The following is a 69,547-nucleotide window of genomic DNA, read 5'->3' on the forward strand; positions in this document are numbered from 1 at the left end:
TTCACCCAATCCTGTAACACCAAGGCAAGGAAACCCCCAGCTTGTGTTTTTTTCCCTTTAAAAACTCTGTTCACCCAGAGCTCAGGGTCCCACTTCTCTACTGCAGCATCAGTGAGACTTGGGTCCTGATTTTGATCCCTCTTCCAATAAAGCTCTCTTTTTCTTGCTTTAGAGTTGTTTCCGGGTGGCCTCTGACCATCATCACCACCATGCCTTGGTACAGGAACAGCTCATCCAATTGGCTAAAAGAGAAGAGTGATTTCCTGTAACAGACAGATGGGAAGGCCTAGATCCTGAAATGGACATTTGCTGAGGGACAGATATTAGATTGGCATCTTCAGGAGGCATTTTTAGACAGTTTTGTTTAGGGGAGTGATGATAGTTTGTGCTGTAAGACTGAAAACCAGCACAATGTTTCCATTCAGCAGAAAGAAGTCCCAAGAAGGATGGGGACTGAATCAGGGGGTCCTTAGGACAGCCTGGAGAAGTGGGGAGGGTTCTTTCCTTATGTGTCCTCAGCTGAGTACAATGTAAGCTGGGTGCTTTCCCTGCCTCTCTGAGCTGCATTCCCCCCAGCATGTGTCCCCTGAGTCTTCCTTGTGAAAAGGCAACAAGGATTGGCCTGTTTTTTTTTTTTTTTTTTTTTCAAAAAAACTGCTGGGGGAGAGGGGCAGTTGTAGAGGATTTCAATCCTGCAACCTGGCTCCTCTGGCTAGGGGTTCACCCCCAGAAACCTTGTGCTGCTGGGTGGTCTTTGTTGGAATAACCACTTCTCATGATGACTGGCTCATAAGACACTTAAATGTCAAGACCATGGGTATCATTTTTACAAATGAAAACTTCAGATAGTCTTACTTTCTCAGTGTCATGCAGATTATGAAGACCTAGAATCTATTGTTCTAATACACAGCATGACCATAAAAATCCATGTAAAAATGAGGTTCATTCACTGGAGCTGGCTTACTGTCTGTAAGTTTAGTCCACCATTTCATATTTGGAAGCATGATCATATGTAAATAGACAGTGTCCTGGAGAGGTATTTGAGATTTGTACATCTAGAATGTCAGTCATCATCAACAGGCATTTGAGATATTTGAGAATTATTTGACAGTTTTGACACCTAGATTGTCTGACAGCACCAAGATAGTCACTTGGCCTTGCTTGGGGTTTTGATACCTACATCCTACTCCTACTGACATGCCACACCTACTGGTGTTAGATTTTTTTCATATAATCTTTGAAGCACTCACTAAATTTTAGACTGTATGTTAGTTTGTGGAGGTGATTAATAAAAATGCTCTGTTTAAGTATTTTAGACAAGGGGGTCACACATAATAATGACTTCATCATGTTTAGAATTTTATGATGGAAACAGTTCTCAGTGATGTTGGAATTCAGAGAATGTCTGACTAATTCTGTCCTGAAGAATCAGAAAAGGATTAACAAGAAAACAGGAATGAGTTCCAGTAGAATACAATTCCAACAAAAATAGGCAAAGGGCTAGAAAAATGGCTCTGTGGTTAAGAGTATTGGTTGATTTTCCAGAGGTCTCTGTTTTTATTCCCTAGCTGCTGACAATCACCTGTAAGTAAGGTCCTAGAGGATCTGATTCTCTTTTGGCCTCCAAAGGCTCTATAGGAATTTGGTGCACAGATATAAAAACTAGTGAAACAACCATACACAAAAACACAGTAGAAAAAAGCCATATGTTCAAAATTATATGATGTTTCAAACTGTCTTCTATCTGTTCATCTTAGTACCTTTGGACTAGTGTAATTCTCACCACTCATCAGAGCATTTCTTTCTTTAGCAGTTAGTGACTGACACAAACTAGTCAAAATAAATGACCAAGGAGCACTTAACCATTATATATATATATTACATATAATATAATATATGTAATATATAATATATCTTACATATATATATATATATATATATATATACACATATATTATACAACCTCCAAAGACTTAAGGGCTCATCATAGAAGAAGGATCAGAAAGATTTTAAAGGCCAAAGTCAAGGAAGATTCTCAAATAATGTCCTCTGGACATTAAGGACTCACACACTTCCATCACCTGAGGTTTCCAGCAAAACTTCTGTAGAATATCAAGCCACTTAACACTCCAGTATAGAGAAGGAAGGTGCTCATGAGGCCCCAGCCATCACTGAGGAACTATTGGCAGTTGATAGCCACTCAAGGAGAAAGCATAGGTTTTCTTGAGGTGTGTAGCTGATACCCATGCTGTATAGATAGCATTCTACAGCCATGGGTGTCCAAACTGCACCAATAGTACAAAGTGGGTCATTTGAAAATAAATGGAAGGTATAAGATTGAAAATTTTTTGTGTGTCTGGGAGAGGTGTGTATTAGGAAGTTCTAAGAGAAATTGATAACAGAAGCAGGTGCAGGGAATACATATAATCTAAAGATATTGTATTGATGTATAAAATTATGAAAGAAGAAGTAAGCTAAAATGAAATGAAAATTCTATGATGTTTTATGGTAAGTAGGATAGTATTTGCAAAATTTACAGTATTTATTGTGCCAGATTTTAAAGAAGCACTAACAGAATAGAGGTTACATCTGTGTATAAGAGTGTACCTAACATTTTCAGTAGATTAGATTAAATTATTTGTTAAAAATACCTTAAACTCAGTGGCCTGCTCTTTTATCTCCTCCCCCTGAGGGGTGTGCTGCCTTACCAGGCCATAGAGGAAGACAATGCAGCCAATCCTGATGAGACTTGATAGACTAGGATCAGATGGAAGAGAAGGAGGACCCCTTCTATCAGTGGACTGGGGAAAAAGCATGGGTAGAAAAGAGGGAGGGAGGGCAGGATTAGGAGCAGATGAGGGAGGGGGATATAGTTTGGATGCACTATAATAATGAATAAATTGTAATTAGTAAAAAAATAAATAATTTTTAAAAAGTGAAAAATATCTTAAAATAGTTATTTTTTAACTCTGAAAGATTTTCTTAAATACTCTCTTATTTTGCTGCATGTACAGATTCTTATTTCAGAAGATGAGTGGTTGACATTGCTTGCTATAAAGTTTGGCACAAAATGTGGCCACAGCTGTGCCTTACACAGTAATGGGAGTTCTCATAACCATGAACTCTTTTAGTAAAATTTATTTGATTCATATATGTATTCATACATATTTCAATGTTGAAACAGCTCAATGGATCAGAAAACATATCAAGATGAGATACTTAAAATATAGCACGTATTTAAATAAACTGTTTAGCAAAGCAGAAGTTAGTTAATTGCATCCATATTTTTACTGGAATAATGATCAACGTATAGAAAAAAAAACAGCAGAATTTCCTTGGAAATTTGTTCAATAATATCAACCCAAACTGAAAAGGGCTTATTTTTAATTTTCTTATTAAGCTTATTTGGGTATGACATAAGATAAGAGCAGGACTGAATCCTCACAAACTTTAAAGAGTTTAAACTAAGGTGAATTTCAGCTTTGTTATCTCTATCTCTCCTGTTGATGTGTTGGTGGTATGTTAGTGGTTCTCTTGGAAGTTAAAGCAAAAACACTCTCTGAACTAGGTAAACACCTTTCCTTCTGGGCTGTGCAAGTTCTCATATCCCAGCTTTCATAGCTGCAGTGGCCCATCTCTTAGGACCTGCAAAACTTGCCAAGATTCCCATCTCCCAAGAACTACAGCACCCAGGCAATAGAGCTCAACCAGTAATTAAATATCCATATCTGCTTCATTCCATGTACATGGTTCAAGTGAATGATACCAGATTCTTGATATTGAATTAACAAAGATAAATAAAAAGTGTTCCTGTCCTTATGGCTTGCTAGAGTGAAGATTAAACTAAGTCATCACAGCTAACCTGCATGAGTAAAACTCAAGGGGAATAATAAAGAACAGCATCTATGAAAGAATAAATGGTTGACTGAACAAATATGTTGTTTGGTAAGTTGAGCTACAATGACGCATGAACTAACAAGTCAAGTATGAGAGACCATTAGTAAAGCAAACTGTATTCAAAAAGAAAGCATGGTCCGATGAGAGTGACATTCCAGTTTCTGCTGGGTCAAGATTATATGAGTAGTGTCAAATATGGAAAGAAAGAATTACAACACATCACTCATATTTTCAGAACTGGAAACTTCTTGGTTCTGGAGATTGCAGTTATGTTATTTTATTTATTGGTCATTTATCTAACCTTCCAAATAGTAATTACTGTCTCTGCAAATTCTAGGTCATTGTTACAAAGGCTACCAGTATACATTTTCTGTTCATTGAACAAGGCTTACAGTGCAGTAGGTGGTTAAAAATATTTATGTCTAGAATAAAATTCTAATCTTTCTCATACATTCATACTGGTGAGTACAAAGTATACGGACTAAAGGTCAAGTTGTAATGACAAACAAAAAGATTCTTTTGGAAACTAGCCAATCAAAGAAGACAGAGTGAGAAGCAATAAAGGCTGTTTTCCAACAGGGTTACAGATTGAAGGCCCTCAAGGAACCATTGGAGGGACTATCAGGACACAGTTGAAAGCCAGTGAGTGCCAAATTCAAGTCCTGAAACTCTCGAGACTTATCACATCAGGTGAATTAAATAATAATCTAAAAAGTTTTTAAATGAAATAAAACAAGAAAAAAATTATCAAGGACACATGAAAAGTCTCAGAAGAGTGGCAGTTTTGAAATGCAACTAACATGAGTTATAGAAGAAGGATTAGAGAGCAAGAAGAATGATAGGTCATACTTGAATAAATTTCTTTAGATCCAATAAGGCCACTTGTTCGTAGATAGGATGCAGATTAAAGCAAAGTCTTTGGCATGTGGTAGATGCTCAGAGAAGAGTAGTCATACACTTCTGAGCTTTGCTAAGCAGGAATATGTCTCCATGTCATGGGAAGGCAGCGCTTTGTATAGGGGCATGTTCAGGATTTGAGAATAGGCATTTCCTGTATTCAGATACAAATATATTTATTAAGTTACATGTGGTTTTGAATTTAATTAATGGTGATTTGATTTTACTGAAATCATGCTAATAGGTATTGCAATGCTAGTTTACCAACAAAATGTGTGTCTTGAAACAAACAATTGTTGGATGTTTCTTGCTAGCTGTTGGCTTGATTTACACACTGTTCCTCCTAAGTAACAGCTATAATAGAACAGGGTTCTCATCTAATCACCAAAAAGTGATAATATCAAGGATGAAAGACATTGGTGCAAACATATTCCCCCTAATTAATAGGGCTTTTTTGCTAGACCAAGATCCACACAATTAAGGCTTTTTCCCCCTCATAAAATTCACAAAACACTGCCACTGCATAATTGACCATTTATCCCATTCATATGTTCCAAAAATTCTCCCTTTAGTTCGCATTTCCCCATGGGCTTTGGGCTTGAAAAAGGAAAGTAAATTCTGATAATGTATTATCACCATTAGCATTAAAAGGAACTATTCTTTTGATACTTTGTCTTAGTATTGCTTTCATGGTAAATAAAAATTTGCTTATAGATAGGCAATAGGAAACAACTGTGATAAAGAGACAAGAAATAATATAACATGGATTTTAGTGTGAGATATCAACTTCCTCATACCACATTCTGTTTTCCATCTCCAAGTTCAACAGCCAGTATAATATATAATAGGTTCTCAAACCATAGTTGCTGGTATTAACTGGCATTGTAAAGTAAGGTTTAGAAGAGCCAGGAAAATAGTGAAGTTCTGTCTGTGCTAGTACCAACATTTGAATTTTCTTTAAGGGGTTAGCCACTGAGAGTTTGATCATCTCCAGCGAGTATATGAGTATATGAGCAACAGAAATTAGACTTGGTATTTCTTCTTTGCCTGGGAAAGGTCTCACAGACCAGCGGGTGCCAGCCGCCATCACTGATCTGGACCCATGTCGGGAGCACAGAGAGTTGTTGGGCACCCAGCTCCTGCAGACTAGTGGGCAGGCACACGCAACACCAGCCCAGAGACCTGCTTTGAACCAACTATTCCTCACAGACAGAACTCTGCGCCCCAGGACACGAGAGACTTGGAGTCACTGTCAGGAGAAATCCTCACAGGGAAAGAAGCAAAGAGGATGGACATAGGCCACCCAGTATATTCCCAAAAAGGTCCTGAAGACTGGTTCAACCCAGGGACCTGCTGTGCACCAGATAGCCTGCTGTTACCAGGAGAGCAATACTGACCCGCCACAGATTACTGCTTGGGTACTGGGGCACAGAGCCCCAACCTCAGACCTTCAAAAGCCCTGGATTCCCGAGATCAACCCCCAGATACTGCTCCAAGGGGCAACCAGTTATCCCTAAAACTGACCAAACCAAGGGAAACACAGGTTACAGCAGCAATTCACTAAACTTACAGCAAGAAACCCAGAAGCAGGGCAGCTGTCTCCAGGACTTCTCCTGGTGAGAGGAGAGCCCTCTTGACTAACAAGGACAACAGTTATCACTCAGGTCTCTATGCATGAGGTGAGCTGTGGCAACTCCTGAAAAATACCAGCCATACAGTGACTATACCCAAAAAGCTGAGAAGGCTTCCTTCAGGAAAAACCGTCTTCCTGCCAAGGAGATTCTCTCCACCACAGGATTACAGGAACGTCCAGAAACTAACTCCAAACACCTACGATAGCCCAATGGGTAGAGGCCAGCATAAAAGCTCAACCAACAAAAAACAGACCAATATGGCATCTCTACAACCCAGTTATCCAGGGGCAAGTAGCCCTGGACACCCCAGCATAAATGAATTTCAAGAAGATGACCTAACATCTACAGGCTCATGAAGAGGATAACAAAGGAAACAAAAAAATCGTAAGGACCTAGAGGAAGATAAACTCAAACAGATTATGGCCATTAATAAAGAAATAGAGGAAGATAAGAGCAAACAAATTATGGTCATCCATAAAGAAATAGAGTAAGATAAAAACAAATAGATTATGGCCATCCATAAAGAAATAGAAGAAGATAAAGAAAAACAGATTATGGCCATCCATGAAGAAATACAGGAAGTTGCAGCCAAATGGTTTGTGGCCTTTAGAGAGGAAATACTTAAATCACTGAAAGAAATAAAAGAAACAGAGGATTGTTCAAACAAACAGTTGAAGGAATTGAAAGAAAAACAGGAAAATACAGTCAGACAGGGGAAGGAAATCAACAAAAGGGCTCAAGACCTGAAGATAGAATTGGAAAAAATAAAGAAAACACAAATGGGGGGAAATTGCGGAGAGAAAGAACTTAGGGAAGAAAACAGGAACTACAGAGCTAAGCATAACCAATAGACTACAAGAGATAGAAGAAAGAATCTCAGGTGTGGAAGATACAAAGAAAGAAATTGATGTATCTGTCAAAGAAATTGATAAATCTAAAAAATTCCTGATAGAAAACATCCAAAAAATCCAAGACAACATAAAAAGACAAAACCTAAGAATAATAGGAATAGAGGAAAAAGAAGATTCCCTCCTCCAAGGCCAAGAAAGTATTTTCAACAAATCATTGAAGAAAATTTCCACAACTTAAAGGAAAGGCCAATAAGAACACAAGAGGACTACAGAACTCCCAAGAAATTAGACCACAAAAGAAAATCCTCCCGCCACATAATAATCAAAAACGAAAATATACAGAACAAACAAAAAATACTAAAAGCTGCAAGGGAAAAGGCCAAGTAACATATAATGGCAAACCCATTAGACTCACAACTGACTTTTAAACGGAGACTATGAAAGCCAGAAGGGCCTGGATGGATATCATGCTGACCCTAAGAGAACACAGATGTCAGCCCAGACTTTATACCCAGCAAAATTCTCAATCCTCATAGACAGAGAAAACAAGATATTCGATGACAAAAACAAATTTCAACAATACCTACACACAAATACAGTGTTACAGAAGACACTAGAAGGGAAAATACAACCCAAGAGAACTAGCTACTTTCAAGAAAACACAGGAAATAATTAACCTCACTACAGTAATAAGCAACCAAGCACACAAATTTATGACCACAGCCTACATCAAAATCAAAGGATCTAACAGCCACTAGTCATTAATCTCTCTCAACATCAATGGACTCAATTTTCCAATAAAAAGACACAGACTAACAGAATGAATACCTAAACAAGACCCAGCAATATGTTGCATACAAGAAACCCACTGAAGTCACAAAGATAGACATTACCTGAGGATAAAGAGTTGGAAGACGGCTTTCCAAGCAAATGGACCCAAGAAGCAAGCAGGAGTACCATTCTAATATCTGATAAAATAGACTTTCAACCAAAATTAATCAAAAGAGATGGAGAAGGACACTTCATATTCATCAAGGGAAAATTCCACCAAGAAGACATCACAACCCTGAACATCTATGCCCAAAATACAAGGGCACCCACATTTATAAAAGAAACATTGATAAAACTTAAACCACACATAGATCCCCACACATTAATAGTGGGAGACTTAAACACCCCACTCTCAACAAAAGACAGGTCAACAAAACAGAAATTAAACAAAGGAACAATGTCTCTAACAGAGGTCATGGATCAAATGGACCTAACAGATATTTACAGAACCTTACACCTAAACACAAAAGAATTTACCTTCTTCAAGCACCTCATGGAACCTTCTCCAAAGTAGACCATATAGTGGGGCCCAAAGCAAGCCTCAACAGATACAAGAAGACTGAAATAATCTCTTATATCCTATCTGATCACCATGGAATAAAGCTGGACCTCAACAACAACAGAAATGGCAGAAAGCCAACATACATATGGAAATTGAACAACTTGCTACAAAATGACAGCTGGGTCAGGGTAGAAATAAAGAAAGAAATTAAAGTATTCCTAGAATTCAATAAAAATGAAGGCACAACATACCCAAACTTGTGAGACACAATGAAAGCAGTGCTAAGAGGAAAGTTCATAGCACTAAGTGACTCAAGAAGAAATTCAAGAGAGCTCATTCAAGCAACTTAATGGATCACCTGAAAACCCTAGAAAAAGAAGAAGCAGACACACCAAAAAAGAGTAGATGGCTGGAAATAATCAAATTCAGGGCTGAAATCAATCAATTAGAAACAAATAAAACAATTCAAAGAATCAATGAGACCAAGAGCTGGTTCTTTGAGAAAATCAACAACATAGACAAACCCTTAGCCAACCTAATTAAAAAGCAGAGAGACACCATCCAAATCAAGAAAATCAGAAATGAAAAGGGGGACATAACTACAGACACTGTGGAAATCCAAACAATCATTAGGACTTACTTCAAAAGTCTATATGCCACAAAATTTGAAAATCTAAATGAAATGGACAATTTTCTTAATCGATTCCACTTATGAAAACTGAATCAAGACCAGGTATACCAATTAAATAGTCCTATATCCCCCAAGGAAATAGAAGCAGTCATCAAAAGTCTCACAATCAAAAATTCCCAGGACCAGACAGTTTCAGTGCAGAATTCTACCAGACATTCAAAGAAGAGCTAACTCCAGTTCTCTTCAAACTCTTCCACAAAATATAAACAAAAGGAACACTACCAAACTCATTCTATGAAGCCACAGTCACCTTGGTACATAAACCTCACAAAGATCCAGCAAAGAAAGAGAATTTCAGGCCAATCTCCCTTAGGAACATTGATGCAAAAAATACTCAACAAAATACTTGCAAACTAAATACAAGATCACATCAAAAATATCACCCACTATGACCAAGTATGCTTCATCCCAGGTATGCAGGGGTGGTTCAATATACAGAAATCCATCAATGCGATCCACTACATTAACAAACTGAAAGGAAAAAAAAAGCACATGATAATCTCCTTAGATGCTGTAAAAGCATTTGACAAAATCCAACATCTATTCATATTCAAAGTCTTGGAGAGATGAGGGATACAAGGCACATATCTAAACATAGTAAAGGCAATATACAGCAATCCTATAGCCAACACCAAACTAAACTAAGAGAAACTTAAAGCAATCCCACTGAAATCAGGGACAATGCAAGGCTGCCCACTCTCTCCATATCTCTTCAACATAGTCTGGAAGTCCTTGCTAGAGCAATAAGACAGTTGAAGGAGATCAAGAGGATACAAATTGGAAAGGAAGATGTCAAATTATCACTATTTGCAGATGATATGATAGTATACCTGAGTGACCCCAAAAAATCTACAGAGAATTCCTACAGCTGATAAACACCTTCAGCAAAGTGGCCGGTTAGAAAAATTACTCAAAAAATCAGTAGCCCTCCTGTATACAAAAGACAAAAGGGCTGAGAATGAAATTAGGGAAACAACACACTTCACTATAGTGACAAATGACATAAAGTGCCTTGCTGTGACCCTAACCAAGCAAATCAACGACTTGTATGAAAAAAATTTCAAGTCTCTGAAGAAAGAATTAGAAGAAGATATCAGAAGATAGAAAGATCTCTCATGCTCATGGCTTGGCAGGATTAACATAGTAAAAATGGCCATCTTACCAAAAGAAATCTACAAATTCAATGCAATTCCCATCAAATTACGAACACAACTCTTTACAGACATGGAAAAAAAATTCTCAACTTTGCTATACCCTCTCCAGCATCGTCGGTGTAGCATATCAATAGATTGTGCTACTAGATGGGAGATATCTTTTCTTCAGAAATAAGCTCCCTGGAGGTCACTGGCAAGAACCCTAACATGGCCACCTAAGCCAAAAAGATGTATTCTGAGAATCCCATGCTTACTCAGTTGCAGGGTTGGATTGATGAGCTTTTTTGCTGTTTCTCTATGATTCTTGCAACAGCACAGTTAACTATTCAAGAAAACACATTTCTGATAGATTACTAAAAGCTTTAGCAAATAAGAGTGAAAGGAAAATAAAATTTTAGGAGAGGTAATAAATCAGATTCAGCATCAGGAATTGCTTGTGGAAAAACCAAACATTGTAGGTAATAAAGGGACAAGAGTTTTAGGACTTTCTAAAGAAAATATTTAATCAGGATCTGTTAGGATAAATGCTCTGGATATTCCCACTGCAGTAAAACTACTACAAAACCGTTACCAAACACAGGTGTTTATGATGAGGCAGAAACAAGATAGGCAAACATAGGAGTTCAGAAGGTTTTATATTATACTATGAATTTTATGGACAGACAGGCTCAAGCATGTCCCCCTTGGAGCCTTATCTCTAAGGAAAGATTTTAAATCCTTAGCAAGACAAACAGGAGGAATTCCTCCTGCTGCTTATCTCTAGGGAGAATTGTAAATATTTAGCCAACTTAGCTCAGAGGATTATTAACAGCCCCTAGCTAATAACAATAAACTACGTAAACAAACCACAAGTTTAACAGGCCCTGGCCCTCTACTCGCTAAATTAGCAGCAATAACACTGGGTAAATAGTCACTAGTCCTATGTTTGCTCTGCTTAAGAGACCTTTAGGCCAAGATTTTTTGTAGACACTTCCTTTTACCAGATCGCCTTTCAGTTAAAATATAAACTTTGTAAATGTTCCAGGAAATATGTCAACTTCAGGTGCTTCTATATGTATTCACTATAAAAGTGTTGGCTTGACTTCAGTAAAGGGCAGCAGATTCAAAACACTACTTGGTGTGGTCTCTGACTGTCAATCCGCCTACCTGTGCCTAACCTGAAAATCCAAACAACTGATTCCCCACAGTTGTGGGGCCCTGGCTGGGCTGGTTTGCTGCACAACTTCATATAGAATAACAAGAAACCCAGAATTGCTAAAACAATCCTCTACAATAAAAGATCTTCTGGAGGTATCTCCATCCCTGATCTTAAGCTGTAACATAGAGCAATAGTAAAAACTTCATGGTACTGGCATAGAAACAGAAAGGTGGATCAATGGAAATGAACAGAAGCCCCAGAAATAAACCCACATACTTATGGACACCTGATCTCTGACAAAGATGCCAAAACCATACAATGAAAAAAAGAAAGCATCTTCAATAAATGGTGCTGGTCTAACTGGATGTCTACATTTAGAAAAATGCAAATAGATCCATACTTATCACCCTGCACAAAACTAAAGTCTGAGTGGATCAAAGACCTCAACATAAAACCAGACAGGTTAAATCAGTTACAAGAAAAAGTGGTGAATACCCTAGAACTCATTGGAACAGGAGGCAATGTCCTGAACAGAACACCAACAGCACAGGCTCTAAGAGCAACAATCAATAAAAGGGAGCGCATGAAACTGAAAAGCTTCTGTAAAGCAGAGGACACCATCATCAAAACAAAACGACTGCCTACAGATTGGGAAAAAATCTTTCCCAACCCTTTATCTGACAGAGGGCTAATATCCAGTATGTATAAAGAACTAAAAAAGCTGACAAGCAGTAAACCAAGTAATCCAATTAAAAAAATGGGGAACAGAGCTAAACAGAGAATTCTCTGCAGAAGAATATAGAAAGGCAGAGAAACACTTAAAGAGATGGTCAACATCCTTAGCCATGTGAGAGATGCAAATCAAAATGACTTTGAGATATCACCTTACTGCCATCAGAATGGCCAAGATGAAAAATTCGAGTGACAACACATACTGGAGAGGCTGTGGAGAAAGGAGAACCCTCCTCCACTGCTGGTGGGAATGTAAACTTGTACAATCACTCTAGAAATCAACCTGGAGCTTTCTCAGACTACTAGGAATAGTGCTTCCTCAAGATCCAGCCATACCACCCCTAGGCATATATCCAAAAGAGACTCAAATACACAATAAGGACATTTGCTCAACCATGTCTGTAGCAGCTTTATTTGTAATTGCCAAAAGCTGGAAACAGCCAAGATACCCCTCAACTGAAGAATGGATGCAGAAATTGTGGTACATATACACAATAGAATATTACTCAGCAATGAAAATAAGGAAATCATGAAATTTGGAGGTAAATGGTGGGACCTGGATAGGATCATCCTGAGTGAGCTGTCCTAGAAGCAGAAAGACACACATGGTATATACTCACTCATATAGACATGTAATATAGGATAAACCTACTAAAATCTGTATATCTAAAAAAACTAATCAAGAGAGAGGACCCTGACTAAAATGCTCAATCCCCATCACGAAAGGCAAAGAGGAAGGACATCAGAAGAAGAAGAAAACAGGAAACAAGCTAGAAACCCGCCACGGAGGGCCTCTGAAAGGCTCTGCCCTGCAGACTATCAAAGCAGATGCTGAGACTTATGGGCAACCTTTGGGCAGAATGCAGGAAATCTTATGTAAGAAGTGGGAAATAGTAAGATCTGGAGAGGACTGGAACTCCACAAGCAGAGCAACAGAACCAGAAGTTTGAACTAAGGGGTCTTCCCAGAGACTCATACTCCAACCAAGTTACCAGGAATGGAGATAACCTAGAACCCCTGCACAGATGTAGCCCACGGCATTTCATTGTCCAAGTGGGTTACATAGTAATGGGAAGAGGGACTGCCTCTGACATAATCTGATTGGCCTGCTCTTTGATCACTTCCCCCTGAGAGGGGAGCAGCCTTACCAGGCCACAGACGATGACAATGCAGCCACTCCTGATGAGATCTGATAGACGAAGATCAGAAGGAATGAGAGGAGGACCTCTCCTATCAGTGGATTTGGGGAGGAGCATGTGGGAAGGAGGTGAGAGGTGAGATAGGGAGGGGAGGAGGGAGGGGCTTATGGAGGGATACAAAGTGAATAAAGTGTGATTAATAAAAAATGGAAAAACAAACAAACAAATAAAAATAACCTACAATCAAACCTGGTAGGATTTCACAAACTACTTGACCAGTGACATCTCAGAAATACTAATAGATTTTTAAATTATATCAAAGACAAAAAGTATTTTCAACTTTATAATTCTAATTAGGTCAAAATTAAAAAGTAGTATTCTTTTTTATTGTTCAATTAAATGGATTCATTTTCCAGATAAATGGTTAAATTTTATGTGAAAAAAGAGTAAGAATTAGAAAACTATTATATAAAATATTTATATATAAGAATTTAATTTATACTTAAACTCAAGTAAAGTACATAAATATAAAAGGTATATAGCATATGTATACTTCAGTAAGATTTTTGTAGCTTCATTTCCACAAAGCACTCATTGACATCTATAATAATAAACTATTTAAAAACATTTAAAACATTATATTGATTAAATTATATTCTAAAAATTCATGCATATGCATATATTTATTTATGATGTATTAGTTTTAAATTCATTCTGAAGTATTGAGTACATTAGGCAGAATGCAGTTAAGTAAAGGCCCTATTTTGTTGCAGTCATTGTGCTCCCAACCCACCATGGATTCTGGTATTTTCTTGATCCCTTTGCTTGATTGGAGAATTAGTTATTAATATACCTTCTTGTGGCTTATAAAGGAAATGGACACTGATAAAAAAAAAACAAAACAGGTAAGAATTGATGAAAAGTAGCCAGAGAGGTTACAACAAACTATTCAAGATTTGTAATTTGAGGTTAGTGAAGGGAAAAAGGAAAACAGGGGCAGAGCCAAGAAGCAGTCTGAACTGAACATTAAACATATGAAGACATGTGAATCCCTTAAGAGAATATGGTACCATATGCATTAACTACACTTCCAAGAGAAACAACTTAAAGGAAGGAGTTATTTGTTATGCCTCTTTTGAAAGGTATTTTTGTAAGTTTATGTGTCTGTCTGTGCCTGCATGAGATTATGTATACCATATCTATGCTTCTGCCTGTGGAGACACAAGTTATGAGTCTCCAATTTTGGGTGTTGGGATTAGATTTGGGGTCCTCTGGAGGGAGAACACTTTATATATATATATTTTTTATATTAATCATAGGTTATTTACTTTGTATCCCAGCCATAACCCCCTCCCTAATTCCCTCCCAATCTCACCCTCCCTCCCTCATCTCCTCCCTGAACCTCTCCAAGTCCACTGGTAGAGGAGGTCCTCCTCCCCTTCCATCTGACCCTAGTTTAACAGGTTTCATCAGGACTGGCTGCAATGTCCTCCTCCGTGGCCTAACAAAGCTACTCCTCCCTCTGGGGGGGGTGGTGTCAAAGAGCCCTCCATTGAGTTCATGTGTGTGAAGGAGAACACTTTTAAAGTGCTCAAGCCACCTCTATATTTTTCTTGGTTACAGATATTTCTGTCCCTGGTTGCTTACTTCCTTTGAGTGGACAGAGCCTACTAGTGAGATCAAGAAAGTGGAGTTTCTTCACCTCAAGAAACACTGGGAGCAGAGTGGAATGGCAACAAAGAAGACCCAGACTGCCTCTAGCCCTGGATGGCTCATCTCCATCGACCCACTTCCTCTAACCTGCTCCCTCTAATACAATTCCACAGACTCTCAACAGTCTGTTCAAATTTTGAATCAATCAATGGATTAAACTATGCAAGGGTTAATGCCTTGTTGATCTAATTACTTCTAGCAATCGCCTTTGAACACACCAAACGATGTGTTTTCCTTATTTCTTAGGATTTCTACCCAACCATGTGAACAGTAAAGACTAAGCAATGCACTGAGAAGTTCCCTCATGAATGCTCCTGAATTATATTAATTTGCATTATTTGCATTGTCTTGAGAGTGACCATGTCATGGAAATTCCCAAAGTAAAATGTGGGAACATTCAAGAGGTCAGAAAATATAAGTTGAAATTACAGGGAGGACATGTTTAAAAACTGCTTTTTTGTGACATAGAATTTGAATCACCTTTTTTATTCGTTTAAATATTACAATGAACAACTCTTCTATATAATTGTTGGCTGCTGTATTATTTTCATATATTTCTAAACAGTTGCCAAGGCTTAGAAATTGAGTTGTTGTGTAGATTATATTTCAAAATACTTGGACTGGACTTGAGAACTAATCTTCACTCTTCAACCAATAAACATAAAAATCATAACCATATGACCAACCTCAAATTGTTTGTTAGAGTAGAATAAAAGCCAAGCACATAAGAGCAGTTGTCTATCCCAGGAAATAAGAGGAAGTTATAACAACATAAGAAAAACATACTTGCAAATAAAATTAAAATTTTCAACCTTATGAAAATTTACCAAGATTTTCTCACAAAATTATGAACTAGAATGTAGGTTTTTTTTCACTGCATTTTTTTTTTTTCATGGAGATTCAGGTTCATTTAAAATCAATGCATTTCCCTTTCTTTCTTTCTTTCTTTCTTTCTTTCTTTCTTTCTTTCTTTCTTTCTTTCTAAATATATTCTTCTCTCATACGTCCTGACTACAGTTTCCCCTCCCTCATCTCCTCTGAGTTCCTCCTTGTTACTTTCCCTTTCCCCAGATTCACTTCTACATTTCCCTTCATAAAATAGCAGCATCCCAGGGATAGCAATCAAACATGGTGCAACAAATTCCAATAAAACTCAACACATGCCATCAAATCAAGGCTGGATGGGTCACTCTGGTAGGGGAAAAGGGGATCCAAGAACAAGTGTCAGACACAGCCCCCACTGCTAGGAGTCCCACAAGAATATGGAAGCAGTCTCTAAGTTCAAATGTGCTGCTGTAAAACAAAACAAAACAAAACATACCAACAAAACCTCCCAGACACTGCTTCACTTATAAAGAACAGGATTTTACTGTCCATAGTTCTGAGGAGGGGAAACCTAGACCCGAGGGTCAGCAGGTTTGATGTACTTCCAAGATAATAATTTACCATTGCTTTCTCATGTGCTAAAAAGCAGAGGGAAAAAGTACCTTCACTATACTATAAAGAGTTAAATTCATAATACTATGGGAACAGGTGGGTGCTTTAGTATCTATTTGGTATGAACAGTTCAAGACTGGAGTGGAAGATATGGTGGATATGTTTGTGGCAAGATTGACTTAGAATGAAGAATTAGTAAATTTGATGACAATTTTCTCAAGAATATTGATTTTATCATGTCAATCTCTAACTTGGAAATACAGTATAGATTCATGCAGTTATAAATGAGAGAAACATTGGTCCTTTCTTGAAATCAGACTTTGCACGGTGAATTTCTTTTTTGTGTACACAGATATATCACATGTCACTGAACTCTCCTTCTCAAAGCCATCCGGAAGGAGAGCCGAAAACAGCAAATCTGTGTTAGTCTAATTTGCAGCTGAAATCAGTAAATCATTAGCTGTGTGGATTTTAGCTACAATGGGAGTTTTGCCTGATAAAACTCAATAATTTGGTGCTCATATCTTTCACTTTAATAGGGAGCTCTATGTAAATTCACTACTTTAAAAAGAAAAATAATCCGAGGTATATAAAATCCCTTTAGTGAGGATTTCATCAGCAACTAATTTCCTCTCCAAATTCCAAGTCAGCTTAGACATAAAATAAAAGTAGAGATATGTAGGAGCCAAAATACCTCTTTAATAAATGAGAGGTCAATACTGATGAGAAAAAATATGTTCACAGGAAGCTGAACTTCTAACGACCATGTCCTCAGACCCATACAGTCAACAACAATGGAGCCTGAAAGTCTAGCTCAGTGTTTCTCAACTTGTGGATTGCAATAGATTTAGGGTATGAAAGAACTTTTCTCAGAGGTCACATATCAGATATTCTGCATTTTAGATATTTACTTGATTCATAACAGTAGCAACATTTCAGCTGTTAAGTAGCAATGAAAATAATTTTATGATCGAGGGTCACCAAATCATGAGGGTAGCAATATTAGGAAGATTTAGAATCACTGGTAGCTGAAAGTGTGCTCTCAGTGAACAGCTCAATTTCAAGGCATAAGATCACTGTGCTTTGGTCCTTTACTTTATTTTTTTCAATTTTAATTAATTTTTTACAATTAATTCACTATATACCCTGATTGAAGCCCCCTGCCTCAACTCCTCCCAGTCCCACTGAAAGGTGGAGTCCTCTGCCATCTACCCATAGCTTATCAAGTCTCATCAGGACCACCTGGATCCTCTTCCTTTGTGGCCTAGCAAGGCCACATCAACAAGGGAAAGTGATCATAGAGTAGGCAACAAAGTTCATGAGAGAGGCAGCCTCTGCTCCCCTTACTCAGGAAGCCACATAGATACAGAACTACCAATCAGCTACATCAGAGCAGGGGGTCTAGGTCTTCTACGTGCATGGACCCTGGTTGGTGCACCATTCCCTGCAGGACCACCTGGGCTGAAACTTTTTATATTTGTTGGTCTCAGCCTACAAAATGGGAAAAAAATCTTCACCATCTCTATATCTGAAAAGGGCTAATATAGAAAATATATTAATAACTCTAGAAATTAAAAAACAACAAATCAGGTAATTAAAAAATAAGGTACAGAGCTAAACAGAGGATTCTCTGTAGAGGAATATAGAATGGCAGAAAAACACTTAAAGAAATGCTCAGTGTTCTTAGTCATCAGAGAGAAGAAAATCAAAACAATGCTGAGATTTCACCCTACACCCAGCAAAATGGCTAAGATCAAAATCTCAAGTGACAAAACATGCTGGAGAGGTTGTGGAGAAAGTGTACCCCTCTTCAACTGCTGGTGGGAATGTAAACTTGTACAAAACTTTGGAAATCAATCTGGTGCTTTCTCAGACAATTATGAATAGTGCTTCCTTAAGTTCCAGCTAATATTGCATAGAAATAAATACAAAATATACTCAAACACGCAACAAGGAAATTTGTTCAACCACATTAGTAGCAGCTTCATTCATAATACCCACAACCTGAAAGCAACCCAGATGTCCCTCAACAGAGGAACAGATAAAGAAATTGTGGTACATTTACACAATGGAATACTACTAAGCAATTAAAAAAAAGGAAATCATGAAATTTGTAGACAAATGATGGAATCTAGAAAAGCTCCACTCTGTGTGACTCATGTAGACAAGTCCTTCTCTGATTGGCTCTTAGTCTGCTCCTCAATAGACTTCACTTCCAATCAAGGCCCTCACCCTCTCCAAACAAGACTTCCCTACATTGCTTGGGATTAAGGGTGAGTCCTAAGGGTGTGTCAGCATTTCAGCAAAGGGGCTTTTCAGCGGTGTCTGCATTCCAGCCCCAGCAGGCAGCCCATGAAGATCTCTAGGTATGACACCCCTGCCCCCCATTGCCAGAGCTGCCAGGTTGCAGAACTGAAATTCCCCTACAAATGCCTCCCTCCACCAATCGTTGTTTTTTACAAAGGAAGACTCAAGAGCCACCTGCTCAGGGGAAATCCCAGTAGCTCAGAAAGACAGGAAAAGTACCCAGCTGACCTTGTACTCAACTGAAGACACAGAAGGAGCGAACCCTCCCCCCACCCACTTCTCCAGGCTGTCCTAAGGACCCTCTGATTCAATCTCTTTCCTTCCTGGCATCTCTTTCAGCCAAATGGAAACATTGTGCTGGGTTTCAGTCTTCCAGCACAGACTATCACCCACTCCCCTAAACTAAACAGTGGAAAAATCCACCTGAAGAAGCATGCCTTCATGCCACCTTCCCCTCCAACATCAGTAACCTCAGCAAATGTCCATTTAAGGATAGAGGTCTTCCCATCTGTCTGTTTCAGGAACTCACTGTCGTCTTTCAGCCAGGTGGATGGATGAGCATTTCCTGCACCAGGGCATGGCACTTGTGGAGCTGGCAGTGGTGTTGGTGTTGTGTGTGCCTTTGTGCAGGGGATGTGGATGGTATCAACTTTCAGGGTGGGACCATGGCTCCAGGTTAACCGTTTTCTAGCTCCTTTCCTTTCTTGAGAAGAGGCTTTCATGGGGAATCCTCTCTCACTGGGGATGGACTCCTTTGCAATTTGATGGAACCCTTAGGATCTGCTCACCTGTGGAAATATAGGCAAAAGCTGCTCCTCTGAGCATCCCATTCGCTGAATCCCACCCCACTGTTTTTAAATCCCATTGAAGAACAGAAGCTCACACTCATCATCACGTTCTCCTAGAATCCAGGGCCTTTGAACAGAAGTTGTCTGCCTGGTTCACAATCAGGAAATTTCAACTTAAAAAACAAAACAAAACACGAAAAAACAATAGTCTGTATTTGTGGGAGTTCTTACTCCCCGCTTCTGTTTATTTAGAATCTCCATTTTGAGTACACCAAGCATCTGTCCCTCGTTTCTCCCATAGCATACAGCAATGTTCCCTCAGGCAAGGAACTACCCACAGGTGGCAGCCCCTAGTGTCCTCCCCGGTCCCCTCCCCACCCCATCGTGAGTGCAGTCTCAGCCCAGCCTTGCATCCAACACAAGGCCAGAGAGGGCGTTCAGGTCCATCGTGGATGGATGAGCTAGCACAAGCTGATCAATCTTCCTTTTCTGCTCAGAGTCGGGGAAGATGCTCATCAGCGCCTCCCTCAGCTGGGTGGTCTCTGCCCAAGATCTCTGTGCGGGCCTGGCCAGTTTCTGCTGCATCCTGGGCCCTGTGACATGGACGGTGAAGAGCTGTTGCTGAGGAAGCCCAGGGCTTGGAGAGGCTCCGTGGATCTGGGGTGGTGGCCAGTGGCTGGGGCTGGGGCTGGGGCTGGGGCTGGGGCTGGGGCTGGGGCTGGGGCTCCTGAGGACAGTGTCCAAAGTGCTCATGCCTGGCGGGCCACTGTCAACAACCAGCTGCCTGTCTGGAGGAAAGAGGTCTTTTCGAAGAAATTCTTCCAGCCGAGGTCCGTGTCTTCCCAGAGGGTCATCGGGAACCATAAATATGTCTCCCACGAACGTGTACTGAAGCAGCCTGGTGGCAACGATTTCTCTCCAGGACGCCGACTCAGTCACAAACTCTCTCAGGTTATCATTGGTCACGATGATCCCCCCGGTCTTCTCTGCCAGGTGCAGTAGGAACCTGTCCTCATGAGAAGAGATTGTTTCTCGGGAGACCCTGCGGGCAGGAGTCAGAGCCACTATGCCGAGCTCCTGGAGCTGGCCCAACAGGTGCTGTTCCGTGACGTGAGGATCCCGCCTCGTTCTCCACTGTGGGACAAACACGGTGATGTTTCTGTTGCCAATCTTCCAGAAATACTCCACGGCGAGGGCTATTCCTCTGAAACTGAAGAACTTTTGTAGGCCGTGGGCCATGGCCACGTTACTCCCATCTATCACCACATGCTTCAGATCTGCTCTGCCGGGCTCATTTCTCAAGGCCAGACTGTATGGGGTCTTGAGGGCCTCTTGAAATCTCTGAACCCCTGTGACCCAGGCAGTGGGGTCCTCAGAGGATCCGCCCAATTCTGTGGGTCCCGGCCCTGAAGGAAACAGCAGGGGCTGTTGCAGGAGCGGCTCAGAAAGTGGGGGGCACCTCGGCTTAGGCTCAGGCGAGCCCCCTGAGCGGGAATGCTTTCCACGGGGAGAATCCTTAGACTCTGCAAGCACAGGTCCCGCAGGCTGTTGAAAACCCTTGTCAGGCGTCCCTCCCTGGGCCAGTGGGAAAGGAGGTGAGGGTGGTGGCTGCCCTTGCTCGGTTTTCTTCAGAGCCGGCGGCGACTCAGGTTCCACGAGCTGTCTATCCCGGACCCGAGACCCATCACGTACCCTCGTTTCTCCTCTCTCCTGTCTCTGCAGCCTCAGTAACGTCACAGCTAATTTCGCTTGTTGCACGACTACCACTTCTTGCAGTTGAGCTGCTTTTCCAAAAGCTTTTGAGGTGTGTTCTTGGTGGGCACATATTGGTCCAAGCTTCTTGGAGACAAAGTACATAAGGGCGGCTGCAAGTGCAAGTGCAAGCAGGCTGGGGATGGTGCTGGTGATCAAGTCCCAAACAACTGCGGCCATGGCTTTCCCGAGGAACCCGTCTGGGCCTTCAGTTACCCCCTTCTCCAAAATGGAGGCTCCTAAGCGTTCTCCAGCAGGAGAGGGGTGAAACAGTGGATCTTCTGCAGTGGATCCCAGGGAATTTCTCCTCCTCCTCCTAGGCTCTCCCTCAGATGTCTGCTCTCCCCTGAGACATTTCTGTCAGATGTCCTCTGCCCCCTGCACCCTTGGTGGGTTCTCTCCTTCCCGATCTGGTTGGGTGGTTCTACTGCAAACACTTCTGGTCCCTTCCGACTCTCGGGATTCACCTGACTCTCTTCAACAGCACAGACCCGCACTCAGAAAATCAACAAAGGGTGGTGGGTTGCTGGCGGGAAGGGGGTGGGGTGGCGATCCAGCATTCAGCTCCACCTCACTGCACAGCGAGAACTCAACTGAGCTGCTCTACAGTGCTGCACTCTCTTTAAGAAGGCTCCCTTTCCTGGTGGGCGGATCCTATCTCTGACTCCTGCTGACGAGTCCTTCTCTGATTGGCTCTTTGTCTGCCCCTCCGCTAGACCTCACTTCCAATCAAGGCCCTCTCTCTTTCCAAGCTTAGAGGTCCCTACATTGTTTGGGATTAAGGTATGTCCTAAGGGTGTGTCACATTTCCAGATAGAAGGGGGATTTCAGGTGTATCTGCATTCCAGCCCCAGCTGGCAGCCTCAGAAGGGTTCAGGGTGTGACCCCTTGCCAGAACATCCAGATGGCAGGACTGAAATTCCTCTACAACTACCCCCTTTTGCAGTGTTTTTGGTTTGTTTGTTTGTTTGTTTGTTTGTTTGTTAATTTTTTTCTGGAGGAAAAATTTTTTTTTTTCTGGAAGAAAAAAACAAAACCAAAACAAAAATCGAACAAAAAATAAAAAAAACAAGCCAATCCTTGTTGATCCAGCAGATACATGCTGGGGGAAAAAACCCACTAGCTCAGAGAGTAAGGGCTTTCAAGCAGTGGACCTTGTACTCAGCTCAGGGGAAAAAAAGAAAGAAAGAAAGAAAGAAAGAAAGAAAGAAAGAAAGAAAGAAAGAAAGAAGCAAGGAAGGAAGGAAGGAAGGAAGGAGGAAAGAACCCTCTCCCCTTCTCGAGGCTGTCATAAGGACCCCTGATTCAAACCCCTTCCTTCCAGGGACTTCTTTCTGCAAAGTGGGAACATTGTACTGGGTTTCAGTCTTAGAGCACAGACCATCATCATTCCCCTCAAGTAAAGAGTCCAATAATGCTCCTGAAGATGCCTTCAGGCCGTGATCCCAATGAATATCTGTCCCTCAGCAAATGGCCATTTCAGGATCTAGGTCTTCTCATCTGCCTGTTTCAGAAACTCACTGTCTTCTTTTAGTCCTTTGGATGAACTGTTCCTTCACCAGGACATTGAGTAGAGGCTTTTTTGGGGAATCCTTCTGAAAGACTCCCATGAGCCTATCTAGACGGGGAGACCCCGCTTCCCAAGGAACAGCGAGACCAGCATTCGGATGCAAGCCGCAAGAGGTTTATTTTGGTACACGGGTACCCGGGGCGACCAAGCCTATCGGAGGACTTGCGCGCCTCTCGGTTGGGGTGATGGGTTTTTATAGGGCTCAGGAGCAGGAGGCGCGGTTACAGAAGCGAGAAGCATAGTTACAGGGGTCTGATTGGGTGGTGTGAACAAAGCCGTAGTTAAGTCACGTACCTGGAACCGGGAAGGCGGGAAGGCAGATTGTGAGCCGAGTCACGTACCCACCGGGAACCGGGAAGGCGGGAAAGAATGCAGGAAAGAATGCAGCAAGGTAGCTCTCCCCTCAGGGAACTTACTGCTATACCGCGCCTACTCTACATAGTGTTAACAATCGCTGCTTATCTTTTGGTCTTTCATTTCCCCCTTTCCTTTGATCATTTGAAGACCCAATCTTGGGTCTTCCAGATATGACCCCTTGTATCTTATAGATTTATTTTTTATAATGGGATCTGGGGTCCCTTCAGGGTGGATATAGGGGTAGTAAGCCAAGGAGAACTATTACAGGATCTCTCTAGGCTTTTAGCCCAGTTGCTGCAATATTAGTGTCCATTTCAGCTAAGCAGATGTCCAAGACAATAGCTAATGCCAGGGAGCCCCTTTTGACTTAGCATTTCAGCCTGCTTGGGGGGATTTGGGCGTAGATCCTTCTTCTGGAGCTTCCTCGAGCCGACCGTTGGACCGTAGGCATCAGGGGCTAGGAAGGCTGAAATGCCAGTCAAAGGCTGGGCAATGGGGAAGTCCCAAGCATCTGGTTCCTTGATCCACCCGAAGAGGCAGGCAGCAATCATGTCAGTTTCCAGGAAGTCCAGATCTCAGCTTGCAGTCCACAGCTGATCCGGGACAGAGTTAAACAGGTGAAGATCTGCTGAGACAAATTCAGACTGGAGACAGAAGTTAAAATTTGTCTATTAAATGGGAAAGATCAGGGAAAATCTCATCTGCGATCCTTTTGAGCTATGCCAGATCCAGGTCACATCCTGAAACTCATATGAAATTTTAGTACACAAAAGGAAATATACATAATTTTAAATACTCAGAAAAGTAACATCTCAGCAAATCAAACATTTTGAGAGTAACAGGTAAAACTGCATCCCACTGAATGAGTATCAGTTAGCTGTTTGTTTTATAACCTTTATACACAACCTAAGTGTGTCCACAGTAACTTTTTTTTTTTTGTGGGCATAGCTGTTTGTAATTAGTCACGAATGAAGCTTGGCCATTTTTATACACTCAGCATATACTTTTAGTTTTCACTTTTACTTTTATGTTTACACTGGAAAGTTAGGCAGAAATACATTACTGGCTTTTAGTGCTAAACCCTGGATGCTTGGACTTTCCTTAACAAAGCAACTAGAAGGAATAGGTTTAGGATATTTCTGTGTCAAAATCTACCCCAGAAATGGCAGATATTAAGAATACCATACTAAAAGCTATGACTTTTGGGTCAGATACACACATTAAACAGATGTTTTTAAAATAACGAGAAGCACCTTTAGTCTATCTTCAGAAGCCAACAAAGGAAATTAAAATCTTAACCTGGTGACTGAATAATAAGCAGTTATTGCTCCATCAACTTATCAGAACTCTATTGATCAATGTCAACACTCTGAACTTTTAAAATTTTATAACATAAGCACAACAGTAGCAAAGGGGGGAGAAATTTAAAATATTTCCCATTTTTAATCTGCTTTAAAATATTTATCTCTTTATAACTTATAATTATATCTTAAAAAAACTACTTAGACTCTCCAATCTTTTGAATTTATCAACCCTGAAACATTTTTTTAAACTAAATAATAACACTCTAGATTTTTACAACCTAAACTCCTATATTCTCAGACCCTATATAAGCTCCACTTATTTATCTTAAGACATGTGTCCTGTGAGCAAGGCAAACCTGTCTTTTTTTTTTTTCTAAATAAGGTATCTAGTACTCTGTGGTTCTAGCTAATGAACTGATCAATGAGCTAACAGTCGATCTAATTGTCTTTTCTCTAGCTGCAAAGCTGCCGTAAGCTTAGCATAGCCGTCAAGGTGTTCAGAGACCTGAGAAGGATAAATTATAAGCTAAATAAATACCAATCCATGTGCCAATCAAAATGACAGGGATGACTAGTTAGCCCATTACCTAGGCAGTGTCCCTGGCTCCTGTGTTTCAGCATCCTGAACAGACGCAGTTCTGCCAGGCACATAAGATGAGAGACTGTTTCTGTGGAGAAAGAAATGAGAGAATGGCCTCACCTCGCCCTTAGCAATGTGAAACATTGACTCCAGGTGTCCACAGTTTTGGCTGGGCCTTAGCAGTGGGCCAGTTGAGGCAATATTGCCCAGTGGTTAGCATACCACAATCCAGAGTAGCATTCATCTGTCGTTGTGCCCAAATCTTCTCGGAGACCTTGGGGGACCTACTACCAGGATTGCGGGACTTCCTGTCACAATAAGCTTACACATGTTAAAATGCCTCATTCAGATTTCTGACAAGCTTGAGGGCCAGCATATCCGAGTTACTCTGTTTTTATCATCTGCTCTAAACTGTGTCCTATAAAACAGAATGCTATGATCTCTGATTCTAGCATATTTTCGAGATGCATGTCCTAGAAGTATATATTTTAAGACAAATAGACAAGAGACTAGGTAAGGCTCAACTGCAGTATTTAGCATGACTTTAAATCTGTTCTTTCTGAACTAAAATCAAAGCAAACCTTTTAATAGGATACAGTTTATAGAGAGGCTAGCTAATCTTGCTGCTCCTACCACTTGCATTAAAATTGAACATTAAAAAGCTTTGCATTTAGCACTAATGACTAAACATATCTCCGGACCAGCATGGCGGCTGGCCACGTGTAACCGAACTGAGCTGGAATCCTTAAACAAACATGGCAGCCAAACTACAGCTTTACGAGCTCTCCATTGCTGAACCATCATGGCGGCTGGCCATGTGCTAGCATTAGCACAGGCTGTGACTGACAATACCAAACATGGCCATTAGGTGCTGATGATACAGCAAACACTTCGGAGCTTCCATAATCCCCTACAACCAAAAGTTTCCAGTAATCAAACAAGCTTTAGAACCAACTGCATAACAGAACAATTTTAAACTGTAATTATTTTAGCCATACCAAACCTATCAGCTAGAATTTTTTCCTTAAAAGAGCATAAAAAACATTTTGTAATGAGGAATCACCAGCCTTTTAAATGAAGTATAACATTTTAAAATACAGTTTTTCTTTAAATCATATTAACTCTCTGGCTTTTCATAACACATCCACTAACCTTCTGCAACATGCTATATACATTCAGATTTCTAGCTTTTCTTTTCTGGCTTAACCAGACATGCTTACTTTTTTTGCACTCTTTCTTGCTTTTCAGACAACATAAAAACTCTCACTAAAATCCTTTCCATTCTGACATGATCCTGCTGAAGCCCAGAGTCTACGTACGATTTGCTTTTTATAGGCAAAGCAAAAGCAAGTTACATTACTATAAAGAGGAGTTCTGAAACTGCCAATTTTTTTTAAAATAACTTTCCTGTATCTGATAACATAAAGGTAATAACCAAACTCTAAGGAACTTAGAACAAGCTTTAAGGAACTTAGTGAAACTTCCCCTTTTCTTTGTCTCAAGATAAAGAACAGGGTGTAAACATGTTTTTTATAAACAAAGCAGCTTATCAAACAAACAGCTCTCCATAAAATACATTTTAAAAACTGCAATTTTCTCAGTCATTGTCATACCCAAATGTCTGATAAAATTTAAACAATTTTTTAAAACCCGTTTTTGCCATATTAAAACAAAGTACCCCTTTTGTAGAAGTCACAAGGCATAAACATAATCTTTAAAATTAAAACCAGATTATAAAACCAGAATTTACCAGTGCAAGCAATTTAATTTTTAAAACCAATACCAATTTAAAATAAGCTATTCTTTTAACCTAAAAGTAAATGAGATTTGACCAAGGTTTTTCTTTTTTTTTTTTTTTATCCATACCAAGATGGCGGTTACATTATAAAATCACATGGTGAAGTCAAGATGGCGGCTAGACACTGAGACACTTTAGACCACGTGGCAGCCTATACAATATGCGCTTATGGATCTAATAAGGCACATAGGCACATATTTTAAACAAATTTCGTGAGGCCTTTCAGAACAGAAAACAAAAGGTAGACAGACAAACAACACTCACTACACTTATGACAAAAATCAGGCAGACAGAAGACAACACAAACCGCGTGGCACGAGATCGGCACCAAAGCGAAAACAAAAATTCAGATGGAGACCAAGTCGGAGGTCCGGTTCCTCCGTCTCCCAGATGAAGCACGTAGCCTTCTCTCAGGGGCGTCCCCCAAAGAGTCCCACTCGGCTCGTGTTTCCAGACAGGAGGGAACCCAAGAAGGGTTACCTTTCAGACGGGGAAGCAAATGATTCCCCTACCAGGCACTCCTGACACGTCTCCCAGGAGGCACGGAAAAGAAGTCCGAGCCCGTCGGCTCCTTCTAGTTTCCCTCTGATACAGATGACCTGGCCAAGTCCAGACCACAGGGGGACTTAAACCCCCTGGAAACGAACTCACACAAAGACAGACCGTTTAACACAACGATACACAAGACTCACAGAACAAAAAGCCGGCAGTCTTACCAGTCTTACCTCCCGACGCTGGGTCGGTGGTCCTGGGCGGGGGTCTCAGATCTCGGTGGGACCTCCAAATGAAAGACTCCCATGAGCCTATCTAGACGGGGAGACCCTGCTTCCCAAGGAACAGCGAGACCAGCCTTCAGATGCAAGCCGCAAGAGATTTATTTTGATACAGGGGTACCCGGGGCGACCAAGCCTATCGGAGGACTTGCGCGCCTCTCGGTTGGGGTGATGGGTTTTTATAGGGCTCGGGAGCAGGAAGCGCGGTTACAGAAGCGAGAAGCATAGTTACAGGGGTCTGATTGGGTGGTTTGAACAAAGCCGTAGTTAAGTCAAGAACCTGGAACCGGGAAGGCGGGAAGGCAGATTGTGAGCCGAGTCACGTACCCACCAGGAACCGGGAAGGCGGGAAAGAATGCAGGAAAGAATGCAGCGAGGTAGCTCTCCCCTCAGGGAACTTACTGCTATACCGCGCCTACTCTACATAGTGTTAACAATCGCTGCTTATCTTTTGGTCTCTCACTCTGTCACTCAGGATGGGCTCCCTTTGCATTTTGACGGAGCCCATGGGCATTGCTCAACTGTGGAAATATAGGCAAAAGCTGCTCCTCTGAGCATCCCATTCGCTGAATCTCACCCCACTGTTTTTAAATCCCATTGAAGAATGGAAGCTCACACTCATCATCACGTTCTCCTAGAATCCAGGGCCTTTGAACAGAAGTTGTCTGCCTGGTTCACAATCAGGAAATTTCAACTTAAAAAAAAAAACAAAACAAAACACAAAAAAACAATAGTCTGTATTTGTGGGAGTTCTTACTCCCCGTTTCTGTTTATTTAGAATCTCCATTTTGAGTACACCAAGCATCTGTCCCTCGTTTCTCCCATAGCATACAGCAATGTTCCCTCAGGCAAGGAACTACCCACAGGTGGCAGCCCCTAGTGTCCTCCCCGGTCCCCTCCCCACCCCATCGTGAGTGCAGTCTCAGCCCAGCCTTGCATCCAACACGAGGCCAGAGAGGGCATTCAGGTCCATCGTGGATGGATGAGCTAGCAGAATCTGGTCAATCTTCCTTTTCTGCTCAGAGTCCGGGAAGATGCTCATCAGCGCCTCCCTCAGCTGGGTGGTCTCTGCCCAAGATCTCTGTGCGGGCCTGGCCAGTTTCTGCTGCATCCTGGGCCCTGTGACCTGGACGGTGAAGAGCTGTTGCTGAGGAAGCCCAGGGCTTGGAGAGGCTCCGTGGATCTGGGGTGGTGGCCAGTGGCTGGGGCTGGGGCTGGGGCTGGGGCTGGGGCTGGGGCTGGGACTAGGACTGGGGCTGGGGCTGGGGCTGGGGCTGGGGCTGGGGCTGGGGCTGGGGCTGGGGCTGGGACTGGGGCTGGGGCTGGGACTGGGGCTGGGCCTGGAGATGGGGCTGGGGCTGGGGCTGGGGCTGGGGCTGGGGCTGGGGCTGGGGCTGGGGCTGGGGCTGGGGCTGGGGCTGGGGCTGGGGCTGTGGCTGGGGCTGGGGCTGGGGCTGGGGCTGGGGCTGGGGCTGGGGCTGGGGCTCCTGAGGACAGTGTCCAAAGTGCTCATGCCTGGCGGGCCACTGTCAACAACCAGCTGCCTGTCTGGAGGAAAGGGGTCTTTTCGAAGAAATTCTTCCAGCCGAGGTCCGTGTCTTCCCAGAGGGTCATCGGGAACCATAAATATGTCTCCCACGAACGTGTACTGAAGCAGCCTGGTGGCAACGATTTCTCTCCAGGACGCCGACTCGGTCACAAACTCTCTCAGGTTATCATTGGTCACGATGATCCCCCCGGTCTTGTCTGCCAGGTGCAGTAGGAACCTGTCCTCATGAGAAGAGATTGTTTCTCGGGAGACCCTGCGTGCAGGAGTCAGAGCCACTATGCCGAGCTCCTGGAGCTGGCCCAACAGGTGCTGTTCCGTGACGTGAGGATCCCGCCTCGTTCTCCACTGTGGGACAAACACGGTGATGTTTCTGCTGCCAATCTTCCAGAAATACTCCACGGCGAGGGCTATTCCTCTGAAACTGAAGAACTTTTGTAGGCCGTGGGCCATGGCCACGTTACTCCCGTCTATCACCACATGCTTCAGATCTGCTCTGCCGGGCTCATTTCTCAAGGCCAGACTGTATGGGGTCTTGAGGGCCTCTTGAAATCTCTGAACCCCTGTGACCCAGGCAGTGGGGTCCTCAGAGGATCCGCCCAATGCTGTGGGTCCCGGCCCTGAAGGAAACAGCAGGGGCTGTTGCAGGAGCGGCTCAGAAAGTGGGGGGCACCTCGGCTTAGGCTCAGGCGAGCCCCCTGAGCGGGAATGCTTTCCACGGGGAGAATCCTTAGACTCTGCAAGCACAGGTCCCGCGGGCGGTTGAAAACCCTTGTCAGGCGTCCCTCCCTGGGCCAGTGGGAAAGGCGGTGAGGGTGGTGGCTGCCCTTGCTCTGTTTCCTTCGGAGCCGGCGGTGACTCAGGTTCCACGGGCTGTCTATCACGGACCCCAGACCCATCACGTACCCTAGTTTCTCCTCTCTCCTGTCTCTGCAGCCCCAGTAACGTCACAGCTAATTTCGCTTGTTGCACGACTACCACTTCTTGCAGTAGAGCTGCTTTTCCAAAAGCTTTTGAGGTGCGTTCTTGGTGGGCACATATTGGTCCAAGCTTCTTGGAGACAAAGTACATAAGGGCGGCTGCAAGTGCAAGTGCAAGCAGGCTGGGGATGGTGCTGGTGATCAAGTCCCAAACAACTGCGGCCATGGCTTTCCCGAGGAACCCCTCTGGGCCTTCAGTTACCCCCTTCTCCAAAATGGAGGCTCCTAAGCGTTCTCCAGCAGGAGAGGGGTGAAACAGTGGATCTTCTGCAGTGGATCCCAGGGAATTTCTCCTCCTCCTCCTAGGCTCTCCCTCAGATGTCTGCTCTCCCCTGAGACCTTTCTGTCAGATGTCCTCTGCCTCCTGCACCCTTGGTGGGTTCTCTCCTTCCCGATCTGGTTGGGTGGTTCTACTGCAAACACTTCTGGTCCCTTCCGACTCTCGGGATTCACCTGACTCTCTTCAACAGCACAGACCCGCACTCAGAAAATCAACAAAGGGTGGTGGGTTGCTGGCGGGAAGGGGGTGGGGTGGCGATCCAGCATTCAGCTCCACCTCACTGCACAGCGAGAACTCAACTGAGCTGCTCTACAGTGCTGCACTCTCTTTAAGAAGGCTCCCTTTCCTGGTGGGCGGATCCTATCTCTGACTCTTGCTGACGAGTCCTTCTCTGATTGGCTCTTTGTCTGCCCCTCCGCTAGACCTCACTTCCAATCAAGGCCCTCTCTCTTTCCAAGCTTAGAGGTCCCTACATTGTTTGGGATTAAGGTATGTCCTCAGGGTGTGTCACATTTCCAGATAGAAGGGGGATTTCAGGTGTGTCTGCATTCCGGCCCCAGCTGGCAGCCTCAGAAGGGTTCAGGGTGTGACCCCTTGCCAGAACATCCAGGTGGCAGGACTGAAATTCCTCTACAACTACCCCCTTTTGCAGTGTTTTTGGTTTGTTTGTTTGTTTGTTTGTTTGTTAATTTTTTTCTGGAGGAAAAATTTTTTTTCTGGAAGAAAAAAACAAAACCAAAACAAAAATCGAACAAAAAATAAAAAAACAAGCCAATCCTTGTTGATCCAGCAGATACATGCTGGGGGAAAAAACCCACTAGCTCAGAGAGTAAGGGCTTTCAAGCAGTGGACCTTGTACTCAGCTCAGGGGAAAAAAAGAAAGAAAGAAAGAAAGAAAGAAAGAAAGAAAGAAAGAAAGAAAGAAAGAAAGAAGCAAGGAAGGAAGGAAGGAAGGAAGGAAGGAAGGAAGAAAGGAAGGAGGAAAGAACCCTCTCCCCTTCTCCAGGCTGTCGTAAGGACCCCTGATTCAAACCCCTTCCTTCCAGGGACTTCTTTCTGCTCAGTGGGAACATTGTACTGGGTTTCAGTCTTAGAGCACAGACCATCATCATTCCCCTCAAGTAAAGAGTCCAATAATGCTCCTGAAGATGCCTTCAGGCCGTGATCCCAATGAATATCTGTCCCTCAGCAAATGCCCATTTCAGGATCTAGGTCTTCTCATCTGCCTGTTTCAGAAACTCACAGTCTTCTTTTAGTCCTTTGGATGAACTGTTCCTTCACCAGGACATTGAGTAGAGGCTTTTTTTGGGAATCCTTCTGAAAGACTCCCATGAGCCTATCTAGACGGGGAGACCCCGCTTCCCAAGGAACAGCGAGACCAGCCTTCGGATGCAAGCCGCAAGAGGTTTATTTTGATACACAGGTACACGGGGCGACCAAGCCTATCGGAGGACTTGCGCGCCTCTCGGTTGGGGTGATGGGTTTTTATAGGGCTCAGGAGCAGGAGGCGCGGTTACAGAAGCGAGAAGCATAGTTACAGGGGTCTGATTGGGTGGTTTGAACAAAGCCGTAGTTAAGTCAAGAACCTGGAACCGGGAAGGCGGGAAGGCAGGAAGGCAGATTGTGAGCCGAGTCACGTACCCACCGGGAACCGGGAAGGCGGGAAAGAATGCAGGAAAGAATGCAGCGAGGTAGCTCTCCCCTCAGGGAACTTACTGCTACACCGCGCCTACTCTACATAGTGTTAACAATCGCTGCTTATCTTTTGGTCTCTCACTCTGTCACTCAGGATGGGCTCCCTTTGCATTTTGACGGAGCCCATGGGCATTGCTCAACTGTGGAAATATAGGCAAAAGCTGCTCCTCTGAGCATCCCATTCGCTGAATCCCACCCCACTGTTTTTAAATCCCATTGAAGAATGGAAGCTCACACTCATCATCACGTTCTCCTAGAATCCAGGGCCTTTGAACAGAAGTTGTCTGCCTGGTTCACAATCAGGAAATTTCAACTTAAAAAAAACAAAACAAAACACAAAAAAACAATAGTCTGTATTTGTGGGAGTTCTTACTCCCCGTTTCTGTTTATTTAGAATCTCCATTTTGAGTACACCAAGCATCTGTCCCTCGTTTCTCCCATAGCATACAGCAATGTTCCCTCAGGCAAGGAACTACCCACAGGTGGCAGCCCCTAGTGTCCTCCCCGGTCCCCTCCCCACCCCATCGTGAGTGCAGTCTCAGCCCAGCCTTGCATCCAACACGAGGCCAGAGAGGGCGTTCAGGTCCATCGTGGATGGATGAGCTAGCAGAATCTGGTCAATCTTCCTTTTCTGCTCAGAGTCCGGGAAGATGCTCATCAGCGCCTCCCTCAGCTGGGTGGTCTCTGCCCAAGATCTCTGTGCGGGCCTGGCTAGTTTCTGCTGCATCCTGGGCCCTGTGACCTGGACGGTGAAGAGCTGTTGCTGAGGAAGCCCAGGGCTTGGAGAGGCTCCGTGGATCTGGGGTGGTGGCCAGTGGCTGGGGCTGGGGCTGGGGCTGGGGCTGGGGCTGGGGCTGGGGCTGGGGCTGGGGCTGGGACTGGGGCTGGGGCTGGGACTGGGGCTGGGCCTGGAGATGGGGCTGGGGCTGGGGCTGGGGCTGGGTCTGGGGCTGGGGCTGGGGCTGGGTCTGGGCCTGGGGCTGGGTCTGGGGCTGGGTCTGGGGCTGGGGCTGTGGCTGGGGCTGGGGCTGGGGCTGGGGCTGGGGCTGGGGCTGGGGCTCCTGAGGACAGTGTCCAAAGTGCTCATGCCTGGCGGGCCACTGTCAACAACCAGCTGCCTGTCTGGAGGAAAGGGGTCTTTTCGAAGAAATTCTTCCAGCCGAGGTCCGTGTCTTCCCAGAGGGTCATCGGGAACCATAAATATGTCTCCCACGAACGTGTACTGAAGCAGCCTGGTGGCAACGATTTCTCTCCAGGACGCCGACTCGGTCACAAACTCTCTCAGGTTATCATTGGTCACGATGATCCCCCCGGTCTTGTCTGCCAGGTGCAGTAGGAACCTGTCCTCATGAGAAGAGATTGTTTCTCGGGAGACCCTGCGTGCAGGAGTCAGAGCCACTATGCCGAGCTCCTGGAGCTGGCCCAACAGGTGCTGTTCCGTGACGTGAGGATCCCGCCTCGTTCTCCACTGTGGGACAAACACGGTGATGTTTCTGCTGCCAATCTTCCAGAAATACTCCACGGCGAGGGCTATTCCTCTGAAACTGAAGAACTTTTGTAGGCCGTGGGCCATGGCCACGTTACTCCCGTCTATCACCACATGCTTCAGATCTGCTCTGCCGGGCTCATTTCTCAAGGCCAGACTGTATGGGGTCTTGAGGGCCTCTTGAAATCTCTGAACCCCTGTGACCCAGGCAGTGGGGTCCTCAGAGGATCCGCCCAATGCTGTGGGTCCCGGCCCTGAAGGAAACAGCAGGGGCTGTTGCAGGAGCGGCTCAGAAAGTGGGGGGCACCTCGGCTTAGGCTCAGGCGAGCCCCCTGAGCGGGAATGCTTTCCACGGGGAGAATCCTTAGACTCTGCAAGCACAGGTCCCGCGGGCGGTTGAAAACCCTTGTCAGGCGTCCCTCCCTGGGCCAGTGGGAAAGGCGGTGAGGGTGGTGGCTGCCCTTGCTCGGTTTCCTTCGGAGCCGGCGGTGACTCAGGTTCCACGGGCTGTCTATCACGGACCCCAGACCCATCACGTACCCTAGTTTCTCCTCTCTCCTGTCTCTGCAGCCCCAGTAACGTCACAGCTAATTTCGCTTGTTGCACGACTACCACTTCTTGCAGTAGAGCTGCTTTTCCAAAAGCTTTTGAGGTGCGTTCTTGGTGGGCACATATTGGTCCAAGCTTCTTGGAGACAAAGTACATAAGGGCGGCTGCAAGTGCAAGTGCAAGCAGGCTGGGGATGGTGCTGGTGATCAAGTCCCAAACAACTGCGGCCATGGCTTTCCCGAGGAACCCCTCTGGGCCTTCAGTTACCCCCTTCTCCAAAATGGAGGCTCCTAAGCGTTCTCCAGCAGGAGAGGGGTGAAACAGTGGATCTTCTGCAGTGGATCCCAGGGAATTTCTCCTCCTCCTCCTAGGCTCTCCCTCAGATGTCTGCTCTCCCCTGAGACCTTTCTGTCAGATGTCCTCTGCCTCCTGCACCCTTGGTGGGTTCTCTCCTTCCCGATCTGGTTGGGTGGTTCTACTGCAAACACTTCTGGTCCCTTCCGACTCTCGGGATTCACCTGACTCTCTTCAACAGCACAGACCCGCACTCAGAAAATCAACAAAGGGTGGTGGGTTGCTGGCGGGAAGGGGGTGGGGTGGCGATCCAGCATTCACTCCACCTCACTGCACAGCGAGAACTCAACTGAGCTGCTCTACAGTGCTGCACTCTCTTTAAGAAGGCTCCCTTTCCTGGTGGGCGGATCCTATCTCTGACTCTTCCTGACGAGTCCTTCTCTGATTGGCTCTTTGTCTGCCCCTCCGCTAGACCTCACTTCCAATCAAGGCCCTCTCTCATTCCAAGCTTAGAGGTCCCTACATTGTTTGGGATTAAGGTATGTCCTAAGGGTGTGTCACATTTCCAGATAGAAGGGGGATTTCAGGTGTGTCTGCATTCCGGCCCCAGCTGGCAGCCTCAGAAGGGATCAGGGTGTGACCCCTTGCCAGAACATCCAGGTGGCAGGACTGAAATTCCTCTACAACTACCCCCTTTTGCAGTGTTTTTGGTTCGTTTGTTTGTTTGTTTGTTTGTTTGTTAATTTTTTTCTGGAGGAAAATTTTTTTTCTGGAAGAAAAAAACAAAACCAAAACAAAAATCGAACAAAAAATAAAAAAACAAGTCAATCCTTGTTGATCCAGCAGATACATGCTGGGGGAAAAAACCCACTAGCTCAGAGAGTAAGGGCTTTCAAGCAGTGGACCTTGTACTCAGCTCAGGGGAAAAAAAGAAAGAAAGAAAGAAAGAAAGAAAGAAAGAAAGAAAGAAAGAAAGAAGGAAGGAAGGAAGGAAGGAAGGAAGGAAGGAAGGAAGGAAGGAAGGAGGAAAGAACCCTCTCCCCTTCTCCAGGCTGTCGTAAGGACCCCTGATTCAAACCCCTTCCTTCCAGGGACTTCTTTCTGCTCAGTGGGAACATTGTACTGGGTTTCAGTCTTAGAGCACAGACCATCATCATTCCCCTCAAGTAAAGAGTCCAATAATGCTCCTGAAGATGCCTTCAGGCCGTGATCCCAATGAATATCTGTCCCTCAGCAAATGCCCATTTCAGGATCTAGGTCTTCTCATCTGCCTGTTTCAGAAACTCACAGTCTTCTTTTAGTCCTTTGGATGAACTGTTCCTTCACCAGGACATTGAGTAGAGGCTTTTTTTGGGAATCCTTCTGAAAGACTCCCATGAGCCTATCTAGACGGGGAGACCCCGCTTCCCAAGGAACAGCGAGACCAGCCTTCGGATGCAAGCCGCAAGAGGTTTATTTTGATACACAGGTACACGGGGCGACCAAGCCTATCGGAGGACTTGCGCGCCTCTCGGTTGGGGTGATGGGTTTTTATAGGGCTCAGGAGCAGGAGGCGCGGTTACAGAAGCGAGAAGCATAGTTACAGGGGTCTGATTGGGTGGTTTGAACAAAGCCGTAGTTAAGTCAAGAACCTGGAACCGGGAAGGCGGGAAGGCAGGAAGGCAGATTGTGAGCCGAGTCACGTACCCACCGGGAACCGGGAAGGCGGGAAAGAATGCAGGAAAGAATGCAGCGAGGTAGCTCTCCCCTCAGGGAACTTACTGCTACACCGCGCCTACTCTACATAGTGTTAACAATCGCTGCTTATCTTTTGGTCTCTCACTCTGTCACTCAGGATGGGCTCCCTTTGCATTTTGACGGAGCCCATGGGCATTGCTCAACTGTGGAAATATAGGCAAAAGCTGCTCCTCTGAGCATCCCATTCGCTGAATCCCACCCCACTGTTTTTAAATCCCATTGAAGAATGGAAGCTCACACTCATCATCACATTCTCCTAGAATCCAGGGCCTTTGAACAGAAGTTGTCTGCCTGGTTCACAATCAGGAAATTTCAACTTAAAAAAAACAAAACAAAACACAAAAAAACAATAGTCTGTATTTGTGGGAGTTCTTACTCCCCGTTTCTGTTTATTTAGAATCTCCATTTTGAGTACACCAAGCATCTGTCCCTCGTTTCTCCCATAGCATACAGCAATGTTCCCTCAGGCAAGGAACTACCCACAGGTGGCAGCCCCTAGTGTCCTCCCCGGTCCCCTCCCCACCCCATCGTGAGTGCAGTCTCAGCCCAGCCTTGCATCCAACACGAGGCCAGAGAGGGCGTTCAGGTCCATCGTGGATGGATGAGCTAGCAGAATCTGGTCAATCTTCCTTTTCTGCTCAGAGTCCGGGAAGATGCTCATCAGCGCCTCCCTCAGCTGGGTGGTCTCTGCCCAAGATCTCTGTGCGGGCCTGGCTAGTTTCTGCTGCATCCTGGGCCCTGTGACCTGGACGGTGAAGAGCTGTTGCTGAGGAAGCCCAGGGCTTGGAGAGGCTCCGTGGATCTGGGGTGGTGGCCAGTGGCTGGGGCTGGGGCTGGGGCTGGGGCTGGGGCTGGGGCTGGGGCTGGGACTGGGGCTGGGGCTGGGACTGGGGCTGGGCCTGGAGATGGGGCTGGGGCTGGGGCTGGGGCTGGGTCTGGGGCTGGGGCTGGGGCTGGGGCTGGGCCTGGGGCTGGGGCTGGGGCTGGGGCTGGGGCTGGGGCTGGGGCTGGGGCTGGGGCTGGGGCTGGGGCTGGGGCTGGGGCTCCTGAGGACAGTGTCCAAAGTGCTCATGCCTGGCGGGCCACTGTCAACAACCAGCTGCCTGTCTGGAGGAAAGGGGTCTTTTCGAAGAAATTCTTCCAGCCGAGGTCCGTGTCTTCCCAGAGGGTCATCGGGAACCATAAATATGTCTCCCACGAACGTGTACTGAAGCAGCCTGGTGGCAACGATTTCTCTCCAGGACGCCGACTCGGTCACAAACTCTCTCAGGTTATCATTGGTCACGATGATCCCCCCGGTCTTGTCTGCCAGGTGCAGTAGGAACCTGTCCTCATGAGAAGAGATTGTTTCTCGGGAGACCCTGCGTGCAGGAGTCAGAGCCACTATGCCGAGCTCCTGGAGCTGGCCCAACAGGTGCTGTTCCGTGACGTGAGGATCCCGCCTCGTTCTCCACTGTGGGACAAACACGGTGATGTTTCTGCTGCCAATCTTCCAGAAATACTCCACGGCGAGGGCTATTCCTCTGAAACTGAAGAACTTTTGTAGGCCGTGGGCCATGGCCACGTTACTCCCGTCTATCACCACATGCTTCAGATCTGCTCTGCCGGGCTCATTTCTCAAGGCCAGACTGTATGGGGTCTTGAGGGCCTCTTGAAATCTCTGAACCCCTGTGACCCAGGCAGTGGGGTCCTCAGAGGATCCGCCCAATGCTGTGGGTCCCGGCCCTGAAGGAAACAGCAGGGGCTGTTGCAGGAGCGGCTCAGAAAGTGGGGGGCACCTCGGCTTAGGCTCAGGCGAGCCCCCTGAGCGGGAATGCTTTCCACGGGGAGAATCCTTAGACTCTGCAAGCACAGGTCCCGCGGGCGGTTGAAAACCCTTGTCAGGCGTCCCTCCCTGGGCCAGTGGGAAAGGCGGTGAGGGTGGTGGCTGCCCTTGCTCGGTTTCCTTCGGAGCCGGCGGTGACTCAGGTTCCACGGGCTGTCTATCACGGACCCCAGACCCATCACGTACCCTAGTTTCTCCTCTCTCCTGTCTCTGCAGCCCCAGTAACGTCACAGCTAATTTCGCTTGTTGCACGACTACCACTTCTTGCAGTAGAGCTGCTTTTCCAAAAGCTTTTGAGGTGCGTTCTTGGTGGGCACATATTGGTCCAAGCTTCTTGGAGACAAAGTACATAAGGGCGGCTGCAAGTGCAAGTGCAAGCAGGCTGGGGATGGTGCTGGTGATCAAGTCCCAAACAACTGCGGCCATGGCTTTCCCGAGGAACCCCTCTGGGCCTTCAGTTACCCCCTTCTCCAAAATGGAGGCTCCTAAGCGTTCTCCAGCAGGAGAGGGGTGAAACAGTGGATCTTCTGCAGTGGATCCCAGGGAATTTCTCCTCCTCCTCCTAGGCTCTCCCTCAGATGTCTGCTCTCCCCTGAGACCTTTCTGTCAGATGTCCTCTGCCTCCTGCACCCTTGGTGGGTTCTCTCCTTCCCGATCTGGTTGGGTGGTTCTACTGCAAACACTTCTGGTCCCTTCCGACTCTCGGGATTCACCTGACTCTCTTCAACAGCACAGACCCGCACTCAGAAAATCAACAAAGGGTGGTGGGTTGCTGGCGGGAAGGGGGTGGGGTGGGGATCCAGCATTCAGCTCCACCTCACTGCACAGCGAGAACTCAACTGAGCTGCTCTACAGTGCTGCACTCTCTTTAAGAAGGCTCCCTTTCCTGGTGGGCGGATCCTATCTCTGACTCTTCCTGACGAGTCCTTCTCTGATTGGCTCTTTGTCTGCCCCTCCGCTAGACCTCACTTCCAATCAAGGCCCTCTCTCATTCCAAGCTTAGAGGTCCCTACATTGTTTGGGATTAAGGTATGTCCTCAGGGTGTGTCACATTTCCAGATAGAAGGGGGATTTCAGGTGTGTCTGCATTCCGGCCCCAGCTGGCAGCCTCAGAAGGGATCAGGGTGTGACCCCTTGCCAGAACATCCAGGTGGCAGGACTGAAATTCCTCTACAACTACCCCCTTTTGCAGTGTTTTTGGTTTGTTTGTTTGTTTGTTTGTTTGTTAATTTTTTTCTGGAGGAAAATTTTTTTTCTGGAAGAAAAAAACAAAACCAAAACAAAAATCGAACAAAAAATAAAAAAACAAGCCAATCCTTGTTGATCCAGCAGATACATGCTGGGGGAAAAAACCCACTAGCTCAGAGAGTAAGGGCTTTCAAGCAGTGGACCTTGTACTCAGCTCAGGGGAAAAAAAGAAAGAAAGAAAGAAAGAAAGAAAGAAAGAAAGAAAGAAAGAAAGAAGCAAGGAAGGAAGGAAGGAAGGAAGGAAGGAAGGAAGGAAGGAAGGAGGAAAGAACCCTCTCCCCTTCTCCAGGCTGTCGTAAGGACCCCTGATTCAAACCCCTTCCTTCCAGGGACTTCTTTCTGCTCAGTGGGAACATTGTACTGGGTTTCAGTCTTAGAGCACAGACCATCATCATTCCCCTCAAGTAAAGAGTCCAATAATGCTCCTGAAGATGCCTTCAGGCCGTGATCCCAATGAATATCTGTCCCTCAGCAAATGCCCATTTCAGGATCTAGGTCTTCTCATCTGCCTGTTTCAGAAACTCACAGTCTTCTTTTAGTCCTTTGGATGAACTGTTCCTTCACCAGGACATTGAGTAGAGGCTTTTTTTGGGAATCCTTCTGAAAGACTCCCATGAGCCTATCTAGACGGGGAGACCCCGCTTCCCAAGGAACAGCGAGACCAGCCTTCGGATGCAAGCCGCAAGAGGTTTATTTTGATACACAGGTACACGGGGCGACCAAGCCTATCGGAGGACTTGCGCGCCTCTCGGTTGGGGTGATGGGTTTTTATAGGGCTCAGGAGCAGGAGGCGCGGTTACAGAAGCGAGAAGCATAGTTACAGGGGTCTGATTGGGTGGTTTGAACAAAGCCGTAGTTAAGTCAAGAACCTGGAACCGGGAAGGCGGGAAGGCAGGAAGGCAGATTGTGAGCCGAGTCACGTACCCACCGGGAACCGGGAAGGCGGGAAAGAATGCAGGAAAGAATGCAGCGAGGTAGCTCTCCCCTCAGGGAACTTACTGCTATACCGCGCCTACTCTACATAGTGTTAACAATCGCTGCTTATCTTTTGGTCTCTCACTCTGTCACTCAGGATGGGCTCCCTTTGCATTTTGACGGAGCCCATGGGCATTGCTCAACTGTGGAAATATAGGCAAAAGCTGCTCCTCTGAGCATCCCATTCGCTGAATCCCACCCCACTGTTTTTAAATCCCATTGAAGAATGGAAGCTCACACTCATCATCACGTTCTCCTAGAATCCAGGGCCTTTGAACAGAAGTTGTCTGCCTGGTTCACAATCAGGAAATTTCAACTTAAAAAAAAACAAAACAAAACACAAAAAAACAATAGTCTGTATTTGTGGGAGTTCTTACTCCCCGTTTCTGTTTATTTAGAATCTCCATTTTGAGTACACCAAGCATCTGTCCCTCGTTTCTCCCATAGCATACAGCAATGTTCCCTCAGGCAAGGAACTACCCACAGGTGGCAGCCCCTAGTTCCTCCCCGGTCCCCTCCCCACCCCATCGTGAGTGCAGTCTCAGCCCAGCCTTGCATCCAACACGAGGCCAGAGAGGGCGTTCAGGTCCATCGTGGATGGATGAGCTAGCAGAATCTGGTCAATCTTCCTTTTCTGCTCAGAGTCCGGGAAGATGCTCATCAGCGCCTCCCTCAGCTGGGTGGTCTCTGCCCAAGATCTCTGTGCGGGCCTGGCTAGTTTCTGCTGCATCCTGGGCCCTGTGACCTGGACGGTGAAGAGCTGTTGCTGAGGAAGCCCAGGGCTTGGAGAGGCTCCGTGGATCTGGGGTGGTGGCCAGTGGCTGGGGCTGGGGCTGGGGCTGGGGCTGGGGCTGGGGCTGGGCCTGGGGCTGGGGCTGGGACTGGGGCTGGGGCTGGGACTGGGGCTGGGCCTGGAGATGGGGCTGTGGCTGGGGCTGGGGCTGGGTCTGGGGCTGGGGCTATTGCTGGGGCTGGGCCTGGGGCTGGGGCTGGGGCTGGGTCTGGGGCTGGGTCTGGGGCTGGGGCTGGGGCTGGGGCTGGGGCTGGGGCTGGGGCTGGGGCTCCTGAGGACAGTGTCCAAAGTGCTCATGCCTGGCGGGCCACTGTCAACAACCAGCTGCCTGTCTGGAGGAAAGGGGTCTTTTCGAAGAAATTCTTCCAGCCGAGGTCCGTGTCTTCCCAGAGGGTCATCGGGAACCATAAATATGTCTCCCATGAACGTGTACTGAAGCAGCCTGGTGGCAACGATTTCTCTCCAGGACGCCGACTCGGTCACAAACTCTCTCAGGTTATCATTGGTCACGATGATCCCCCCGGTCTTGTCTGCCAGGTGCAGTAGGAACCTGTCCTCATGAGAAGAGATTGTTTCTCGGGAGACCCTGCGTGCAGGAGTCAGAGCCACTATGCCGAGCTCCTGGAGCTGGCCCAACAGGTGCTGTTCCGTGACGTGAGGATCCCGCCTCGTTCTCCACTGTGGGACAAACACGGTGATGTTTCTGCTGCCAATCTTCCAGAAATACTCCACGGCGAGGGCTATTCCTCTGAAACTGAAGAACTTTTGTAGGCCGTGGGCCATGGCCACGTTACTCCCGTCTATCACCACATGCTTCAGATCTGCTCTGCCGGGCTCATTTCTCAAGGCCAGACTGTATGGGGTCTTGAGGGCCTCTTGAAATCTCTGAACCCCTGTGACCCAGGCAGTGGGGTCCTCAGAGGATCCGCCCAATGCTGTGGGTCCCGGCCCTGAAGGAAACAGCAGGGGCTGTTGCAGGAGCGGCTCAGAAAGTGGGGGGCACCTCGGCTTAGGCTCAGGCGAGCCCCCTGAGCGGGAATGCTTTCCACGGGGAGAATCCTTAGACTCTGCAAGCACAGGTCCCGCGGGCGGTTGAAAACCCTTGTCAGGCGTCCCTCCCTGGGCCAGTGGGAAAGGCGGTGAGGGTGGTGGCTGCCCTTGCTCGGTTTCCTTCGGAGCCGGCGGTGACTCAGGTTCCACGGGCTGTCTATCACGGACCCCAGACCCATCACGTACCCTAGTTTCTCCTCTCTCCTGTCTCTGCAGCCCCAGTAACGTCACAGCTAATTTCGCTTGTTGCACGACTACCACTTCTTGCAGTAGAGCTGCTTTTCCAAAAGCTTTTGAGGTGCGTTCTTGGTGGGCACATATTGGTCCAAGCTTCTTGGAGACAAAGTACATAAGGGCGGCTGCAAGTGCAAGTGCAAGCAGGCTGGGGATGGTGCTGGTGATCAAGTCCCAAACAACTGCGGCCATGGCTTTCCCGAGGAACCCCTCTGGGCCTTCAGTTACCCCCTTCTCCAAAATGGAGGCTCCTAAGCGTTCTCCAGCAGGAGAGGGGTGAAACAGTGGATCTTCTGCAGTGGATCCCAGGGAATTTCTCCTCCTCCTCCTAGGCTCTCCCTCAGATGTCTGCTCTCCCCTGAGACCTTTCTGTCAGATGTCCTCTGCCTCCTGCACCCTTGGTGGGTTCTCTCCTTCCCGATCTGGTTGGGTGGTTCTACTGCAAACACTTCTGGTCCCTTCCGACTCTCGGGATTCACCTGACTCTCTTCAACAGCACAGACCCGCACTCAGAAAATCAACAAAGGGTGGTGGGTTGCTGGCGGGAAGGGGGTGGGGTGGCGATCCAGCATTCAGCTCCACCTCACTGCACAGCGAGAACTCAACTGAGCTGCTCTACAGTGCTGCACTCTCTTTAAGAAGGCTCCCTTTCCTGGTGGGCGGATCCTATCTCTGACTCTTGCTGACGAGTCCTTCTCTGATTGGCTCTTTGTCTGCCCCTCCGCTAGACCTCACTTCCAATCAAGGCCCTCTCTCTTTCCAAGCTTAGAGGTCCCTACATTGTTTGGGATTAAGGTATGTCCTCAGGGTGTGTCACATTTCCAGATAGAAGGGGGATTTCAGGTGTGTCTGCATTCCGGCCCCAGCTGGCAGCCTCAGAAGGGATCAGGGTGTGACCCCTTGCCAGAACATCCAGGTGGCAGGACTGAAATTCCTCTACAACTACCCCCTTTTGCAGTGTTTTTGGTTTGTTTGTTTGTTTGTTTGTTTGTTTGTTTGTTAATTTTTTTCTGGAGGAAAATTTTTTTTCTGGAAGAAAAAAACAAAACCAAAACAAAAATCGAACAAAAAATAAAAAAACAAGCCAATCCTTGTTGATCCAGCAGATACATGCTGGGGGAAAAAACCCACTAGCTCAGAGAGTAAGGGCTTTCAAGCAGTGGACCTTGTACTCAGCTCAGGGGAAAAAAAGAAAGAAAGAAAGAAAGAAAGAAAGAAAGAAAGAAAGAAGCAAGGAAGGAAGGAAGGAAGGAAGGAAGGAAGGAAGGAAGGAGGAAAGAACCCTCTCCCCTTCTCCAGGCTGTCGTAAGGACCCCTGATTCAAACCCCTTCCTTCCAGGGACTTCTTTCTGCTCAGTGGGAACATTGTACTGGGTTTCAGTCTTAGAGCACAGACCATCATCATTCCCCTCAAGTAAAGAGTCCAATAATGCTCCTGAAGATGCCTTCAGGCCGTGATCCCAATGAATATCTGTCCCTCAGCAAATGCCCATTTCAGGATCTAGGTCTTCTCATCTGCCTGTTTCAGAAACTCACAGTCTTCTTTTAGTCCTTTGGATGAACTGTTCCTTCACCAGGACATTGAGTAGAGGCTTTTTTTGGGAATCCTTCTGAAAGACTCCCATGAGCCTATCTAGACGGGGAGACCCCGCTTCCCAAGGAACAGCGAGACCAGCCTTCGGATGCAAGCCGCAAGAGGTTTATTTTGATAAATGGGTACCCGGGGCGACCAAGCCTATTGGAGGACTTGCGTGCCTCTCGGTTGGGGTGATGGGTTTTTATAGGGCTCGGGAGCAGGAGGCGCGGTTACAGAAGCGAGAAGCATAGTTACAGGGGTCTGATTGGGTGGTTTGAACAAAGCCGTAGTTAAGTCAAGAACCTGGAACCGGGAAGGCGGGAAGGCAGATTGTGAGCCGATTCACGTACCCACTGGGAACCGGGAAGGCGGGAAAGAATGCAGGAAAGAATGCAGCGAGGTAGCTCTCCCCTCAGGGAACTTACTGCTATACCGTGCCTACTCTACATAGTGTTAACAATCGCTGCTTATCTTTTGGTCTTTCATTTCCCCCTTTCCTTTGATCATTTGAAGACCCAATCTTGGGTCTTCCAGATATGACCCCTTGTATCTTATAGATTTATTTTTTATAATGGGATCTGGGGTCCCTTCAGGGTGGATATAGGGGTAGTAAGCCAAGGAGAACTATTACAGGATCTCTCTAGGCTTTTAGCCCAGTTGCTGCAATATTAGTGTCCATTTCAGCTAAGCAGATGTCCAAGACAATAGCTAATGCCAGGGAGCCCCTTTTGACTTAGCATTTCAGCCTGCTTGGGGGGATTTGGGCGTAGATCCGTCTTCTGGAGCTTCCTCGAGCCGACCGTTGGACCGTAGGCATCAGGGGCTAGGAAGGCTGAAATGCCAGTCAAAGGCTGGGCAATGGGGAAGTCCCAAGCATCTGGTTCCTTGATCCACCCGAAGAGGCAGGCAGCAATCATGTCAGTTTCCAGGAAGTCCAGATCTCAGCTTGCAGTCCACAGCTGATCCGGGACAGAGTTAAACAGGTGAAGATCTGCTGAGACAAATTCAGACTGGAGACAGAAGTTAAAATTTGTCTATTAAATGGGAAAGATCAGGGAAAATCTCATCTGCGATCCTTTTGAGCTATGCCAGATCCAGGTCACATCCTGAAACTCATATGAAATTTTAGTACACAAAAGGAAATATACATAATTTTAAATACTCAGAAAAGTAACATCTCAGCAAATCAAACATTTTGAGAGTAACAGGTAAAACTGCATCCCACTGAATGAGTATCAGTTAGCTTTTTGTTTTATCACCTTTATACACAACCTAAGTGTGTCCACAGTAACATTTTTTTTTTTTTTTGTGGGCATAGCTGTTTGTAATTAGTCACGAATGAAGCTTGGCCATTTTTATACACTCAGCATATACTTTTAGTTTTCACTTTTACTTTTATGTTTACACTGGAAAGTTAGGCAGAAATACATTACTGGCTTTTAGTGCTAAACCCTGGATGCTTGGACTTTCCTTAACAAAGCAACTAGAAGGAATAGGTTTAGGATATTTCTGTGTCAAAATCTACCCCAGAAATGGCAGATATTAAGAATACCATACTAAAAGCTATGACTTTTGGGTCAGATACACACATTAAACAGATGTTTTTAAAATAACGAGAAGCACCTTTAGTCTATCTTCAGAAGCCAACAAAGGAAATTAAAATCTTAACCTGGTGACTGAATAATAAGCAGTTATTGCTCCATCAACTTATCAGAACTCTATTGATCAATGTCAACACTCTGAACTTTTAAAATTTTATAACATAAGCACAACAGTAGCAAAGGGGGGAGAAATTTAAAATATTTCCCATTTTTAATCTGCTTTAAAATATTTATCTCTTTATAATTTATAATTATATCTTAAAAAAACTACTTAGACTCTCCAATCTTTTGAATTTATCAACCCTGAAACATTTTTTAAACTAAATAATAACACTCTAGATTTTTACAACCTAAACTCCTATATTCTCAGACCCTATATAAGCTCCACTTATTTATCTTAAGACATGTGTCCTGTGAGCAAGGCAAACCTGTCTTTTTTTTTTTTTCTAAATAAGGTATCTAGTACTCTGTGGTTCTAGCTAATGAACTGATCAATGAGCTAACAGTCGATCTAATTGTCTTTTCTCTAGCTGCAAAGCTACCGTAAGCTTAGCATAGCCGTCAAGGTGTTCAGAGACCTGAGAAGGATAAATTATAAGCTAAATAAATACCAATCCATGTGCCAATCAAAATGACAGGGATGACTAGTTAGCCCATTACCTAGGCAGTGTCCCTGGCTCCTGTGTTTCAGCATCCTGAACAGACGCAGTTCTGCCAGGCACATAAGATGAGAGACTGTTTCTGTGGAGAAAGAAATGAGAGAATGGCCTCACCTCGCCCTTAGCAATGTGAAACATTGACTCCAGGTGTCCACAGTTTTGGCTGGGCCTTAGCAGTGGGCCAGTTGAGGCAATATTGCCCAGTGGTTAGCATACCACAATCCAGAGTAGCATTCATCTGTCGTTGTGCCCAAATCTTCTCGGAGACCTTGGGGGACCTACTGCCAGGATTGCGGGACTTCCTGTCACAATAAGCTTACACATGTTAAAATGCCTCATTCAGATTTCTGACAAGCTTGAGGGCCAGCATATCCGAGTTACTCTGTTTTTATCATCTGCTCTAAACTGTGTCCTATAAAACAGAATGCTATGATCTCTGATTCTAGCATATTTTCGAGATGCATGTCCTAGAAGTATATATTTTAAGACAAATAGACAAGAGACTAGGTAAGGCTCAACTGCAGTATTTAGCATGACTTTAAATCTGTTCTTTCTGAACTAAAATCAAAGCAAACCTTTTAATAGGATACAGTTTATAGAGAGGCTAGCTAATCTTGCTGCTCCTACCACTTGCATTAAAATTGAACATTAAAAAGCTTTGCATTTAGCACTAATGACTAAACATATCTCCGGACCAGCATGGCGGCTGGCCACGTGTAACCGAACTGAGCTGGAATCCTTAAACAAACATGGCAGCCAAACTACAGCTTTACGAGCTCTCCATTGCTGAACCATCATGGCGGCTGGCCATGTGCTAGCATTAGCACAGGCTGTGACTGACAATACCAAACATGGCCATTAGGTGCTGATGATACAGCAAACACTTCGGAGCTTCCATAATCCCCCACAACCAAAAGTTTCCAGTAATCAAACAAGCTTTAGAACCAACTGCATAACAGAACAATTTTAAACTGTAATTATTTTAGCCATACCAAACCTATCAGCTAGAATTTTTTCCTTAAAAGAGCATAAAAAACATTTTGTAATGAGGAATCACCAGCCTTTTAAATGAAGTATAACATTTTAAAATACAGTTTTTCTTTAAATCATATTAACTCTCTGGCTTTTCATAACACATCCACTAACCTTCTGCAACATGCTATATACATTCAGATTTCTAGCTTTTCTTTTCTGGCTTAACCAGACATGCTTACTTTTTTTGCACTCTTTCTTGCTTTTCAGACAACATAAAAACTCTCACTAAAATCCTTTCCATTCTGACATGATCCTGCTGAAGCCCAGAGTCTACGTACGATTTGCTTTTTATAGGCAAAGCAAAAGCAAGTTACATTACTATAAAGAGGAGTTCTGAAACTGCCAATTTTTTTTTTTAAATAACTTTCCTGTATCTGATAACATAAAGGTAATAACCAAACTCTAAGGAACTTAGAACAAGCTTTAAGGAACTTAGTGAAACTTCCCCTTTTCTTTGTCTCAAGATAAAGAACAGGGTGTAAACATGTTTTTTATAAACAAAGCAGCTTATCAAACAAACAGCTCTCCATAAGATACATTTTAAAAACTGCAATTTTCTCAGTCATTGTCATACCCAAATGTCTGATAAAATTTAAACAATTTTTTAAAACCCGTTTTTGCAATATTAAAACAAAGTACCCCTTTTGTAGAAGTCACAAGGCATAAACATAATCTTTAAAATTAAAACCAGATTATAAAACCAGAATTTACCAGTGCAAGCAATTTAATTTTTAAAACCAATACCAATTTAAAATAAGCTATTCTTTTAACCTAAAAGTAAATGAGATTTGACCAAGGTTTTTCTTTTTTTTTTTTATCCATACCAAGATGGCGGTTACATTATAAAATCACATGGTGAAGTCAAGATGGCGGCTAGACACTGAGACACTTTAGACCACGTGGCAGCCTATACAATATGCGCTTATGGATCTAATAAGGCACATAGGCACATATTTTAAACAAATTTCGTGAGGCCTTTCAGAACAGAAAACAAAAGGTAGACAGACAAACAACACTCACTACACTTATGACAAAAATCAGGCAGACAGAAGACAGCACAAACCGCGCGGCACGAGATCGGCACCAAAGCGAAAACAAAAATTCAGATGGAGACCGAGTCGGAGGTCCGGTTCCTCCGTCTCCCAGATGAAGCACGTAGCCTTCTCTCAGGGGCGTCGTCCCAAAGAGTCCCACTCGGCTCGTGTTTCCAGACAGGAGGGAACCCAAGAAGGGTTACCTTTCAGACGGGGAAGCAAATGATTCCCCTACCAGGCACTCCTGACACGTCTCCCAGGAGGCACGGAAAAGAAGTCCGAGCCCGTCGGCTCCTTCTAGTTTCCCTCTGATACAGATGACCTGGCCAAGTCCAGACCACAGGGGGACTTGAACCCCCTGGAAACGAACTCACACAAAGACAGACCGTTTAACACAACGATACACAAGACTCACAGAACAAAAAGCCGGCAGTCTTACCAGTCTTACCTCCCGACGCTGGGTCGGTGGTCCCTGGGCGGGGGTCTCAGATCTCGGTGGGACCTCCAAATGAAAGACTCCCATGAGCCTATCTAGACGGGGAGACCCTGCTTCCCAAGGAACAGCGAGACCAGCCTTCGGATGCAAGCCGCAAGAGGTTTATTTTGATACACGGGTACCCGGGGCGACCAAGCCTATCGGAGGACTTGCCTGCCTCTCTGTTGGGGTGATGGGTTTTTATAGGGCTCGGGAGCAGGAGGCGCGGTTACAGAAGCGAGAAGCATAGTTACAGGGGTCTGATTGGGTGGTTTGAACAAAGCCGTAGTTAAGTCAAGAACCTGGAACCGGGAAGGCGGGAAGGCAGATTGTGAGCCGAGTCACGTACCCACCGGGAACCAGGAAGGCGGGAAAGAATGCAGGAAAGAATGCAGCGAGGTAGCTCTCCCCTCAGGGAACTTACTGCTATACCGCGCCTACTCTACATAGTGTTAACAATCGCTGCTTATCTTTTGGTCTCTCACTCTGTCACTCAGGATGGGCTCCCTTTGCATTTTGACGGAGCCCATGGGCATTGCTCAACTGTGGAAATATAGGCAAAAGCTGCTCCTCTGAGCATCCCATTCGCTGAATCCCACCCCACTGTTTTTAAATCCCATTGAAGAATGGAAGCTCACACTCATCATCACGTTCTCCTAGAATCCAGGGCCTTTGAACAGAAGTTGTCTGCCTGGTTCACAATCAGGAAATTTCAACTTAAAAAAAAACAAAACAAAACACAAAAAAACAATAGTCTGTATTTGTGGGAGTTCTTACTCCCCGTTTCTGTTTATTTAGAATCTCCATTTTGAGTACACCAAGCATCTGTCCCTCGTTTCTCCCATAGCATACAGCAATGTTCCCTCAGGCAAGGAACTACCCACAGGTGGCAGCCCCTAGTGTCCTCCCCGGTCCCCTCCCCACCCCATCGTGAGTGCAGTCTCAGCCCAGCCTTGCATCCAACACGAGGCCAGAGAGGGCGTTCAGGTCCATCGTGGATGGATGAGCTAGCAGAATCTGGTCAATCTTCCTTTTCTGCTCAGAGTCCGGGAAGATGCTCATCAGCGCCTCCCTCAGCTGGGTGGTCTCTGCCCAAGATCTCTGTGCGGGCCTGGCTAGTTTCTGCTGCATCCTGGGCCCTGTGACCTGGACGGTGAAGAGCTGTTGCTGAGGAAGCCCAGGGCTTGGAGAGGCTCCGTGGATCTGGGGTGGTGGCCAGTGGCTGGGGCTGGGGCTGGGGCTGGGGCTGGGGCTGGGGCTGGGGCTGGGGCTGGGGCTGGGGCTGGGCCTGGGGCTGGGGCTGGGGCTCCTGAGGACAGTGTCCAAAGTGCTCATGCCTGGCGGGCCACTGTCAACAACCAGCTGCCTGTCTGGAGGAAAGAGGTCTTTTCGAAGAAATTCTTCTAGCCGAGGTCCGTGTCTTCCCAGAGGGTCATCGGGAACCATAAATATGTCTCCCACGAACGTGTACTGAAGCAGCCTGGTGGCAACGATTTCTCTCCAGGACGCCGACTCGGTCACAAACTCTCTCAGGTTATCATTGGTCACGATGATCCCCCCGGTCTTGTCTGCCAGGTGCAGTAGGAACCTGTCCTCATGAGAAGAGATTGTTTCTCGGGAGACCCTGCGTGCAGGAGTCAGAGCCACTATGCCGAGCTCCTGGAGCTGGCCCAACAGGTGCTGTTCCGTGACGTGAGGATCCCGCCTCGTTCTCCACTGTGGGACAAACACGGTGATGTTTCTGCTGCCAATCTTCCAGAAATACTCCACGGCGAGGGCTATTCCTCTGAAACTGAAGAACTTTTGTAGGCCGTGGGCCATGGCCACGTTACTCCCGTCTATCACCACATGCTTCAGATCTGCTCTGCCGGGCTCATTTCTCAAGGCCAGACTGTATGGGGTCTTGAGGGCCTCTTGAAATCTCTGAACCCCTGTGACCCAGGCAGTGGGGTCCTCAGAGGATCCGCCCAATGCTGTGGGTCCCGGCCCTGAAGGAAACAGCAGGGGCTGTTGCAGGAGCGGCTCAGAAAGTGGGGGGCACCTCGGCTTAGGCTCAGGCGAGCCCCCTGAGCGGGAATGCTTTCCACGGGGAGAATCCTTAGACTCTGCAAGCACAGGTCCCGCGGGCGGTTGAAAACCCTTGTCAGGCGTCCCTCCCTGGGCCAGTGGGAAAGGCGGTGAGGGTGGTGGCTGCCCTTGCTCGGTTTCCTTCGGAGCCGGCGGTGACTCAGGTTCCACGGGCTGTCTATCACGGACCCCAGACCCATCACGTACCCTAGTTTCTCCTCTCTCCTGTCTCTGCAGCCCCAGTAACGTCACAGCTAATTTCGCTTGTTGCACGACTACCACTTCTTGCAGTAGAGCTGCTTTTCCAAAAGCTTTTGAGGTGCGTTCTTGGTGGGCACATATTGGTCCAAGCTTCTTGGAGACAAAGTACATAAGGGCGGCTGCAAGTGCAAGTGCAAGCAGGCTGGGGATGGTGCTGGTGATCAAGTCCCAAACAACTGCGGCCATGGCTTTCCCGAGGAACCCCTCTGGGCCTTCAGTTACCCCCTTCTCCAAAATGGAGGCTCCTAAGCGTTCTCCAGCAGGAGAGGGGTGAAACAGTGGATCTTCTGCAGTGGATCCCAGGGAATTTCTCCTCCTCCTCCTAGGCTCTCCCTCAGATGTCTGCTCTCCCCTGAGACCTTTCTGTCAGATGTCCTCTGCCTCCTGCACCCTTGGTGGGTTCTCTCCTTCCCGATCTGGTTGGGTGGTTCTACTGCAAACACTTCTGGTCCCTTCCGACTCTCGGGATTCACCTGACTCTCTTCAACAGCACAGACCCGCACTCAGAAAATCAACAAAGGGTGGTGGGTTGCTGGCGGGAAGGGGGTGGGGTGGCGATCCAGCATTCAGCTCCACCTCACTGCACAGCGAGAACTCAACTGAGCTGCTCTACAGTGCTGCACTCTCTTTAAGAAGGCTCCCTTTCCTGGTGGGCGGATCCTATCTCTGACTCTTCCTGACGAGTCCTTCTCTGATTGGCTCTTTGTCTGCCCCTCCGCTAGACCTCACTTCCAATCAAGGCCCTCTCTCTTTCCAAGCTTAGAGGTCCCTACATTGTTTGGGATTAAGGTATGTCCTCAGGGTGTGTCACATTTCCAGATAGAAGGGGGATTTCAGGTGTGTCTGCATTCCGGCCCCAGCTGGCAGCCTCAGAAGGGATCAGGGTGTGACCCCTTGCCAGAACATCCAGGTGGCAGGACTGAAATTCCTCTACAACTACCCCCTTTTGCAGTGTTTTTGGTTTGTTTGTTTGTTTGTTTGTTTGTTTGTTAATTTTTTTCTGGAGGAAAATTTTTTTTCTGGAAGAAAAAAACAAAACCAAAACAAAAATCGAACAAAAAATAAAAAAACAAGCCAATCCTTGTTGATCCAGCAGATACATGCTGGGGGAAAAAACCCACTAGCTCAGAGAGTAAGGGCTTTCAAGCAGTGGACCTTGTACTCAGCTCAGGGGAAAAAAAGAAAGAAAGAAAGAAAGAAAGAAAGAAAGAAAGAAAGAAAGAAAGAAAGAAAGAAAGAAGCAAGCAAGGAAGGAAGGAAGGAAGGAAGGAAGGAAGGAAGGAAGGAGGAAAGAACCCTCTCCCCTTCTCCAGGCTGTCGTAAGGACCCCTGATTCAAACCCCTTCCTTCCAGGGACTTCTTTCTGCTCAGTGGGAACATTGTACTGGGTTTCAGTCTTAGAGCACAGACCATCATCATTCCCCTCAAGTAAAGAGTCCAATAATGCTCCTGAAGATGCCTTCAGGCCGTGATCCCAATGAATATCTGTCCCTCAGCAAATGCCCATTTCAGGATCTAGGTCTTCTCATCTGCCTGTTTCAGAAACTCACAGTCTTCTTTTAGTCCTTTGGATGAACTGTTCCTTCACCAGGACATTGAGTAGAGGCTTTTTTTGGGAATCCTTCTGAAAGACTCCCATGAGCCTATCTAGACGGGGAGACCCCGCTTCCCAAGGAACAGCGAGACCAGCCTTCGGATGCAAGCCGCAAGAGGTTTATTTTGATAAATGGGTACCCGGGGCGACCAAGCCTATTGGAGGACTTGCGTGCCTCTCGGTTGGGGTGATGGGTTTTTATAGGGCTCGGGAGCAGGAGGCGCGGTTACAGAAGCGAGAAGCATAGTTACAGGGGTCTGATTGGGTGGTTTGAACAAAGCCGTAGTTAAGTCAAGAACCTGGAACCGGGAAGGCGGGAAGGCAGATTGTGAGCCGATTCACGTACCCACTGGGAACCGGGAAGGCGGGAAAGAATGCAGGAAAGAATGCAGCGAGGTAGCTCTCCCCTCAGGGAACTTACTGCTATACCGTGCCTACTCTACATAGTGTTAACAATCGCTGCTTATCTTTTGGTCTTTCATTTCCCCCTTTCCTTTGATCATTTGAAGACCCAATCTTGGGTCTTCCAGATATGACCCCTTGTATCTTATAGATTTATTTTTTATAATGGGATCTGGGGTCCCTTCAGGGTGGATATAGGGGTAGTAAGCCAAGGAGAACTATTACAGGATCTCTCTAGGCTTTTAGCCCAGTTGCTGCAATATTAGTGTCCATTTCAGCTAAGCAGATGTCCAAGACAATAGCTAATGCCAGGGAGCCCCTTTTGACTTAGCATTTCAGCCTGCTTGGGGGGATTTGGGCGTAGATCCGTCTTCTGGAGCTTCCTCGAGCCGACCGTTGGACCGTAGGCATCAGGGGCTAGGAAGGCTGAAATGCCAGTCAAAGGCTGGGCAATGGGGAAGTCCCAAGCATCTGGTTCCTTGATCCACCCGAAGAGGCAGGCAGCAATCATGTCAGTTTCCAGGAAGTCCAGATCTCAGCTTGCAGTCCACAGCTGATCCGGGACAGAGTTAAACAGGTGAAGATCTGCTGAGACAAATTCAGACTGGAGACAGAAGTTAAAATTTGTCTATTAAATGGGAAAGATCAGGGAAAATCTCATCTGCGATCCTTTTGAGCTATGCCAGATCCAGGTCACATCCTGAAACTCATATGAAATTTTAGTACACAAAAGGAAATATACATAATTTTAAATACTCAGAAAAGTAACATCTCAGCAAATCAAACATTTTGAGAGTAACAGGTAAAACTGCATCCCACTGAATGAGTATCAGTTAGCTTTTTGTTTTATCACCTTTATACACAACCTAAGTGTGTCCACAGTAACATTTTTTTTTTTGTGGGCATAGCTGTTTGTAATTAGTCACGAATGAAGCTTGGCCATTTTTATACACTCAGCATATACTTTTAGTTTTCACTTTTACTTTTATGTTTACACTGGAAAGTTAGGCAGAAATACATTACTGGCTTTTAGTGCTAAACCCTGGATGCTTGGACTTTCCTTAACAAAGCAACTAGAAGGAATAGGTTTAGGATATTTCTGTGTCAAAATCTACCCCAGAAATGGCAGATATTAAGAATACCATACTAAAAGCTATGACTTTTGGGTCAGATACACACATTAAACAGATGTTTTTAAAATAACGAGAAGCACCTTTAGTCTATCTTCAGAAGCCAACAAAGGAAATTAAAATCTTAACCTGGTGACTGAATAATAAGCAGTTATTGCTCCATCAACTTATCAGAACTCTATTGATCAATGTCAACACTCTGAACTTTTAAAATTTTATAACATAAGCACAACAGTAGCAAAGGGGGGAGAAATTTAAAATATTTCCCATTTTTAATCTGCTTTAAAATATTTATCTCTTTATAATTTATAATTATATCTTAAAAAAACTACTTAGACTCTCCAATCTTTTGAATTTATCAACCCTGAAACATTTTTTAAACTAAATAATAACACTCTAGATTTTTACAACCTAAACTCCTATATTCTCAGACCCTATATAAGCTCCACTTATTTATCTTAAGACATGTGTCCTGTGAGCAAGGCAAACCTGTCTTTTTTTTTTTTTTTTCTAAATAAGGTATCTAGTACTCTGTGGTTCTAGCTAATGAACTGATCAATGAGCTAACAGTCGATCTAATTGTCTTTTCTCTAGCTGCAAAGCTACCGTAAGCTTAGCATAGCCGTCAAGGTGTTCAGAGACCTGAGAAGGATAAATTATAAGCTAAATAAATACCAATCCATGTGCCAATCAAAATGACAGGGATGACTAGTTAGCCCATTACCTAGGCAGTGTCCCTGGCTCCTGTGTTTCAGCATCCTGAACAGACGCAGTTCTGCCAGGCACATAAGATGAGAGACTGTTTCTGTGGAGAAAGAAATGAGAGAATGGCCTCACCTCGCCCTTAGCAATGTGAAACATTGACTCCAGGTGTCCACAGTTTTGGCTGGACCTTAGCAGTGGGCCAGTTGAGGCAATATTGCCCAGTGGTTAGCATACCACAATCCAGAGTAGCATTCATCTGTCGTTGTGCCCAAATCTTCTCGGAGACCTTGGGGGACCTACTGCCAGGATTGCGGGACTTCCTGTCACAATAAGCTTACACATGTTAAAATGCCTCATTCAGATTTCTGACAAGCTTGAGGGCCAGCATATCCGAGTTACTCTGTTTTTATCATCTGCTCTAAACTGTGTCCTATAAAACAGAATGCTATGATCTCTGATTCTAGCATATTTTCGAGATGCATGTCCTAGAAGTATATATTTTAAGACAAATAGACAAGAGACTAGGTAAGGCTCAACTGCAGTATTTAGCATGACTTTAAATCTGTTCTTTCTGAACTAAAATCAAAGCAAACCTTTTAATAGGATACAGTTTATAGAGAGGCTAGCTAATCTTGCTGCTCCTACCACTTGCATTAAAATTGAACATTAAAAAGCTTTGCATTTAGCACTAATGACTAAACATATCTCCGGACCAGCATGGCGGCTGGCCACGTGTAACCGAACTGAGCTGGAATCCTTAAACAAACATGGCAGCCAAACTACAGCTTTACGAGCTCTCCATTGCTGAACCATCATGGCGGCTGGCCATGTGCTAGCATTAGCACAGGCTGTGACTGACAATACCAAACATGGCCATTAGGTGCTGATGATTCAGCAAACACTTCCGAGCTTCCATAATCCCCCACAACCAAAAGTTTCCAGTAATCAAACAAGCTTTAGAACCAACTGCATAACAGAACAATTTTAAACTGTAATTATTTTAGCCATACCAAACCTATCAGCTAGAATTTTTTCCTTAAAAGAGCATAAAAAACATTTTGTAATGAGGAATCACCAGCCTTTTAAATGAAGTATAACATTTTAAAATACAGTTTTTCTTTAAATCATATTAACTCTCTGGCTTTTCATAACACATCCACTAACCTTCTGCAACATGCTATATACATTCAGATTTCTAGCTTTTCTTTTCTGGCTTAACCAGACATGCTTACTTTTTTTGCACTCTTTCTTGCTTTTCAGACAACATAAAAACTCTCACTAAAATCCTTTCCATTCTGACATGATCCTGCTGAAGCCCAGAGTCTACGTACGATTTGCTTTTTATAGGCAAAGCAAAAGCAAGTTACATTACTATAAAGAGGAGTTCTGAAACTGCCAAATTTTTTTTTAAAATAACTTTCCTGTATCTGATAACATAAAGGTAATAACCAAACTCTAAGGAACTTAGAACAAGCTTTAAGGAACTTAGTGAAACTTCCCCTTTTCTTTGTCTCAAGATAAAGAACAGGGTGTAAACATGTTTTTTATAAACAAAGCAGCTTATCAAACAAACAGCTCTCCATAAGATACATTTTAAAAACTGCAATTTTCTCAGTCATTGTCATACCCAAATGTCTGATAAAATTTAAACAATTTTTTAAAACCCGTTTTTGCAATATTAAAACAAAGTACCCCTTTTGTAGAAGTCACAAGGCATAAACATAATCTTTAAAATTAAAACCAGCTTTTAAAACCAGAATTTACCAGTGCAAGCAATTTAATTTTTAAAACCAATACCAATTTAAAATAAGCTATTCTTTTAACCTAAAAGGAAATGAGATTTGACCAAGGTTTTTCTTTTTTTTTTTTCTATCCATACCAAGATGGCGGTTACATTATAAAATTACATGGTGAAGTCAAGATGGCGGCTAGACACTGAGACACTTTAGACCACGTGGCAGCCTATACAATATGCGCTTATGGATCTAATAAGGCACATAGGCACATATTTTAAACAAATTTCGTGAGGCCTTTCAGAACAGAAAACAAAAGGTAGACAGACAAACAACACTCACTACACTTATGACAAAAATCAGGCAGACAGAAGACAGCACAAACCGCGCGGCACGAGATCGGCACCAAAGCGAAAACAAAAATTCAGATGGAGACCGAGTCGGAGGTCCGGTTCCTCCGTCTCCCAGATGAAGCACGTAGCCTTCTCTCAGGGGCGTCCCCCAAAGAGTCCCACTCGGCTCGTGTTTCCAGACAGGAGGGAACCCAAGAAGGGTTACCTTTCAGACGGGGAAGCAAATGATTCCCCTACCAGGCACTCCTGACACGTCTCCCAGGAGGCACGGAAAAGAAGTCCGAGCCCGTCGGCTCCTTCTAGTTTCCCTCTGATACAGATGACCTGGCCAAGTCCAGACCACAGGGGGACTTGAACCCCCTGGAAACGAACTCACACAAAGACAGACCGTTTAACACAACGATACACAAGACTCACAGAACAAAAAGCCGGCAGTCTTACCAGTCTTACCTCCCGACGCTGGGTCGGTGGTCCCTGGGCGGGGGTCTCAGATCTCGGTGGGACCTCCAAATGAAAGACTCCCATGAGCCTATCTAGACGGGGAGACCCTGCTTCCCAAGGAACAGCGAGACCAGCCTTCGGATGCAAGCCGCAAGAGATTTATTTTGATACACGGATACCCGGGGCGACCAAGCCTATCGGAGGACTTGCGCCCCTCTCGGTTGGGGTGACGGGTTTTTATAGGGCTCGGGAGCAGGAGGCGGGGTTACAGAAGCGAGAAGCATAGTTACAGGGGTCTGATTAGGTGGTTTGAACAAAGCCGTAGTTAAGTCAAGAACCTGGAACCGGGAAGGCGGGAAGGCAGATTGTGAGCCGAGTCACGTACCCACCGGGAAGCGGGAAGGCGGGAAAGAATGCAGGAAAGAATGCAGCGAGGTAGCTCTCCCCTCAGGGAACTTACTGCTATACAGCGCCTACTCTACATAGTGTTAACAATCGCTGCTTATCTTTTGGTCTCTCACTCTGTCACTCAGGATGGGCTCCCTTTGCATTTTGACGGAGCCCATGGGCATTGCTCAACTGTGGAAATATAGGCAAAAGCTGCTCCTCTGAGCATCCCATTCGCTGAATCCCACCCCACTGTTTTTAAATCCCATTGAAGAATGGAAGCTCACACTCATCATCACGTTCTCCTAGAATCCAGGGCCTTTGAACAGAAGTTGTCTGCCTGGTTCACAATCAGGAAATTTCAACTTAAAAAAAAAAAAAAAACAAAACACAAAAAAACAATAGTCTGTATTTGTGGGAGTTCTTCCTCCCCGTTTCTGTTTATTTAGAATCTCCATTTTGAGTACACCAAGCATTGGGTAGTTTGAACAAAGCCGTAGTTAAGTCACGTACCTGGAACCGGGAAGGCAGGAAGGAGCTCATTTTGAGATAATTATAATTCCCATGAACTAGTCTCATTATAATAGTTTTAATATATTTTAAATAAATTTTAATAAAGTATAAATAGTCCATCATTCATTATTTTGACACATATTAAGTGAAGGTATTCCTGCCATATGATACATTTCTTCATTATTTACCGTTGCTTTGACAGCATCAAAGGTGGTAATACTTCAGAATAAAATAGACAGCTGCACCCCGCTGTCTGGAACCATTTCAGTGGTATCCAGAACACCAAGTATTTGTTCAAAAAGGCATGTAGTGAAGGCAGGTATTTTGATCTGTGGATACAGAGTCAGGAGTGGTGAGAGGATGAAATGATCCTTAAATTAGATATAGAATGCATGACTTTCTTATTTGCATGGATATCTCAGAATGAAAGAAAAAATGGTATGTAGCTTCAAGTAGCCATTTCAATATAATAACAACAACACAGACAGACATACACACAGGAACACACAGACACAACCACACACATATACACAGACACACACATGAGTCTATGAAGTCATGGTTCCTCACCAGGAACTCACATAACAATTATAGCTAATCCAAAACTGTTTAGAAAACAAATAAAATATCATGGGTTTATCTGTATTCTCTGTTTATGCCACTCAGGAATGATATCCCTCCACAACGGTTTTGATGTGGTTTTTCAGAGGCTTTCTCATTGTCTGTATAATAACTGCAGGAAGTCCTTTTAATATCTAAAACTGTGAGAGGAGAAAGGGTCTTAACTAACATACAGGTTTATATGAGATGGTATGGTTGGAGACAGTTGAGTCTCACACCCACAAAGCAATTAGAAGTATTCTAGATTCAAATAATGAGTAAATGATTACTCCAAGGTGAATTACAGATTTGAAAAAGCATTTCAAGGTTCACAAAATTGGATTTTTTTTTTTAGTTGGATGTATTTATAAGTGCTTGGTACCTTTTAATGGGAAGTCCATTAATAAAAAATATGTGAATCCTTTTCCTAAAAAAACATATTTACTCAGCCCAGGTTTCCTGATTATTCATGCATCATTGATTTTATGAATTAAACCCCTGATATCACTAATGGAGCTACTTTATGAATTTGCTGTTAGCATAAGGTGTAATAATTGATAAAGTAAAATTATGTAAAATCCATCATTAATTTTTGTTTAAATGCCTTTATTAATTATCAACTGCCTAAATATATTTGTACAAATATTCCTGTATGATACTACTATTCTACTGCTGTAAGACTTACCATGATAAATTTGTTTGAAAACATAATTTGGTAGTAAAATAACCACTGGTTCCAAAATCTTATGAAAATTAAGTTATATTATAAAATCTAATTGGTCTCAACAAAGCCTTCATTGGAATATTTTTCTGTTTTGTTGGGTTTCTTATAACTCTACCTCCCTTCCAACTATTATCCAACCTAATCCCTTCCAACTCCCAAACACTAGGTAGTAGAGAAAGAATAATAAATGGGAAAGGGCCATAAATTTCTATGGACTATTTCCTGCTGTTTATGCAGCTCTTATGCTATTTCCAGGTTTCCTGGGACAAGTCCAATCTTCATCTTCAGGATATACAGCAATGCAACAAACCAGCAAGTCAGCAGTAGCAAATGCAACAGTAAATGCAGCAGCAAATGCAGCAACAGGATGAACCTTAGCAGGAAGGAGAGCAGAAGCTGCCTTCTCTGTCTGGGAGTGCCCTCTGGCATGCAGACAATGGTTTCTTATTTGCTGTGGATTTCTTACCTGCTACATTTTACAGTTTGAGCACAACAGAGCATTCATACTGTACTCAAGATGACACCATCTTCATAAATTCTGGCCCTATAACACATGCTTCTAGTTGCAATATGTCACATACAGGCATTCTAAGAGAAAACATCACTTAAGACATGTTTCTATACATATTATTTTATTTAAAACTTGTAACAGCATGTTCCCCTTTAAGATTATGAGTATTCATAGTAGTGGAGGGTTTGGGGGAGAAAAGATCTTATTCTACAGATGGGAACATGAAGGTTAGGCTAATTCTATTGTTTCTTTGTCTACAGACAGTATTTACTGATTACTGAATATTGTGTTTAACTATGTTGCACTATAAGAAAGAAAAGAGCCTTCCACCTAAGCATATATGCATTCAATTCTTGAGACTCACATGGTGGAGAGAATTGATAATACAAATTGTCCTCTGACCACAAGAACAAATGTACCCATACACATAGTAATTAAAAAGAACGATTCGTTGAAGATATTAATGCAATAAACAAATAAATAAATCCATTTAAATTCATGTAATTAGCAAGTAAAATAATCTTATTGTAAAAAGGGATTCTTCTCATATTGTAAGTGGCGATTAATATTTACTATTGATACATCTTTTGGTAACACTGCTGTTAGTCCTAAACAGCTGTATAACCACATCACCACACAAAGACTGGGTTTATTTAGTTAACCTAGAACACAGTGCTGGGCAATAGTACTCCATCCTAAACCTCCAAGCCCTCATAGTTTCCTAACAGTTATATTTCCCACATTATATTTGTTTTTAGTGAAATCTTACATCCTGTTCATTCTCCATGTAGTTCCAAGACCTCCTCCCCAGCCTTGCTCTCCCAGCTCTCTCCTGCCCTTGTCTCCTCCTCTGCGACCCACACCTTCCTATCCTTTAGATCCTCCCTCTCTTCCTGCTTCCTTTCCATCACTCAACATGGTGGCTGGTTGCTTTATTTTGACATGTTTACACAAAGTTTAGACAGGTGATGCTTAGAATAAGTGTCACAATGCAATGTCCAGATTGAAACCAGAGTGTGGGGGAGAAAAATCAGCATTTGAATGAACAAGAGTAAGGTGTATACATTTCAAAAGAACATTATACCAACATTCTCATAAGTATATGTGTGGGATTTCCATTCATCCTTGTGCAGGGGCCATGCTAATCTTCTCTGTATCATTTCAATTTTAGTATATGTGCTGTCAAAGCAAGAACGGGATTTCCCTTCATTTTGTCAGAAGGAACTGTATGTATGTGTGTGTATGAGCAAACATGTTTTTGTGTATGTGTGTGTGTGTGTGTGTGTGTGTCTGTGTGCGCGTGTGTGTGTGTTTGCACTTGTGTTTGTGAGTGTCTGAATGTGCATGTATATAAGGCAGGGGTTGACCTTAAGTGTCTTTCTTGGTTGCTCTCCTACTGGTTTTATGAGACAGGATCTCTTAATTCATTTGGAATTCTAATTATGCTAGTCTTTGTGGCTAGTGATCCCCATGAAGTTGTTGTCTGCTAACCCAGTGAAGGAATTTCAATCTTTTTCCTCCACACCTGGCTCTTTCATGTGGATCCTGGGAATCAAACTCACATTTTTATTCTTGTGTATCAAGCCTTTGTCTAAAAGATTTGTCCTTCCAGTCCAAGTTATCAATTTTGGATAATTATAAAACTTTTAACTTTTAGTGGCTTGTTTTTCTGTTATCATGTGAAGAATTTGTAGTGAAATAGATATGTATTGAGGTAAAGTAAAAAATATCTTCAAAAGGCATATGATAGATAGATAAATAGATAGATAGGTAGATAGATAGATAGATAGATAGATAGATAGATAGATAGACAGATACAGATAGAGATATATACATTTCTTGGCAAGTCTACTGTCAGGTGTTTACCCATTGAGGGACCACCCAGGAATGAGAAAAACAACTGTGATGTTTTGAATTGAAGCCAGGTGCAGATAGCTCTTGAAGGGTGGGGTGAACTGTTCTGAGAAACAACCAGCTATAAACTATCTACAACCAGCTGTAAACTATAGAGCAAAACTGGTCTGATTTTCAGGTATAAAAACCCTGTGCTTTGCATGTTTGGGGTCATCTCCTGCTTTTGGAGGGGTGACTCCATTGCAACTGGAATAAATCCTCTTGCTTTTGCATCGAGTTGTGGTCTGTGAGTGTTCCTGGGAAGGGCCCGATCCTGAGCTCCTGAGCAGTGAGACTCCAGGTCTTACACCATAAGAAATGAAAATATATGTTCACAGAGGGACTTTTGCACATGCATATACACAGGGGCTTTATTTTGAAGAAATGCTCAAACTGGAAAAAAAAATCTATGAAGTCTTAGCAAGTACGTGGAAAAATTGAACAGCAAATCAGTGTGCACCCATATGAAAGAAACCTGGATACCTGGTTGTGTTTTTGTTACCTGGTTGTTACCTAGTTGTGGTTTGTTTCCTACACCTGGTTACAGGTTTGTTTGCTTGTTTGTTTGTTTTTAAATAAAAAATAGAACCTGCCTTAGGATCAGGCCAACATCATAGTCTAACACCCAAGCCCACATTATGGCCCTGACTGCTCAATTCTGTTTAGCGCTCAATAAACCTCTGTTGAATTCAGTCTGGTGTCTGAGCCGTCAGTGAGAGACTATTCCTGAACCTGTAACAAGTGCCTGCATGTGTTGTACATTGTCTTGTCAATGAATCTCCCACAAGGCTGGGTAAATTGCTGTTGCAGTGCTTGCTGTGAAAGTATGGAGGGTGAGATCCTCATCACCCATACAAACAAAGCAACAAGAAAAAAAAGAGAAAAACAACCAAACAAAAAACAACTGAGGTTGGCAGTGTGTGCCTGTACTTAACCTTTGGAAGGTGGAGGAAGAAGAACCAAGTGTTTTAGCCTGCTAGTCTAGCTAAATGGTATGCTCCATTTTCTTTTTCAACTTATGTATTGATTTACTTTGTAATCTAATTGTAGCCCCGTGTACCTCTCTTCCCAGTCCCATCCTCCCACCCTCTTCTCCCATACCCCTTCCTTACCACTCAGACACGAGGAGTCTCCCTCCCCCAACCTACCCCAGCACATTACCTCACAACAGGACATTAGGGCATCTTCTTCCCCTGTGACCTGGTGAGTCAGTACCACAAAGAGGAAGTGATCAAAAAGCCATCAGCAGAGTCCATGCCTGAGACAGCCCCTGCTGCCCTCACTAGGGGACCCACATGAAGATTGCCACTCTTACCATCGGGTATATATGTATAGGGGACCTAGGTCCAGTTCATGCATGGTGCTTGGGTGGTGCTTCAGGCTCTGAAAGCCCCACTGGGCCCTGGTTAGTTGGCTTTGTTGGTCTTCTCATGGAGCTCTTGTCCCTTCCAGGTCCTTCTCTCCTTTACCCCACTCGTCCACAAGGCTCTCCATACTCCTTCTAATATTTTACTGTGAATTGCAGCATCTGTTTTGATCTGCTGCTGGGTGGAGCCTCTCAGAAGACAGATATGCTAGGTTCCCATCTGCAAGCATAGCAGAGTACCATTAATAGTGCCAAGAGTTGGCTCTGTCCCATGAGGTGGCTCTAAGGTTGGGCCAGGCATTGGTTGGGCATTCCTGCAATCTCTGCTCTGTCTTATACCTGCACATCTTGTAGGCATGGTAAATTTTGGGGTTGAACTCTTTGTGGGTAGGTTGGTGTTCTCCTTCCTCCACTAGGAGTCCTATCTAGTTAGAGGGTGGCCTCTTCAGTCTCTATGATCCCCACTACTAGGAATCTCAGCTACAGTCACCTCATATCCTTCTTGAACCCTATCCTGTCATAGATTTCCAGCTTGTCTCAGAGATGCCTCCACCCATGGCTTCTCTTCTCTCTGCAAGCTCTCTGACCTCCTGCCCCCACTCTCCCCACATCTGATCCCCACCCTCATTTCTCTCTGAATTCTCTCTCTTATCCTGTTCCCTTTCAAACATGCCAGATGTCTATTCTATTTAAGCTTCATTTTTTTTAACATTTTTATTTATTTATTATGTATACACTGTCTGCCTGCATGTCAGAAGAGGGCACCAGATTTCATTATAGATGGTTCTGAGCCACCATGTGGTTGCTGGGAAGGGAATTGAACTCAAGACCTCTGGAAGAGCAACCAGTGCTCTTAACCTCTGATCCTTCTCTCCAGCCCCCTAAGATTCATTTTCAATGAGAGAAACTGCCTTAAAAATAAGGTGGACAATCATTTCCGGTGATAATGAACTCAATCCTGTGTATGCAACAGAGCATACCTATATCTTCTTGAAAAACCAAGTAAATTAAATAAAGATTGGATATGACTACATCAAAACACTTTATAAATTATATATGATGATTTGCATAAAGATAGGTTCTATAGCTTTATAGAAAAAAAATAAGCTTATGATGAATGTCTAGGGGGAGATCCAGTTTGGTCCCTGGACTCAGAACACAAACTTCACCCAGACAGAATGCACATCTGTTCCCAGCATTCAGGGAAGATAAGAAGTTATCCATACCTTCTGTTGAAAGAACACCTCAGGTTCCTTGAGTGATTCTCTAGGAGAACATGGGCCTCCATACCTCTTACAGTGGCTGAAGTGCTCTCAGAAGAAGTTGGCCATTGCTACATATTTCTCAGTCTGTATCAACCATAATGGCTTTTTTTGCTTTCTCCCAGCTACACATAGAATTGTCTGTATCACTCGCATTTCAAAAGCTCTCTGGCTTTTTCTCTTTCTGCCCAACATTTTTCAAGTTCTGTTGAAATATAAAGAATTCCACCTAAAATAATTGTATTATATATGCATGTATGTATGTATGAATCAAAGCAGAGTCTCACTTTGTATTAGCCCTTACTGGCCTGGAACTTGCTATATATATGTGTGTCCTGAAACCTACAGAGATGTACATACCTCTGCATCCTGAGTTCCAAAGAGAGAGTCTTGCACCATTACATCTGGATTGAATTACACCTGTGTGAGACATCACAATCCAATCATGAGAAGATAATCTTCACATGATAAGTCCTTCCCATATTAAAGGGAAGAAGATTATGTAAGAAGTGAGAATCTAGGTAGTAAATTTCTGATTCTGTGTATCTCAGCATTATCAACAGTTTAGGATTTACTAATTTCTAGACATATTTGTATTGCTGAAGAGTTGGCTCAGCAGTAGAATTATACACTGTAGAGAATCTCAGTTCACCTTCCAGAAATCATTTTGGGCAGCTTACAAGCACCTACAACTCCAGCTGCTAGGAATATGTCTCCTTCTTCTGGTCTTATTTGGTGCTGCACCCACATGCACAAAGCCATATTCTCCACAAATGCATTCACCCCATTAAATATAAAGGTTTAGAAACACTTGCTTGTCTTTTAATTTTGCAATATTTATTCCAGCAGAAAATTTAGAGGTTATTGTGCTAGTGTTCTTTCTACTTCTATGCACTGCCTTCTTTCTAGAGAATCCCTCATTTTTTATTATGATAGATTCACTACATGTATCCAATTAATTTTAGTACCTCTTACACACTGATATTTTTGTCTTTTCTTCCTTCCCCCATTGAATACCTACTTTCCAGTAAGTCATCCTACTAATTTCACATTTTTTTTTTTTTGTATTTGTAGCCTACTGTGATGTAAAAAGCTTACCTGACTAGCATGGTTGGGAGGTTGCTTACCTGAGTATGGACTAGTTCTTGTATCATCTGTACAAGATTGGGCACCTCAATATTTCATTACAGAAGGGTCAGAGCTTATAGGGGCCTACCCCTCCCTGAGGGACTGTGGTGACTGAGAAAAATGGTGTCACTTAATTTTTTTATACTAAGCCTGCATCATGACCTCAGTGCTTTCCATATGCTCAGTTTTCACTTATTTGTAACCTCAAAAGGATAGGATTCAGTTCAGAGTAAACACACTAGAGTGAAATGTGAGATCTATATCATGAATAAAATCAAGTGGCCAGAGTCCAGGAAATATTTGTTTTTATATATTTTTTTTTTATGAAAGAGTTTGTTTAGTAGTTCCAAGCATTATTTCCCCTAACTTCTTGTAGAAATAGCTACAGAACTTACAAAACAAAACGTTGGAAACTCAGAAGTACTAGGAACTCGATCTAGCAAAGACATTCCTCAATCTGCTGTCCTAATGGATGTGTTGTTTTGTGTGTTGATAAATTATTTTCTGAAATGTCACATAGATAGCATAAGCATGGCCACCCAAGTGTGCATAATTTTACAAAGTTGACACATGCATGTCTTACTGTTACGAGTTGGTCCTTCAGCCACAGATCAGCAGTGCATTCTTCAAGGATAAAAACTAAGCAAGTATTTTCTCTGTCACCCGGAAGTGCAATTTACTGCCTTCTCAATTTTCCAACTTACAAATACAAAGTAAATGTAGGACATTAGAGAAGTAAGTACACTAGGTGATTGATGGGGAGAGGGGTTTCATGACACCCAGAAAAAATCAGTGTCACATGGTAGATGTAATAACATTAGTTGATATCTGTTAAAAAACAAACAAACAACAAAGGCAAAGAATGTAAAAAGTAAAACAGTAGCAGGGAAAAATCACATCTGAGTGTGTCAGAACCATGTGTGTGTTAGAACTGTACTGAGCTTCTATTGTGAAGAGCAAACAAATCAGAACTCAGTCACTCAGAAAACAGGGTCAAGGGCAATTCTCATCCTTACATTTCAGCAAATAGTAGGAAGAAAATGATTTCCTGTCATCTAAACATCAGTTTCCAGAAAGACAAATCAACAAGCACCTTGTGAAATGTATTCTAGTAAAAAATATTTGTCCTTGGGATATTTTGCTAAAGATTCAGAAAGCTGCAAGCTTGAGTAAAATGATAGGAAAATATCTAACAGATGTCAAAACACAATCAATCAACAAACCAAAGATTTGGATAATTGAATGTGGCTAAGTAGGCACAAGGTTAATATTTATTTGCTCATAAGTTTTTTTTTAACAGAATGACAGACATAAGATAAGTAAACAACAAAGGGAAGAGACACTGTCATAAGAATAAATCATAATATTGAACATAAAAGATGCTCACTTCACAAGTAGCTAGAAAAAAATCCATCTGAGTGTAATGCTGCAGTTTCATTATCTCAGACACGTAGACAGTAGGCTCATTGCAAGTTCAAAACCAGCCTGGATTACAGAGTGTGCAAAGCTAGCTAGCCTCCATAAATAGGACTGGGGCTAACTAAAGCTAACTGACATGTGAATGGCCCTTTGTCTTGTCACTTTTTTTTATTAATTATACTTTATTCAATTTGTATCCCCCCTGAAGCTCCTTCCCTCCTCCCCTCCCAATCTGACATGATCTTAACTCCCTGAGTCCAAACAGCTGAGGACAAAGAAAGCTGTGATAGGCACATTGTTGTTCACCCTGCCCGCACTGCTAGACATTCTTCCTGCTTGAACACTTGGGGTTTACACACGATAGTGACAGAATCTGAGGACACTTTTCTAGCAGTTCCAGAATGAAGAACAAGGAGAACTGGGGATTGGCAAAATGGCAACCCAGCAGACAAAAGTTGTGTGAATTCCAGACACCTAGGATGGGCATCAATACAGAAACAAAGTGGCAGTTCCCAGGCCTCACTACTGGGAACCCCAATTTCCTCATCTACACAATGCAGTCATCTATGAACAGCTTGTATGCTGTCTCCAAGCTTCTGTGGGATTAGTGGAGTATTTCAACCTTAGAAATCATTTACTCCATTGGATAGCAGATATCCTAGAATGTAAAAAATAAAAAAAAAATATTCAACTTCTATTCATGCTGATCGTTGTTTGGTTGATTGGTTTAAAACAGCATCTTCTGACTGGCTGAGATAACTCAGCTGTTAAAAGCTAGGCTGATAACAAGTATTTTCATCTCTGTTCCAATGCTTCTAACGTGAAATGATTCTTTTTTGTTTTCAATATTAATTACACTTTATTCATTTTGTATTCCCCCATATGCCCCTCCCTCCTCCCCTACCAATCCCACCCTCCCTCCCCCTTCCTCATGCATGCCCCTCCCCAAGTCCACTGATAGGGGAGGTCCTCTTCTTCTTCCATCTGATCTTAGTCTATCAGATGACCTCAGGAGTGGCTGCATTGTCATCTTCTGTGGCCTGGTAAGGCTATTCCCCTCTCAGGGGGAGGTGATCAAAGAGCAGGCCAATCAGTTCATGCCAGAAGCAGTCCCTCTTCCCATTACTATGGAACCCACTTGGACACTGAATTATCATGTGCTACATCTGTGCAGGGGTTCTAGGTTATCTCCATGAATAGTCCTTGCTTGGAGTATGAGTCTCGGGGAAGTTCCCTGTGTTCAAATTTTCTGGTTCTGTTGCTCTCCTTGTGTGGTTCCCGTCCTCTCCAGCTCTTACTATTTCCCACATCTTACATAAGATTTCATGCACTCTGCTCAACAGTTGGCCATAAGTCTCAGCGTCTGCTTTGATTGTCTGTAGGGCAGAGGCTTTCAGAGGCCTCTGTGGCAGGTTCCTAGGTTGTTTCCTGTTTTCTTCATCTTCTGATGTCCAGCCTCTTAGCCTTTCAGGATGGGGATTGAGCATTTCAGTCAGTGTCCTCTCTCTTGCTTAGTTTCTTTAGATGTACAGTTTTTAGTAGGTGTATACTATGTTATGTCTATATGAGTGAGTATATGCCGTGTGTGTCTTTCTGCTTCTGGGACAGCTCACTCAGGATGATACTTTCTAGGTCTCACCATTTACCTACAAATTTCATGATATTTTTCATTGCTGAGTAATACTCCATTATGTATATTTACCACAATTTCTGCATCCGTTCTTCAGTTGAGGGGCATCTGGGCTGTTTCCAAATAAAGCTGCTACAAACATGGGTGAACAAATGTCCTTATTGTGTACTTGAGCCTCTTTTGGATATATGCCTAGGAGTGGTATGGCTGGATCTTGAGGAAACGCTATTCCTAATTGTGTGAGAAAGTGCCAGATTGATTTCCAGAGTGGTTGTACAAGTTTACATTCCCACCAGCAGTGGAGGAGGGTTCCCCTTTCTCTACAACCTCTCCAGCATGTGTTGTCACTGGAGTTTTTCATCTTTGTCATTCTGAGGGGTGTAAGGTGAAATCTCAGGGTTGTTTTGATTTGCATTTCCCTACTCCAAAAAAAAAAAATCCAATGGACAAGACAACGCTGCTACATTTATAAGACAACAACATCACTAGGCACATGGTATAAGAAAACGAG

General features: G+C 44.4%; 6 protein-coding genes and 1 non-coding gene across 7 annotated transcripts; all 7 read right to left on the reverse strand.

Moving 5' to 3' along the window:
• Positions 1–20,107: 20,107 nt before the first annotated feature.
• On the reverse strand, positions 20,108–21,643 carry LOC132653786 (protein KHNYN-like). The gene is made up of 2 exons (XM_060383208.1): positions 20,931–21,643; positions 20,108–20,717 (listed from the first exon to the last, which is right to left on the reverse strand). The coding sequence occupies exons 1-2, from the start codon at positions 21,641–21,643 to the stop codon at positions 20,108–20,110; spliced, it is 1,323 nt and encodes a 440-aa protein (XP_060239191.1).
• Positions 21,644–28,767: 7,124 nt separating this feature from the next.
• On the reverse strand, positions 28,768–30,537 carry LOC132653787 (NEDD4-binding protein 1-like). Its single transcript, XM_060383209.1, has 3 exons — positions 29,825–30,537; positions 29,307–29,611; positions 28,768–29,051 (listed from the first exon to the last, which is right to left on the reverse strand). Exons 1-3 carry the CDS (start codon positions 30,535–30,537, stop codon positions 28,768–28,770), a joined length of 1,302 nt encoding a protein of 433 aa, XP_060239192.1.
• A 2,347-nt stretch (positions 30,538–32,884) lies between these two features.
• On the reverse strand, positions 32,885–34,612 carry LOC132653788 (NEDD4-binding protein 1-like). Its single transcript, XM_060383210.1, has 3 exons — positions 33,900–34,612; positions 33,382–33,686; positions 32,885–33,168 (listed from the first exon to the last, which is right to left on the reverse strand). Exons 1-3 carry the CDS (start codon positions 34,610–34,612, stop codon positions 32,885–32,887), a joined length of 1,302 nt encoding a protein of 433 aa, XP_060239193.1.
• A 2,341-nt stretch (positions 34,613–36,953) lies between these two features.
• Positions 36,954–38,663, reverse strand: LOC132653789 (NEDD4-binding protein 1-like). The gene is made up of 3 exons (XM_060383211.1): positions 37,951–38,663; positions 37,433–37,737; positions 36,954–37,237 (listed from the first exon to the last, which is right to left on the reverse strand). Exons 1-3 carry the CDS (start codon positions 38,661–38,663, stop codon positions 36,954–36,956), a joined length of 1,302 nt encoding a protein of 433 aa, XP_060239194.1.
• Positions 38,664–41,001: 2,338 nt separating this feature from the next.
• LOC132653790 (NEDD4-binding protein 1-like) lies at positions 41,002–42,729 on the reverse strand. The gene is made up of 3 exons (XM_060383212.1): positions 42,017–42,729; positions 41,499–41,803; positions 41,002–41,285 (listed from the first exon to the last, which is right to left on the reverse strand). The coding sequence occupies exons 1-3, from the start codon at positions 42,727–42,729 to the stop codon at positions 41,002–41,004; spliced, it is 1,302 nt and encodes a 433-aa protein (XP_060239195.1).
• Positions 42,730–49,859: 7,130 nt separating this feature from the next.
• Positions 49,860–51,431, reverse strand: LOC132653791 (protein KHNYN-like). Its single transcript, XM_060383213.1, has 2 exons — positions 50,719–51,431; positions 49,860–50,505 (listed from the first exon to the last, which is right to left on the reverse strand). Exons 1-2 carry the CDS (start codon positions 51,429–51,431, stop codon positions 49,860–49,862), a joined length of 1,359 nt encoding a protein of 452 aa, XP_060239196.1.
• Positions 51,432–61,423: 9,992 nt separating this feature from the next.
• LOC132653911 (U6 spliceosomal RNA) lies at positions 61,424–61,533 on the reverse strand. Its single transcript, XR_009591735.1, has one exon. It is a non-coding gene; the product is annotated as a U6 spliceosomal RNA (small nuclear RNA).
• Between the last annotated feature and the right edge of the window lie 8,014 nt (positions 61,534–69,547).

Source organism: Meriones unguiculatus, chromosome 4 (assembly GCF_030254825.1).
Source record: "Meriones unguiculatus strain TT.TT164.6M chromosome 4, Bangor_MerUng_6.1, whole genome shotgun sequence".
In the NCBI taxonomy this organism is placed as follows: Eukaryota; Metazoa; Chordata; class Mammalia; order Rodentia; family Muridae; genus Meriones; species Meriones unguiculatus.

What these genes read in the sequence shown, in the direction of transcription:
- LOC132653787 (XM_060383209.1), bottom strand. Translation starts at nt 30,537, where the DNA reads ATGGCCGCAGTTGTTTGGGACTTGATCACCAGCACCATCCCCAGCCTG. An exon ending in ATGGCCCACGGCCTACAAAA is followed by an intron (nt 29,612 to 29,824) that starts GTTCTTCAGTTT and finishes TCATGAGGACAG; the next exon opens with GTTCCTACTGCACCTGGCAG. An exon ending in CAGCCCCAGCCCCAGCCCCA is followed by an intron (nt 29,052 to 29,306) that starts GCCCCAGCCCCA and finishes CCAGCCCCAGCC; the next exon opens with CCAGCCACTGGCCACCACCC.
- LOC132653791 (XM_060383213.1), bottom strand. Translation starts at nt 51,431, where the DNA reads ATGGCCGCAGTTGTTTGGGACTTGATCACCAGCACCATCCCCAGCCTG. An exon ending in ATGGCCCACGGCCTACAAAA is followed by an intron (nt 50,506 to 50,718) that starts GTTCTTCAGTTT and finishes TCATGAGGACAG; the next exon opens with GTTCCTACTGCACCTGGCAG.
- LOC132653788 (XM_060383210.1), bottom strand. Translation starts at nt 34,612, where the DNA reads ATGGCCGCAGTTGTTTGGGACTTGATCACCAGCACCATCCCCAGCCTG. An exon ending in ATGGCCCACGGCCTACAAAA is followed by an intron (nt 33,687 to 33,899) that starts GTTCTTCAGTTT and finishes TCATGAGGACAG; the next exon opens with GTTCCTACTGCACCTGGCAG. An exon ending in CAGCCCCAGCCCCAGCCCCA is followed by an intron (nt 33,169 to 33,381) that starts GCCCCAGCCCCA and finishes CCAGCCCCAGCC; the next exon opens with CCAGCCACTGGCCACCACCC.
- LOC132653789 (XM_060383211.1), bottom strand. Translation starts at nt 38,663, where the DNA reads ATGGCCGCAGTTGTTTGGGACTTGATCACCAGCACCATCCCCAGCCTG. An exon ending in ATGGCCCACGGCCTACAAAA is followed by an intron (nt 37,738 to 37,950) that starts GTTCTTCAGTTT and finishes TCATGAGGACAG; the next exon opens with GTTCCTACTGCACCTGGCAG. An exon ending in CAGCCCCAGCCCCAGCCCCA is followed by an intron (nt 37,238 to 37,432) that starts GCCCCAGCCCCA and finishes CCAGCCCCAGCC; the next exon opens with CCAGCCACTGGCCACCACCC.
- LOC132653786 (XM_060383208.1), bottom strand. Translation starts at nt 21,643, where the DNA reads ATGGCCGCAGTTGTTTGGGACTTGATCACCAGCACCATCCCCAGCCTG. An exon ending in ATGGCCCACGGCCTACAAAA is followed by an intron (nt 20,718 to 20,930) that starts GTTCTTCAGTTT and finishes TCATGAGGACAG; the next exon opens with GTTCCTACTGCACCTGGCAG.
- LOC132653790 (XM_060383212.1), bottom strand. Translation starts at nt 42,729, where the DNA reads ATGGCCGCAGTTGTTTGGGACTTGATCACCAGCACCATCCCCAGCCTG. An exon ending in ATGGCCCACGGCCTACAAAA is followed by an intron (nt 41,804 to 42,016) that starts GTTCTTCAGTTT and finishes TCATGAGGACAG; the next exon opens with GTTCCTACTGCACCTGGCAG. An exon ending in CAGCCCCAGCCCCAGCCCCA is followed by an intron (nt 41,286 to 41,498) that starts GCCCCAGCCCCA and finishes CCAGCCCCAGCC; the next exon opens with CCAGCCACTGGCCACCACCC.